This window comes from Crinia signifera, chromosome 3 (assembly GCF_055691185.1).
Source record: "Crinia signifera chromosome 3, ASM5569118v1, whole genome shotgun sequence".
In the NCBI taxonomy this organism is placed as follows: domain Eukaryota; kingdom Metazoa; phylum Chordata; class Amphibia; order Anura; family Myobatrachidae; genus Crinia; species Crinia signifera.
This window is the reverse complement of record NC_139219.1, coordinates 28,322,634-28,383,747: the sequence shown is the minus strand read 5'-3', so window position 1 is coordinate 28,383,747 and position 61,114 is coordinate 28,322,634. Positions and strand designations below refer to the sequence as shown.

At 47.3% G+C, this 61,114-nt stretch overlaps 1 protein-coding gene and 1 pseudogene across 1 annotated transcript; one reads left to right on the top strand and one right to left on the bottom strand.

Annotated features, from left to right (window-relative positions):
* Positions 1–4,458: 4,458 nt before the first annotated feature.
* PARP1 (poly(ADP-ribose) polymerase 1) lies at positions 4,459–58,396 on the bottom strand. Its single transcript, XM_083175534.1, is given in 24 exon segments — positions 4,459–5,046; positions 13,321–13,435; positions 13,670–13,731; positions 13,870–13,997; positions 15,636–15,788; positions 16,311–16,409; positions 16,500–16,628; positions 16,715–16,837; positions 16,987–17,070; positions 18,060–18,188; positions 20,048–20,243; positions 20,610–20,742; positions 22,063–22,131; positions 23,239–23,469; positions 23,644–23,784; positions 24,529–24,667; positions 24,877–25,053; positions 25,268–25,384; positions 35,624–35,720; positions 44,607–44,821; positions 45,222–45,337; positions 47,570–47,732; positions 57,947–57,994; positions 57,996–58,396. Coding segments are annotated over 24 exon segments (3,021 nt in total). The 5' UTR covers positions 58,068–58,396; the 3' UTR covers positions 4,459–4,961.
* Positions 41,819–42,733, top strand: LOC146062401 (adenosine receptor A1 pseudogene; annotated as a pseudogene).
* Positions 58,397–61,114: the final 2,718 nt, after the last annotated feature.

Sequence of the window (61,114 nt, the reverse complement as noted above, 5' to 3'; positions counted from 1 at the left end):
CAAGCAGATCTATGTAGTGTGCATCTGCAGGGGATTGGATGTGTGGCTGCACACTACATATATCTGCTGGTTGGCTACATAGACAATCAATAGGTCGACATGCAAATGGTCACCATTAACAAAAGGCATACTTTTGACAATGGTGACCTTTTGTATGTTGACCAAGCCTCAGCCCAGACACTGCTAATCCGATGGAGGTAATCTCAACAGGGGTGCAGTAAGCATACTTAAGGTGCCCATACACGGTCCGATGCGGCGGGTCCGTTTTGTACTTTGAGATGCACGCTCCCGCGGCATCTCATCGTACAGTACAAAAAGTATGAGCTGCACATACATTTTGTACTTGCTTTTCATCGCATCACATGCACAACGCATGCGATGCGTGCTATTTAAGCACAAAACGGACGCCAGCATTGGAGCGTGTATGGGCACCTTTACCTTGCCCTTCTACACTCCACCCCCCCTACAGCCCAACCCATGTATTCTGCTGCCTTATAGTGTGTACACACATGGCGATATGACTTCCGATGTTGCCGATATTGTGAACATCGGAAGCCATATCGCATGCTTCTTTTAGGGCTTGCGAGCCTGATGCGCGCTCCCGTGTGAACGCAAATCGGCAGTGAAATAGAGAGGGCAGCCAAGACTATATAGTGCAGATCTGCACTCTATAGTCTAAATTGTCTCTCTGCATGCATGCCGTGCGAAGCGAGTCCCGATACGATCTGACTCGCATCTAATGGCATATCCTGCCATAACTATATAAACCCTCCCTACAGCATAACCCCTGTATCCTGCTGCCTACTCTAATGGTGTGTACACATGTGAGATTCCCTTGCTATTTCACTTAAGATTCAAGTGCTATGCAATCTTTGCTATCTCTGTACTTTTAACAAACAATTCATACAATCAGCATTAGATTTGCGCTATATAGTCATTGCTGCCCTGTCTATATGGGTTTCGATTTGTGCTGTCATAGGAGCGCGCATCGGGATCGAAAGGTAAAAAACCTGTGCGATCTGCATGCTATTTTGACTATATAGTCAAAATCTAATGTCAAATCTCATCGTGTGTACATAGCATAATCCTCCCTCCAGTCTCACCCCTGTATCCCACTGCCTAATACGGCCTACACACATGCCGATATTAAGGCATTTTCTAAGCGATTCTGCTTAGTTTGGCAAAGTCGCTTAGAAAATGCCCTCACATCGGTGTGTGTGTGGGGACTATATCGGCAGCCGTGCGCGTCTTTATCGCTGGCCGAGATTGATGGACAGTGTCCATCAATCTCGGCATCGGCAGTGTTCTCCCACCGGAGAACACTGGCGCTGTTTGCTCGCTTAGCACACAGAGCTGACAGCTCGCTCTGTGTGTGGGCTGTCAACTCTGTGTGCTATGCGATAGCGGCGCAGCACAGCCCGACGCCCTACACACATCGCTATGTGTGTAGGGCCCATTACTCTAGGCAACTATATTGCTGAGAGATATTGCCAGTACACCGAGCAATATATTGCTGAGCGATTTTAAAGCTGTGTACACACAGGAAAAAAATAAAAATAAATAAAAATCGCTGGCAATATGGTCACTGAGCGACCATATTGCCAGTGATAAGTGTACCGTGTGTACACAGCTTAACCCTCCCACCCTACAGCCTCACCCCTGTATCTTGCTGCCTAACTATAACCCTCCCACCCTACAGCCTCACCCCCGTATCCCGCTGCCTAACTCTAACCCTCCCTCCCTACAGCCTCACCCTTGTATTCCGCTGCCTAAAGGTGTGTACACACGGGCATTTATCGCTGAGCGACCATATTGCCAGAGGTTGGCGTGTGCACCGGTGACCGGGTGCGCGCTCCCGTTTTAGCCCCCTTAGGATTGCTGGTCGCAGGAGCTTGCTCCTGCGACCAGCTGATTCCCTCTGCGGCTCTCCCCGCAGAGGTTCCCTTTCATCAGCGACCATCTCTGGTCGCTGATGAAAAGGAGACACTGAGCAATATATTGCTGAGCAATATATTCCCCCCCCCCCCCCCGTGTGTACACAGCTTACCTCTAACCCTCCCACCCTACCCTATATCCCGCTGTCTAATTCTAACCATCCCCCCTACAGCTTCACCCCTGTATCCCGCTGCCCAACTCAAACCCTCCCACCCTGCAGCCTCTAAGTCAATTACTAATGGTCGACAGTGACTAGGTCGACACTTAAAAGGTTGACACAAGCTTAAGGTCGACATAGGCAAGGTCAACATACATTTTTTTTTTAAAAAGGTGGTTTTGCCTACTTTACTATCTAAGTAGGCATGGAGTAGGGATTTAATAGTGTGCCCGAAGCATGGCGAGTGCAGCGAAACGGGGTCCATGTCTACATACGATCACAGACACCAAAATATCATGAAAAACTCATGTTTACCTTGCCTATATCGACCATAATCTAATGTTGACCTTTTGGTAGTGTCGATTTAAGGTATGTCAACCCTTTTTTCAGTGTCGACCTAGATATTGTCCTCTATCTACTATACCAGGCCTGTCCAAACTGTGGCCCTTCAGCTGTTGTGAAACTACACATCCCAGCATGCCCTGCCATAGTTTTAGCATTCCCTAATAGCAAAGCTGTGGTAAGGCATAATGGGACTTGTAGTTTCACAACAGCTGGAGAGCCAACGTTTGTACATGCCTGGTCTATACCATAACCATTTTGTGCTTGCCATTAGTTACCACTTGTGGCCATATTCAAAGCTGCACGGATCCCTCTGGTCTGTGCCGCTGTATTTTTTTATAGATCAAAAAAAAAAAGGCCGCCACACTTCTAAAAGTAGAACCCATGGCACACAATGGCCGCCACTAATCCCGCATGCAACTGCGACCGCCATTGACCATTCAAGTCCATGTGTGCGCAGAACGGGTTTTCTGGGCGGGTTTGTGCATGACTCCAAGTTCCCCCCTGAGCAGTGTGTGAGTGATGCAGGGCAAAGCTGGTCTAATTCTACAGAGTGGGGTATTGCCACAATAGGGATCGGCGCCATGTGGGGGGTATAATACTGCATCGGCTGCTATGCACATACACACAAGGTGAAGCTAGTGCCCGATTCAGATCTGCTCGCAGCCTAGCAAGCAGGTTAACGCCCCCCGCCACACAAATCCCTGTGGTTACTTACCATCAAATGATTTATTTTCCTCTGCCCAGAACTCACAGCCGGCACACGACCCTGGAGTCACTCAGCAGCTGCACAGATCGACGCAAACTTGGGCCGGGCTCTGACATCATCCACCCGCCCCAAGCAGGCGGGTGAACACCTGTGGCCCACCAACATTTCCGTTTTTGTGGGCATGCCCATGAAATGCTGGGGGTCCACCCAAGAACACCCCCTGCCATTGAAGGCGCTCACGGCCGGGGCCTGCATGTGCGCATTGGTGACAATGCACACGCACAGAGCCAAACCATCTGCGGATTCGGAAGGATCAGAAGCTTCTTTAGCAGGTGTGTAATGACGGTAACCCAAACCTTTGATACATTAACCCCCATGGTTAAAGGGATGCAGTCAATTTTCCGACAGTCAAAACCCAGACAACCATTGGACGATTGGCAAAATACAGACAAGGCCACAATGCTGACATGAAATATCGTCAGGTCAAAAATTCGTCATTACTTTTTTTCTATGTAACAGACTCATTCCTATTCCTACTCCACGATCCATGTGGGCACACAATTAGGATTATAACAGGGTCCCGAGTACAGTGAGGTACCGTGGCCGAAGCATGTCTGCATTTTGACCGTGTCGGCAACCCTAGTTAAAAACCATTACTGGCCATCCCTAAAATTTAATGAGCTCATTTAGAGTTCCAGCAGAGACTGGATAGAAATACAGCTTACAAACTACATAATAAACAAGAGGATGCAAGTAGCAAATGACTGTCTTCAGTTGGTAATCGACCATCGATGGTTACAAACCTCCATGCCAAAACTAGATATTCTGCCATTGATAGTGGAGAACTAATGGGTCTGCATCATCGATCACAGAACTCCGATGCCGGCCCAGATGGTCCCAGGACATGGCCCTGCCCATGAAGTCCCATGGGTCAGAGAGTGAAAGAGGATAACCATCGCTTGGTCTTCCATTACATAGTTAAGAGTCATCGATAGTCAGCTGCAGTTTTAGCATTGATGGCGAGGTCCCACTTGGCCATCTCTACTGTCACTATAGCGAAATGATTTTATAAAAGCCCTGCCCTCTTCACCTTGTTTCATTGGGAACATTACGGAGGTGGTTGTGCAACGGTTTACCGGGACAACAAAGGAGGAGTCATTTTGAGAAATAAGGGTGTGGCTTTATTTTGTGCCGTGTAGAAGGTATCAAATCCAGATGAGGGACCCAAACAGCCAAAAGCATTCTGGGAAATGTGCCGCAATTCACAAACCGGCAAAAAAAATTAAAAAAAATAATTCACCCATCTGTACAAAACTAACCGGTAAGAAATTGGTTTTATTCAAACTCTTTTTTTGTGTTTTTTTTTTTACCTTAAAATAAAGAAAAACTTTGAACAATTCTGAACGAAATGGAAGAACGGTTTCAACACAAAGGAAATACAGCTCCATATGCTCAAATCTTTGCCGCGTCTTATTGTTCCATCCATTGTATTTCTCTCTAGCACGATGCACCACTTTGAATATCAGCAAATATACATGAATAGTAAGCAGCGTGTCTGCATCTGGGGCTGGCGGCGGCCTACTGTACCTGCTAGTTATAGGAAGCTTTGCTACATCGGATGCATACAAGGATATTTGTGGGGTTAGTAATGTATTCTAGTGCATATCACTACTGCCCCCTTCTGGTCAGTAGAAAGCCAAGTTCTTGTGTGTTCGCCGCGGAAGTTCTTGGAAAGTAGTTAGGTAGCCGAAAGTGGACATTAGGTCAGTTTGAAAGGTTTATATATCTACAAAGTTGCTGTATGCAGGGCGGGGATGATCACCACAGAAGTCCTCCTTTGTAATTGAATTTCAGCTTCAGGAGATATTTCAGATTGACCTGGGCAATGTCATACACAATATATCTGGAAAAAGAGGCGTTAAGGTGAAAAAACAACAATTTGAACAGCAATTAGAACCCGGATCAGCCTGTGCTATAACCAGTGAATGCGTCCTTTACACACAGTGGTGGCTGCTATTCTGTGGGCTGGGCCACAATCACATACATGACTGTGGGTTATTAATCCACTAGGAAATAAGTCCATAGACCAGCCATACTCTAATGAACGGAGCCAACTAGAACAAGCCGCTACAAGACCATAATGCAGGAAGGGTGGGTGCCGTGGGTGACAGCTCAGGGGCCTCCTGTTGCTGATCACTGGTGTACTTATAGGAATCTCCCAAGAATCTGTGTTCTAGACCATCTACTTCAGGGGTGTCAAACTCAAATTCATCGGGGGCCGCATCAGCAGTTTGGTCACCCTCAAAGGGCCGCTGTATAATAATAATGCAATGACACCACAGGCTGCTCCCGCTGTATAATAATAATGCAATGACACCACAGGCTGCTCCCGCTGTATAATAATAATGCAATGACAGCACAGGCTGCTCCCGCTGTATAATATAACAATAGTAATGCCATGACACAAATTATTATACAGGTGGAGCAGCCTGTGGTGTCATTGCATTATTATTATTATAATACATAGTTACATAGTAGGTAAGGCTGAAAAAAGACTTGCGTCCATCTAGTTCAACCTGGTATAGATATCCATTGCTGATTTGGTAGGTTCTGGTATTTTACAGACAAATTATATTTCTTATTTGTTCCCATGGATGTTTTTCTCCAGTAAATGTTTGTCCAACTTTGCCTTGAACGCATTTAATGAGCCAGCCGTTACCACCTCTCTGGGAAGAGAGTTCCAGAGTTTGACTGTTCTGACCGTAAAGAAATTCTTTCTACTAGCTGAATGAAATCTTTTTTCTTCTAATCTATACTCATGCCCTCGCGTCCTAGATTCCTTTCTAGTAGAAAATAGGGTGTGTGACAGTTCCTTATATTGGCCCTTGATATACTTGTACATGTTGAGCATGTCCCCCCTTAAACGTCTCTTTTCTAATGTAAATAGTCCCAAATTGCTTAATCTTTCCCCGTAGCTTAAATTCTCCATTCCCCTAATAAGCTTTGTTGCTCGCCTTTGGACTTTTTCTAATTCTATGATGTCCTTTTTTTCTCTTTCAATGGTCCTGGTGACACAGCTCAACACTGGGATGTAGGAGGGTCCGAAGGAGCCAGGCACCTATCCTAAAGCTTTAGAGGGTAGGCTCCTCCCCTACTGCATCCCTGGACTCTTCAGTTCGTGTTAGGTGCCCACTGGAGTGGGTGCTATTCTAAAGGGCTGCAGGAGCAGCCGAAGAATTAGAGTAGTTAGGGGATTTTTATTGTTTTATTAACTTTCACCCTAGCTAGGTAGGCACAGTGTGAGGATTCTCATAGTGAATCCTCACACTGCTTGCGCAGCAGGAGCTGACAGAAGCGCGTCCTGTCAGCTCACTGTGCACAAGGGAGACACTGTCTGGTCCCCCTGTGCAGCGCTTATAGCCTTTTCTAAAAGGCTGCCTGGGCTCCGGAGTACCCTGAAACCGGCTCCACGTTTAGGTGGGGATCATGGGGGACAGGCGCTCCGTGATGGCGGCGGCCATTTTATGCGGAGCTTACACGCTGAGCTCCTAGATGAGAGGACAGCAGCGTTGTGACAGGCATGTTCCAAGTGATCCCCATTTGAGGGGGAGACACTGGAACTAGGAAATCCTACCTAAGGAGCGGCTTGCTGGGGGTGGTTGGCGCCAAAAGGTCACGGACCCCGCAGCAGCAGGGACCTGTGGTCTCTTCCTTCACTCTGACTTTGGCGCCTTTCAGAACGCTTGCAGCGGAGCTGAGCTGGCTTACTGATCCTGGCAGAGTGACTTGGATTTCCTGGGCATCGCTTCCCCGCAGTTGAAACCAACAGACAGATAAGTGATTGGGTGCATTGCCTCTGTATAAACGCTTGTACATTGTTTGCACTGTGTATACTGATAGATATACATTTATCACTTGCATCATGTCTGAGCATCAGGCTGTGGTTTTGGGGGAGGGAGCCCTTAATGCACTGAGCGCGTGCAATGTTTGCACACAAAAGTTTGTCCCTGAGCAGATGGCCAAGGGGGGCTTATGTATTACTTGCGCTGATGTGAGACCCATGGGCAGTGATCCCCATAGGGCAGAGCATATGGAACCTGCGTGGGCCAGGGCCCTAGGCAGGTCAGTAAACGCTTTGGTGCAGCTTTTGGACAGGCAGAGTGATGGGCTGGTAGAATCACAGAGACCTATGCCATCATCTCAGCAGTCGTCTGGCTCCTTGCCTCTTACCCAGGCAGATCCTGCACTTATCCAGGTGATGCAGGATACTGCAAAAGGGATTAACAGGTTCAGTGAAATGCTGGACAAAATGGATGAAAATGTGGCAGGGACCCCTAGAAGGTCTTATGCTTTAACTACTGTGGTAGATGAAGAGGAAGGAGAGTATACTGACATCCCCTGGGATCAGGGTGATGATTTGGAAGAGAACTCTGCTGCTGGTATAGAGGATCTCATTGTAGCTGTGAAGCAGGCTTTAAAGCTGACTGTGGAGGATAAGACTCCTGTTAAAGGTGTTTTTAAGCGACAGCGGAAGGAGGCTGTTACTTTTCCTTCAGATGAGGGGTTACAGGAATTGATAGAAGGGGCTTGGAAAACTCCTGATAAGAGGCTTCAGATGCCAAAACGATTACCCTATTTGGACGATCTCCTGTTCAAAGCAGAGTCAGCAGCCATGCTGCAGAGTCACTTGGCAGAGGCCATCAGTTTTTTGCAGGCTCACGGCTGGATTTTAAATTTGCAAAAATCTCATTTGGTACCGTCACAAAGGCTCCAATTCTTGGGAGTCATACTGGACACCCATCTTCATCGGGTATTCCTCCCGGAGGTAAAGGCCAGGGATCTGGTCACCCTAGTCCAGGAGATTCTCAGGGCTCAGAGCATTTCAGTATGGAGGTGCCTCAAGCTCCTGGGGAAGATGGTGGCGTCATTCGAGACGCTTCAATTTGCCAGGTTCCACTCTCGGAGGTTCCAATGGAACATTTTGTCAGCTTGGTCAGGAGACACTTTGACCATGAAATCCGAGATGATAGTGCTGTCTTCGGACACCCGAGAATCCTTGAAATGGTGGACAGAAGTAGATTCCCTTCAGTGGGGTCGGTCATTACAGACCTGGGACTGTAGGCAATAGGCAATAGTCCTGGATCTCAGGCTTCAGGGCCTGTGGACGGCAGAGGAATCAGCGTTACCAATCAACATCTTGGAGCTGAGAGCTGTCTGGAAAGTCATTTCCTTGGCGGTAGACAGGTTACAGAACCTCCCTTTGAGGATTCAGACCGACAATGCCACAGCTGTGGCGTATCTGAATCACCAGGGAGGTACACGCAGCAAATTGGCCATGTGGGAGGTGTCCAGAATCTTCCTATGGGCGGAACAGAATGTTCCAGCTGTATCGGCTATATTCATCCCAGGAATAGAGAATATAGAAGCCGACTTCCTGAGCAGGGAGGAGCTCAAGGAAGGGGAATGGAGCTTACACCCTCAGGTGTTTCACCAAATCACTTCGATGTGGGGAACTCCGGATGTGGACCTGATGGCATCCAGGATCAACCGTCAAGTGCCCAGGTTCTATGCCAGAACAAGGGATCCACTAGCGGAGGCAGTGGATGCCATGACTATTCACTGGCAGGGAGATCTTCTTTATGCATTCCCACCAGTACCAATGTTACCGAGACTTCTGAAGAAAATACAGGGGCAGAAGGTTCCAGTGATCTTAGTGGCCCCGGATTGGCCAAGGAGATCCTGGTACTCGAGGCTTCAGAGGTTGTCTGTGGACTCATGGCGTCTACCTCTGAGACCAGACCTTCTAAGACAAGGCCCATTCAATCACCTGGATTCAGATCGATTGATTTTGACGGCCTGGCTATTGAAACCACCATTTTGAAAAGAAAAGGGTTTTCTGAGGCAGTAGTACAGACGAAGGTGGTATCTACCTTCCATTTAAATCAGGAGATAGTTCTACCTGTGTTTCAACCCCCAGAGGGTTCTAAGAAAAGGGACAAGTTGAGAACTTTGGATGTTGTGCGTGCCTTACGCATATATGTGGACAGAGTGAAGAGTGTCAGGAAGACTGACACATTGTTGGTATTGTATGACGTACACAAGATTGGTTGGCCTGCATCTAAGCAGACTATTGCTAGGTGGTTGCGGTCTGTGATAGCCTTTGCATACACCAAAGTGGGTAGACCAGTACCGGCCAAAATAAATGCGCATACCACCAGGTCAGTTGCCACCTCTTGGGCGGTTCGACATGGGGCCACAGCTGAGCAGGTTTGCAGAGCTGCTACTTGGTCATCTGTTCACACATTTGCCAAATTCTATAGATTCCATGAGTTCGCGTCGGAGGACGCATCATTCGGGCGAGCAGTGCTGAGAGCTGCAGACCTGAGCGTACCCTCCCAAAGGACCGGCTCTGGAACGTCCCAGTGTTGAGCTGTGTCACCAGGACCATTGAAAGAGAAAAAGGGATTTTTGTAAGAACTTACCGTTCGAATCCCTTTCTCTGATATGGTCCTGGTGACACAGCGATCCCTCCCTTACGCTCAGTAAGTATGCCAGAAGTTTCATGATGTTCATGTTAAAATGGTTAAAAGTTAACAGTTTTCTGTTATAAAATGTGCATATAATATGTGCAGGCGTTTGTACTGAGTTAATGTATTCCAGTGGCTTTGAAAGATGAACTGAAGAGTCCAGGGATGCAGTAGGGGAGGAGCCTACCCTCTAAAGCTTTAGGATAGGTGCCTGGCTCCTTCGGACCCTCCTACATCCCAGTGTTGAGCTGTGTCACCAGGACCATATCAGAGAAAGGGATTCGAACGGTAAGTTCTTACAAAAATCCCTTTATAGTGTGGGGCCCAGAACTGTACTCCGTACTCTAGGTGAGGTCTCACCATGGACCTGAGCATACATTGAAATCATCCATTTTGGGTAATTTCTTTTAGGGGTATTCTATTTCACCCTGGGTAATCCTACGCAGAGCGCCTAAAACGGCTGCCGCACTTGGTACCTTGTCAGGGTGGAGTACACAACCCATGGAAGTTATTATCCAAAATGCTGCACCACTCCTGCATTATTGCTTACTGTGTGCTCAGGAGTTTCTTTTGTCTGTGACATGTCTGTTACTGTACCACCAACATCCTCTGTATTATGTGCATTGTTTTTTAATGTCTGTAAGCGCCTTGAGTCCTGCTGGAGAAAGTGCGCTATATAAATTATACTTACTTATATAGTGGCATAATTACCCTCGAGTCCCTAGTTTCCATTCCCCTCTTAATACAGGCCAGAATTTTGTTGGCCTTTTTTGTAGCTACATTACAATGGGCACTACATCCTAGTTTGCTGTCTATTTGGACTCCTAGATCCTTTTCAAGTATGGAATTACCCAGTTCCTCTCCGCTAAGGTTGTAACTTGCACACTGGTTGTGTCTCCCAAGGTGCATAACCTTACATTTATCTACATTGAACCTCATCTTCCATTTTTTTGCCCCCTCATCTAGAATTGCAAGATCATTTTGAAGCATGGTGACATCTTCTGATGATTTGATGACTTTGCTAAGTTTTGTATCGTCCGCAAAGATGGATACATTGCTGAGTAACCCTATCCCAATATCGTTAATAAAAATGTTAAACAAAATGGGCCCCAAAACCGAACCCTGGGGCACTCCACTTAGTACCGGTATCATATCTGATACAGCACCATTCACAACCACTCTTTGTTCTCTTACATAGCCAATTCCCTACCCATCTGCAGATATTTTCACCCAATCCTAGGTTCTCCATTTTATTAATCAATCTCTTGTGTGGGACAGTGTCAAATGCTTTAGCGAAATCTAGGAAAATCACATCTACAGCATTTCCATTATCAAGGTTTTTGCTAACCTCTTCATAGAACCCTAGTAGATTAGTTTGGCATGAACGATTTTTCACGAACCCATGTTGGTTAGTACTGAGTAGACGGTGATGATCTAAATATTTCTGGATACCATCCCTTAAAAATCCTTCAAATAGTTTACCCACAATTGATGTTAAACTAACGGGTCTGTAATTAGCGGGATCTTCCTTTTTTGAATATTGGCACTACCTCTGCTATTCTCCAATCTTTTGGTACTATACCTGACGATAGTGACTTGCTAAAGATATAATGTAGGGGGGTAGCTAGTTCATCCCTTTATTCCATTAATACCCTCGGATGAATCCCATCTGGCCCTGGTGATTTATTTGTTTTGAGTTTGCTTAGCCTCAGTATTATTTCCTTCGGCGTGAAATCCACAATGAGATCTGGCTTATTTGTCCCGTTTGTGGTAAATGTTCGTTCCACAGTCTGCTCTCCCTTAGTAAATACTGATGAGAAGAACTCATTTAACAGTTTTGCTTTTCCCTTGTCCTCAGTAACACTTTTTCCACTAGTATCAGATAGTGGGCCTATGTTTTCCTTAATTAAACGTTTACTATTTATGTATTTAAAAAACTTCTTTGGGTTGGTTTTGCTTTCAGTGGCTATGCACTCTTCATATGGATATACAGAGGGAGCAGCCTGGGGTGTCATGGCATTACTTTTATATTATACAGGGGGAGCAGCCTGTGGTGTCATGGCATTATTATTATACAGGGGGAGCAGCCTGTGGTGTCATGGCATAATGCCATGACACCACAGGCTGCTCCCCTGTACAATAATAATGACACCACAGGCTGCTCCCCCTGTATAATATAAAAGTAATGCCATGACACCACCACCAGATATATTGTTTTTTTATGTAACTTACTGTATTTTATCCCTCAGGCTCCTTTACTGCTGCTGCGGCTCCAGTAATTTCAATTCCACTCTCTGCGCCGTGGCCTGTCCTGCTGCGCCCCCCCCCCCCCCCCCCCCCGACTCGACCTGCCTTCCTTCCTCTCTGCAGACGCGTGGGTGGGAGGCGTCATCGTCATGACGTCCCCACCCAGCGTCTGCCACTGCCTCAATAAGAGGGAACAGGCTGCCGGGCCCTCCTCCACGTAGCCGTGGAGGCCGGCGGCCATGTTCCTGTGGCCGCAGACATCTTAAAAGACCACAGGAACATGGCCGCCGGCAGTGCAAAAAAAACCTCTCAAAAAAGAGAAAAAGGTGGCTGCGCGGGCCACATGACGAGGTCTGTCGGGCCTTGTGTTTGACACCCGTGATCTACTTGATGATCCCATCAGATGCACCCATTACACCCAAACATTCCTCTCCTCCCCTGATCGGTCCTTGTCCCTGTGGTATTTTATGTGATCTCATCTTGGATGTTCCAGCTCATTGTGAGACTCCGTAGGTAAAGGTGCCCATACACAGTACAATTATTGTATACAATATCGCATCTCATCGCACAGGTTTTGCAATGCAATTAGATGAGATCTAGTACAAAAAGTATGCGCAGCACATACTTTTTGTACTAGATCTCATCTCATCGCAAAACCCGTGCGATGCAATGAGATGAGATGCGATATTGTATAAAATAATTGTACCATGTATGGGCACCTTAAGACTGCAGTCATTGTTTCCTCTGCTCACTCATTGAAGGGAATACTCTCCTCTGAAGTCCGCTGCCTGGGAATCATCTATGACTCTTCCCTATCCTTCATTCCAAGGGGGGAATGGACTATGATGGGAGTTCTTGTTTCACGTGGGATGTTGCTAGGGGCAACCAATCAAAATCTACTTTTATGTATTTAGCAGAGTGCAGTGAGGCGCCGCGCCCGAAGCATGGCGAGCCGTGCGATGGGTTGAGGTACACTTAGACTGTGTCCATGTTGACTAGGTCGACATTTGTGACAAAAAAACAAACAAGCTCATGTTGACCTTTTGACTGTCGACCTAATGCTTTTGTTGACCTTCGACCCTGTCGACCTTCAGTGCTCAACCCAATGCATGGCAACCTAAGATGGGTCAACCCAATGACCCATACCCCGGTGCAACAAACTCCCGGCTTCCGGTCAGGCAAATCACTAGCCACCAGTCAGGCAGACCAATTGTGGCTACTTACAGATAAAGACCAGCAATAATTCTAATGACACTCGTAGCAACATGGAAGGCGTTGCTACTGGAAACTGGCGAAAGCAACCAAAAGCTGGAGACACCCATAATGATCAATTCACAGAGCACGAGGACATGAACCCAGCACTGGTGTCCGTCCGGCGATGGGGGCATACAAAAAAAGGATACTCGTTATACAATAGGCTGGTGTCATTAATGTTGGTGGAAGTGCCTTTTCCCATGGGAACGTCCACTCCGTCCAGCTGTACGGTGGCAGAAGGATCAGGCGCTGTTCTGCCCAAACCTGGAATATGAAATCAGCATGTTAGCAGAAGCCAGACCCTGCCAATGTGAATGGTGTGTTTGTGCAGTAGCAGAAACGCAGAGAGCGTCACAATGCAAGTAATGTAATGTAGAATCTACTCTGGGGCATTTCTGTGCCTAGAAACAGTGGCGGCATGTAGGAAGAGGTGTAGACGCACGCTGGTAAGCATGTAACAGGACTACTAGACAGGTGACCAGACACGGCTGCACTTACCTTTCACACTGTGTTTACCCTTTGGTAATTTTGTTATGTGCGCAGCAGCCTTTAGTTCATGCCTGAAAGAGAAGGACACGCATTAAGCTCAGTACTTGAAACGACTACGTACAGATCTCACATCTTCGTAATCATAATGTAGAACATAATGAGAGAGTTTGTGTTCGCACAGCCACTGACATTTCTCCCCATTTACTCACATGTTTCCTAGAGCAACTTCTCCCAGCAGGAGCAGACCCATGGGGTTACCCGGCATTGGATGACAGTAGTTTGCACTTTTAGAGACCATGTCGGCAAAATAGATACCCTTACCGAACATGTAACCAGTCTGTGGAAGAAGGGCATAGACGTGTTAAACGCAAGCAGTCCTGAGGGTGGCAGATGAAGGGGTCACGGTTTGCTTTATTTTAATGTGAATCTTTTTCATCATTATTTTGTGGGCTAGATTAGTGCATCGGTGATGTTGCTTCTGTCTAATAATACCCACCACGGCCCTAACTGTGTGGTGTTTAAATAGTCTCCCTAAGCTTAGGTGGGTTTCCTCAGGGCATTCCGGTTTCTTCCCACACTCTAAAAGGTATACTGTTAGGTTTATTGGCTCCCAACAAAATAAACCCTAGCTTAAATGCCTATACATGTGGTAGGGAATATAGATTGTAATGGTGCATACACTCTGGGCAATGTTTGCCCTGAAAGACATTGGTGACCAATTTCCCTTGAACTTCCCCAGTGTCCTGGATGAAAGGTATAGAGCGTACACACTGAATGATCTAGCTATAGTCTATAGCATGGATGGCCAAACCGGTTCATGTATATCAGGCCACCTGTGGATCTAGAATAGGAATGAATGCAGCAGGTTTGACAATGTGACAGTTAGTAATGACTACACCTGTGCACCGGCTGGGTGATGTGGAAAACGTGGACCATTGGTAGATCTCGAGGATCAGTTTGGCCATCCCTGGTCTATAGGCTTTTTTTTGTTTTTAAAGATGTCCAATTTGAGCTGCCTGCACAGTCGCCGGACAACATTGATGAACGCCCGGCGGGTATGCGCATCATCATTCGTCTTTCGTAGCACACACTGAATGGTATTTTTAACCCATATCCTCCAGAAGGGCCAAAATAAATGATATAGGTCAAAAAAAAAAATCTTAGAATATGTATGCACTTTAAGATCCACTGGGACAGGGACTGATATGAATGTTCAAATATTGTCTGCGCTGCTGAATATGTGTGCGCTATATAAACATTTGGTAATAAAGAATAAAACTAGGCACAATGGGGGTAAGGTTACTAAAGCTTCTAAAAATTAAAAAAGCATGTTGTCTTTAGCAACTATTCAGATATGATCCTTCATTTCTCTATTGCACCCTAGAAAATTACTGTGGGCAACATAACCTAATTTTAATTTAGAAGCTTTAATAAATGTATTCCCAACTGCCATCAGTCTTAAGGTGCGTACACAAGTGTCGATTATCAGCTCAAAAATCCCTCAGTGTGTATGGGGACAGTGAAAGCTTCCACATGATTGCCAACTGACGCTGCCCCCCTGTCTGTTTTACAGGCCAAGTGAACCACTTTCCATAGTCTCATACTATGGAAAGTGGTTCACTTCCCCTCCCCCTAGGTCAAAAATCACCAGGCTGGGTGAAAATCGCTTGGTGTGTATACACTGAGCAATTTATCCGCCAGTGATCATCACATGATCAGTCGGCATACACACTGGGCAAAGAACGCCCAGCGTGTATGCACCTTTAGACTAAGGAGAGCACCAATGTCGGACTGGTAGCTACAGGACACAAACAAACACCACATTTAAACCCAGCAGATGTTATATGGTCTCTTGCAAGTAGATAAAAACTTTTTGTGATTTAGGAAAAGAGCCATTTAAAATGGCCGCGTCAGATAACTGCCTCGTACTCCCACCTCCTGCAGTTCATTCCCCCATATAAGAGCATGTACTTACAACAGGGGCCTCAGGCGGGGCAATTCGGAGACCCTGAGACAAGATGCCAGCAAAGTTGGTGGTGCGGGACCCGTGCCAGAGGAGCTGGCGGTTGTTCAGCTGTTTGAATGGCTTATACCGCTGACGTTCTCCGTCTCGCTGGATCTTGAAGATCTTTTTGTACAAAAGGAAAAAAAAATACAAAAATGAGAATTCCCTCATGCGCTTTCTAACTTCAATATATTGAACCTATTAAAAGGGGCTTTTGATAAAAGCACCAATCACACTCATTGTGGGGGGGTCTTCTCTATTTTTGGAGCGGTTCAAAAAGTGAACGCAAACGGACTACGTACGAAGGATACATATACGGACTACTGGCGGTCAGAATACTGAAACCAGAATCCGGTAGGAGAGAATTCCAACAGGGTTCAGTTAAGTATACACATTCTCACTGATCAGGATGCCGGATGTCAGTATTCAGGTGCCATATCCTGACACCAGATGTTATTCTCACCCAACTATCTTTGAAGGCTACACTAATATAGTCGCGGTATCAGGTTAACCTCTGCACGGCCTCATTTCCATGTTACATAGCGGTCGCCCTATTCACTACCATTACTTGAATGTCGGTTATGACAGAACAGAATCATCAGTAAAGCGGTGAACAGCCTTCCAGCAACGAACGGCGGCACTCACATCAATGACCTCCAGGTCATAAGCGTTATGTGTCTCGGCATGCGTGTTCTTGACGTACTGACGGATTATGTTAGCTTCCTCCGAATCCTGGTCAACCACCTGAATGGACGGAACAAACACAATCATAAATGACCATCACGTGCACAGTTCTTGCGTCGATAGCCATAGTTCTAATACCATATGAATTACCTTAATATCGGTCTTGATCTTTTCGTACTTCACATCGATGGGGTCCTTTTCTGTGTCGTCCGTGCCGCCCCTCAGTAGGCTGTAAGCGACTTCAATGTCCAGAAGATTGTCCAGCATCTGCACCTTAGCCTACAAGACGTAAGCGTTCCGCATTACAGGAGGACCGCTGCTTCACACCCCCACCACAGAAGAGGCCACCTGATTCCCACACACACCTGGATATACTCCTCTTTATCCAGGAGAGGAGGCTTCTTCATTCCAAAGTCATGAGGTATCAATGTGTAGAAGCGATTGGACAGATCCAGCAGTCGCGCCTCACCAGCACTTTCTGATACAGCCTTAAACAGAACAGCACCCTCTAGTGTTAGAATCCTGAGCGGGCCCATTTGCAGCAAGTACAGTAATCCGCAGTGGCCGACTCCTTTTACCCGGCCACCTGATAAATGCAATGTTACATAATGACAAGGGGAGAGAGAAGTATACTCACTTGCTGCACTTCGTTTAGAATGGAGTAGGCGCTCTGAATCTGTCGCTTGCTCAGCTTCCCCAATGGCATCTTTTGGAGATCAATCTGAAATCAGGGACTACAATCAGTAAGAGTAACAAGTAAGGAATCATATGCAGTGCAAATAAGACTTATTTCTAAAGTCCGAAGAGAGATTCCCTGATCCAACAACTGATTAACAAGCGGAAACAAAGAGATTTTCTGGAATCTTATTGTTACTCCCAAGGACTGAATTACTGCTGGTGATTGCTATGAGGATATAATATCGGCAACCAGGTGCGTCCAATGGTCCAGGTGCGACGCAACTGTTACGGAGGACAATACATCCACGCACAGGATCAGAAGTGTTCCGTCTCGGTTGGAGTAGTGTGAAGATGACCTTTCAGGATTAGCCATCTCAGCACAATTTTTAGACTACAGGTCATCAAACCACCGCACTGTCGGTATGAGAAGCAGATTCTCTCATCCGTCATCTTTAATGCCTCGTGAAGATGTTCTTCATGCAGAGTGGTAGAACACTGCACTAGACGCTAATCAGAACTCATAGGAGCCTCTTCTAGGAAGGGTACCCAAATGCTGCATTAATAAACAAACCTTTTGCTACAGCTTCCTCGGGTTCCATTCCCACCATGGCGCTAACTGTGCGGAGTTTGTTTATTCTCCCCGTGCACTCCGGTTTCCTCTCACAATCCAAAAATATACTGGTAGGCCAATTGGCGTCCATCAAAAGTACCCCTAGAATGTCTGTGTGTGTACATGTGGTAGGGAATATAGATTGTAAGCGCCGCTGGGGCAGGGACTGATGTGAATGTTTAACTATTCTCTGTACAGCGCTGCGGAATATGTGTGCGCTATATAAGAAACTGTTAATAAATAAATACATTTTCAAACTGGAAATATTTTCAGATGAATGCGTGACCCTGGCGGGAGAAATGATCCCTGAGTCCTGCAGGCTTGCGGTAACTAGGCCTAGGAGGAGACGAGCAGCCGGCAATTTGTTACATTGGATAAACATTAAAACAATTTTGGCTTTATTTGAACTCTATGTCCAGTACCTCAAACTCCACCATGGCTTTCTTCATGCTTTCCACATCAAAGATCAGCTTGATGAGCTCCTGCACCGGCTTTGGAAGTTTGGATTTGGTTCCTGCGCCCACAGACAGCTTTTTCACCACATCCTCCTCCTGCAAACACAACCGGCGATAAATATTAATAGTTCGTGATCAACAACTGCATGCCATAAGCCTCTCGCTAAGCGTACCGTAACTAACCATAGCCCGGGAGAAATTAACAGCGGCTGAGAACACATTCCAAGGAGATACGGCTACTGATACCACGATTACATTTATGAACTAAAGTCACGGGAGGGGGGTTTGGGCGATATACACAGGAGTGCAAAATACGCAGTCATATGGATCTTCCATTTACCACAGATGGAATTCGCTCAGCACAGAGCTGCACAGTGATGTGTGCTGAGTGACCTGTCGAGAACACTGGCCCTGACTGATGAGGTCACTAGATTTATCCAGCATGCTGGATATTAATCGCCGGGCGGTCGCGACGCGCGGTGACACGCATCACTATGGCCCCTACACTTAGAGCGAGGTAGGGGCATTTTCTAAGCGATCTAGTGAGATAATTTAGAAAATGCCCTGAAATCACCACGTGTGCAGGCAACATTGGTTGCATCAGATGCTTAAGTAGTTACCATATATATCTCTATTCCCTGCATGTACTGTCCCTGTATAATCTGCATACGTAGTTCCTGCTACAAAGCAGACTGACTCATTTACTGGGACCTCATTTAGGAGTTAGGAGACCTTCTTAAAAGTTAGCAGCGCCATTTTGGTGGACTTTCTGGGACACCATTTCCCTTTAGGAGGGATCTTTCAAAAAGAGGTGTTCTTTTCAATAATCCAGTACAGGGATTAAGCGATGAAAGCCTGGAAGAATAGTCTTTGTATTTATGAGATTTATATTTGTGTACTGTGATTGTTTTATGCATATTAAAAGTATCTATTTATTTATTTTATTAAACTATGTATCATTACCTAGCTAGTTTTGTTCCAGTTTGCATCATAGATTATAGATTCATGTAACTTTATACTGTGTTATAAAGTGTATCAGCGATACCCTCCTATGATGTAACCCTGCCTGTGGCCTGTAGGTGTCACTGTGCAGGATGAACAATCACTGAAGGTAATCACTAGGAACTAGCGATATTACTGAGGCATAAATGGGACATGGTCCACTGGGAGGGAAACCATACTCCTAATATAACCCCCATTTACTAATACACCAGTGCAGCGGTATTGGTGGTCTGAGTCTCCCCACCGCCTCACAAGGAGGCATTTACCCCACCAAATCTGGAAAAGGTAATCTCTGGGTTACGACGCTGCCCTCTAAATTGTGGATAAGCAGCATGTTCCATCTGACAGCGAGAGCAGACAGAATGTAAACTTTGGGGACAGTCCCTGGTAGCTAGTACAGCGGTACCCTGGGAAGGGTGTACAGTCTCAGGATCCTATAGTTACAACATCATGCTGACTGCACAGGTGGCCTAGCTGTCTCTTGCCTGAAGACTATAGGATAGGAAAGTGCAGCAGCGTTAAACCGCCCTCCTCCCTAAGCTGCTGTTTTGACATTTGGCTCCAGGCAAGACGCAGAGTTAGCGTCTAGTGACCCCTGGTGGAGAAGGGGAGGTTGTGCCTTTGTTATGCAAAATAAAAAAAATGGTAACGGTACTATAACTAGGCGGCACTGGTCTATAAGTAGGATCCATAATCTGCCCATGAAATATGACAGTCAGCAACCACCAGATCCCTATCTCTATGTAGGTTTCCCAAATAGCTGCGGAGACCACTGGAAATCTGGCTAAAGAAACCTTCCCGCATATTGGGGTCCTGCAGCACTATTATTCACTTGTGTATATACAGTACTTCACGTCACATTCACACCGGCACTTGCAGTATCTCCAGCGGGTAGAACTTATTCCACTCCTCTAACCATCCCTAAATGTCACTGGCCTACACCAATCACATACCTGTCCATAGTCTATCTCCAGCGGGTAGAACTTATTTGGGTACTTGGTGAAGTTGGTGGAGTGCCAGACGTTGCCAGTCTTCTCCTGGTACAGGCTCAGGAAATGGTCAATTGCTTCTTCTTTGGATGACATTTCCTTCAGTTTGTTACTTCCTATAACCGTTCCCACGCGACCCCAGGACCGGAACACCCAGTACCTGCGCAGGGTTACAGAAGCGTTCAGGAGAGGAGACTACAAGTGCGCTATGAATAGAAGAGTATTTTATGGACACACTTTGAGCCACCCCCTAACCTGGGCGGGGAAGAAGCTGCACCCATATTCCTGAAGCCGTTTCCTTTTCCCATTATTCATCCCTATACTTTTCTCAATCAGTACCGTTTTCTCTTTAGCTCTACACAGACAACCCTTCCTTTCCTCTTTTCCACAAATCCTTTTTCCACCCACTCCCTACTCGCACCCTATACGTCTCCAGCACTGCTATTACCCCCCCCGCCATCAGCGCTTGCTCTCTACTCCTCATCCCACCTCTTCTCATCCCAACCCTGCGTAGAAGAGCACACACCTCGCTTCTCGGTCATGTTCTATGAGCTGCAGTTTGTAGTAGGAATTGGTTCCCCTCTTTATATCCACCAGGCCCAGGGTAGCGCTGAAGATCTTGCCGCTCTTCTCCAGCACGTGACATGAATTTTCCAGTCCTGAAACAATCCGATACATTGACAATATTACTACAAAATAACCAGTTCAGCTGCCAGAAAGCCCTGTATATACATAACTATAGATGAAGACGGCCGCACACATTTTACGCTAAACTTTAAAGTTTTCATTACGGCAACATTTCCATAAACTCTGCTCCCTACCTCCCTCCCTCCACGGCCATGGTTCAATAAAATAATAATACTCGCACCAAAATCGCAGGGGTGCATCTTGCATTATACTGAGGAGCAGGATATGGTGGTTCCAAATCTATATCCGTTATCCGGATTAGTGCCTCATTCAGACTTGTTTGCTAAGCTGCATATATTTGATGCTTAGCGAGCAGAACAGCAACCACAATATGCGGTACTCGGTGTAAAGGCCCAAAGCCTTCTATTATGAATCTCTTAGGGCCGCTGGTTTTCCCCAAACAAACAATTAAGCTGAACTGTCACAAGGATCTGTCCCAGGAAAGCTAACACTTTCTTTTAATGACTAATCACCGACTTAATGACCTTACACAATTGACAGCGTACACCTCCTGTGGCCGCAGTGTTTTCTCACCACTTCCTATTAAGAGGAATCTCGCGAGAATTCCCCTGTACTTGACTCCCGGAAAAGCTGTGGGGTGGGTGGGCGGGCCATTCAGACCGGTTACAGGGGCCTGAGGTTCCCCACCCCTGCTCTAAACCTATGGGTAAAAAATCTTAACAGAATTCAGATGGGTGGAAGGGTGTAGACTGCAAACGCTTTTGCTGCGCCTTCTCCTGCAGCAAACTACACCGCAAAAACAGCCGTGCAAACGCTGCCGCAAGGACAGCCGCGCAAACTAAACCGCAAGGACAGCCGCGCAAACTAAACCGCAAGGACAGCCACGCAAACTAAACCGCAAGGACAGCCACGCAAACTAAACCGCAAGGACAGCCACGCAAACTAAACCGCAAGGACAGCCACGCAAACTAAACCGCAAGGACAGCTACGCAAACTACACCGCAAAAACAGCCGTGCAAACGCTGCCGCAAGGACAGACGCGCAAACTAAACCACAAGGACAGCCACGCAAACTAAACCACAAGGACAGCCATGCAAACTAAACCACAAGGACAGCCATGCAAACTAAACCACAAGGACAGCCACGCAAACTAAACCACAAGGACAGCCACGCAAACTAAACCACAAGGACAACCGAGCAAACTAAACCACAAGGACAACCGTGCAGATGGACAAGAAATAATTCCTCCTATGTATTTTTCTTCTGTATCTAGCTGCAGAGACCGTGGATATGTCCGAGAAGCCTTTCCTGCATTTCTTCATGTAACTTACCGGAATCCGGGTCTATGGCTGCTCCCCCTTTAACGGTCAACTTCATTTTCTTCTCAAATTTGGTCCCCCCTAAAAATAATAAAGAATGGCTGTAATATGTTACACAGAAAGGCTAAACCTGCACGGCAATCAAGTCTGTTCTAGATTACCCACCGCCTCTAGGGAGGATAAAACCATGCATATACTGTGTTACAAAGCACAGACACGTGTCAATCCAGTGTCCGACAAGGGTTTTAAAATACTGCAGCAGGAGAGGACTCTCTACGTGACACGTATGTACTGCCGTGTGGGGGGGATCTGCTAAAACATCTCAATCAATCATGAAAAGAAACAGGGGTTAGAGGTGATGTTACTGCCAATGGGTTTGGGTCATTGGGTTGACCAAAAGTCGACTTGCATTGGGTTGACCACTAAAGGGTGACACAGTTTAAGTCGACACCTGAAATAGGTAGACATGCTTAAGGTCGACAGTCTTTGACTGTCGACCTTCAAACCACGTCGACCTATTTCAGATGTCAACCTAAGTTACGTCGACCATTAGTGGTCAACAATGCATGTAGACCTTTAGCGGGCTGACCCAACGACTGTATACCAGTGCCAACTGTATTTTTATATTTAAAAAGGTTGTCCACTATTGAAGTTCTTCCTGTAAATGTTCCATCTTTCAATTCTTAACAAGGCAAGGTGTTGGTGGGGGCTAGCAGGTAGGGATTAGGCAAGGCAAGGTGTTGGTGGGGGCTAGCAGGTAGAGATTAGGCAGTGCACAATGTTGGTTAAGTACTGAACAATGGGGTGTGACTCACTCCCCTCCTGAAAGCCTCATTGGCCCAGCATGCAAGGATTTATTTTTATTACAGATTAAAAACAACGAATGGCTGCCGTTTGATTTTCACACTTTCACAAAGTTTTGTCCAACGCTGCTCAATGCTGGTAGAATCTTGTGCTGGAATTGACATGATGTGTCAGTGTCTGCTGTATGTATATCTCAATAAAGCTACAAGTTTCAAAACCAATATAATGGTATGGCTCACAGGCACACAAAAGTAGCTAGAGGTGCGAATTGGTGCACAACATCCAATTAAGTTCTGAAGTTTGAAAACCCCCCACTTTTTTTTTTTTTTTTAAACTCCTCTCCACCAATCATGCAAATCATTTCTCTAGATAAAGAAGACTCACCTTGCTCTTCCTTCACTTTCCCCGCGCTCTTCCCAGCATTGGGCTTCTGCTTTGGAGGGGGCTCCTGCACCTCCTGCTTGATCTCCGCGCCCCACGTCGATATCCGGTGCAGGGTCAGCAGGTCCTGAGTGCTCTTCCCTGACTGGATCTCCTTCAGGAAGTCCTCACTCACCACCTGTACATTGGCCGCTTTCACATCCTCCATCTTTTTGCTCATCTTATCCACTTCCTCTGTTATGAGCAAAACAGGCGCTATGAACCATGTTATCTGTTGTAAGGTCACAAAACCTCTGTATGCAGTGTTATAAATAATCATAAATGATTGGCAATGTAATGTCTATGAGACTGTAATGTAGAATCTATGACCAATTGGCTCACAGGCCTCCAGCTGGGTTCTGGACTTACTCTGGGTGCTGACGCAGACTGTGGCTTTATTTGCTGATCCCGTTGTCTTTCCGCCCAGGTCTTCAATCAAAGCCTTTGTTTCATCTTTGTTTTTAGACAGTTTGCCAACAACGAGAACTATCATGTTTGTCAACGGCTTGCCTAGGAGGATGATAAAAAGTTTAGATTGTTATTTTAAATGAGGTCACAACACTCAGCGGCGGTAATGCACCAGAGGTCCCAGCAGCCAGGCTGAAGGAGAGCAAACACCGTGAACGAGGATACACTTCGTACAAATATCAGTAGCTTCACAAAGCTTGTTCCGATAGCACCGATATATCTGCTTAGATATAGTTCTAGAACAATAGTAACTAGCTGACGTGCACGGTTTCAACTGGCAAAGGTTTGCTGGACGGAACATTTTACCCCTTTTCACCCACTTAAGAGTCGTATTTAGTGGGTGGCTGCAAATAACAGTAACAGTGTCCAGACCAACCAGCAGGTCACAGGATCCTGATCACCCAGCAGGTCCACAGGGGGACAAACTGTCACATTTTCCAGAGCACAATGGTGTTGCATGGCAAGCATCCAATTACAACACCAATATTTTGCTGAAAATCTACAGACCAAGACCTTAACTTTGGTAGATGACGTATGCTGCTCGGACGATGGCACCATAGAAATAGGTCACTCATAAAAGTCATCCTCCTACTATTAATTATAGATCTCAAGACATGAAACGCAGTTTGATTTAGACGGACTACTCACAGGTGCAATCCCAGCACAGTCCAGCCCAAACCTGGTGCTCCTTTGTCCTATGTCAGATTATGCACCTGGCACTTCCATTTAATAGGACCAGTTCCAATATGGTCAGTCATTATAAGCCATAAAAAAAATTCCATTTACCTTCTGGAATAGGCTCCTCCTTAACTGCAGGTTTAGCTGGCACAGGAGCGCTGACGGGAGCGGGTTCTGCCGATGGAGGGAAGGCTCGGTCCCGTTTTTTAAACTTGAACTTTTTCAGGTATGGCACTTCGTAAAACTCCTGGAAAAAAAGTAATGAGAAGATTGGATCTCTACAGCACGGTCTAGGTTTGAGATTGCCTGCAATATTGATTACATGTGTGTATCATATGCGCAAACCAAAAGTGACACCGGCAATTCCTGGGATCACAGAGCTGCTGTCTGGGTGAACACGGAAGAGCAGAATTATTATTCCGAGCAGAAATAATACTAGAAATCGTATGTACGCACCTTCGGTACAACCCAGTCCTTTCTACTGGGGGTCTGTGTTTTAGCAACACATTTGGTCCACGCGCTGATGTCTCCTGTGCAATAATAGGCATCAGTCTTGAACACAAACTGTCCCTTGCATTCCTCACAAGGGAGTAAAGCTCCGAACGCCATCCCTTCCGCCACCCGGTCCTGGATCTGAAGCATCCGGGAAGCAAAAGACATTTCAGTTTTAAAGAAAACATTATAAAAATGAAATACCATAATAATTCATTTTGTATGTACAAACAAATGGCAGAAGTGAGGCACAGGACACAGCTGCCTCAATCCCAACAATCGTGCTCTTCTCCAGATGTTCTGCAAAGAGCCAGTGGAGTTCCCTTATATATGGCGGCTACATCACTTGACTTACGTTGGTCTCGCCAGATGGGACCTGCTGTTTGTTGGCGATAAGCAGCTCCTTCAGGTCATTGGTGCTACAGACCTTCTTCAGCTCATCCTTTATATTCCAGATGAGTTCTGTCTGCTCCTGTGGACATAATGAGGGGGAATTCAGCAACACACACTCAATCACAAATACTTATGCAACACATATTAGTAAGCGCTGTCTAGTGAAAACAGATGAAATAGTGGGCCTAATTCAGGTTGTGCACTGCCGAGATGGCGCAGCAACTAGTCGACTACTGAAGAAGTGGTCGGACTTGGAGGTGGGGCCCGGGGCATCATGCAGGGAAGCGGGTTATACACAAGGACCTGACGCCCTGCACTGCGTCAGGTCCTTGTACACTACAGTACTGTAATACACACACACACACATACACAGCCTGCACTGAATCATGTCCTTGTACACTACAGTACTGTAATACACACAGCCGGCCATGTATATAAAATCTATATATAGATTATATATACAATGAAATTAAATTCCTGGGGGTAATGTACGGTGGCACTACCAAGACAAAGCCGGGCATGCTTATAGATACATATGCATGCCCGGCTGTGTCTCTGCAGCGCCACCGTCCATTACCCCCAGGAATTACATTTTTACCCCATTTGGGGTAATTTAACCCTGTTCTAAACTGACTTTTATTTCCTCCGCAGATAGCTGGTAATGGGGCGGGTGCTGAAGTCATGCGATGCCTGCGTTCCCTGAGAACACCTGGGACACCCATAAAATGCTGAGCATTCAACTGCTCCGGCCCGGTGTCCGCCCCCCCGCCACAGAGACGATATGTAACTCGCCTAAGCCGCTCCCTGTCGGGGTTTGCACATGCGCAGAAATGCGCAAACCCCAACCATAGGGACTGGGGCCGAATTCGGATTTGTGATACTGAATCAGCCCCAGAGTTGACTATAGTTCTATAGAGAAGATCACTGGAGTAACCTGTGTGTCTCGTGCCCTGCTCTACATTAGGCATCCACCACATGAGGTCACCTGGTCACGATTGGTGGGTTCATATGTTTGGCCAAAAATGATGCCATGCAGTATATATTATAACTAGGTGATTCATCGCGCCCTACGGGCGCTCTTCACACCGTCGTAAGGGGCTGCGCCCCCTTAATTTGTGAACATTTGTATATGAGAAAGATGGTTAGAATTAGAGATGAGCGGGTCCGGATCCCCGAGATCCGAATATCGGGGATCCGGGCCAGATCCGAGCCGGCTCGGGTGTTCCCGCCTGAATTCCGGACCAATAACGAGGCCGAACGTCATCATCGCGCTGTCGGATTCTCGCGGGAGCGGGATCTTATAAAAAGACGCACGCGCGCCCGCCATCTTCACTCCAATCTTGGAGAGGGAAGAGGGTGGTTGGGAAGCTCCGTGTGCTCCGTGCTGTGCTCTGTGCCATGTGCTCCGTGACCTGACCTGTGCCCTCACTGCCCTGTGCTGTGCTCCGTGCCATGTGCTCCGTGACCTGCCCTCACTGCCCTGTGCTGTGCTCCGTGCCATGTGCTCCGTGCTGTGCCCTGTGTTGTAGACTTGTGGCCTGAGCCCTGTAGTGTGATTTAACTAACTAGGTGCTGCAGTGCTCACACGCAGGGGCTGCAGTGTCCACTGTCCAGGGGCTGTCCTGTGGCCCGTGCCCTGATGTGATTTATTTAGCCCTAAATCCTGTGTTGTGATTTATTTTATTTAGCCCTGAACCCTGTGTTTTTTTTTGTGATTTAACTAACTCAGTGCTGCAGTGCTCACACACAGGGGCTGCAGTGCTGCTGAGTAGTACACTGTGTACAGGGGCAGCATTAATACAAGGGGCTGTGTCCAGTGTGACGGCCTATATCTTATCCATTGTCCAGTGTCACAAGTCACTCACGACATATATCCTGTGTCCTGTCCTGTGTGACGACTGACGACATATCCTGTGTCCAGTGTGACGACATATATCCTGTGTCGTGCTGCAGTGCTCACACGCAGGGGCTGCAGTGCTGCTGAGTAGTACACTGTGTACAGGGGCAGCATTAATACAAGGGGCTGTGTCCAGTGTGACGGCCTATATCTTATCCAGTGTCACAAGTCACTCACGACATATATCCTGTGTCCTGTCCTGTGTGACGACTGACGACATATCCTGTGTCCAGTGTGACGACATATATCCTGTGTCCAGTGTGAAGACATATATCCTGTGTCGTGCTGCAGTGCTCACACACAGGGGCTGCAGTGTCCACTGTCCAGGGGCTGTCCTGTGGCCCGTGCCCTGATGTGATTTATTTAGCCCTAAGCCCTGTGTTGTGATTTATTTTATTTAGCCCTGAACCCTGTGTTTTTTTTTTGTGATTTAACTAACTCAGTGCTGCAGTGCTCACACACAGGGGCTGCAGTGCTGCTGAGTAGTACACTGTGTACAGGGGCAGCATTAATACAAGGGGCTGTGTCCAGTGTGACGGCCTATATCTTATCCATTGTCCAGTGTCACAAGTCACTCACGACATATATCCTGTGTGACGAATGACGACATATCCTGTGTCCAGTGTGACGACATATATCCTGTGTCCAGTGTGACGACATATATCCTGTGTCGTGCTGCAGTGCTCACACGCAGGGGCTGCAGTGTCCACTGTCCAGGGGCTGTCCTTTGGCCCGTGCCCTGATGTGATTTATTTAGCCCTAAGCCCTGTGTTGTGATTTATTTTATTTAGCCCTGAACCCTGTGGGTTTTTTTTGTGATTTAACTAACTCAGTGCTGCAGTGCTCACACACAGGGGCTGCAGTGCTGCTGAGTAGTACACTGTGTACAGGGGCAGCATTAATACAAGGGGCTGTGTCCAGTGTGACGGCCTATATCCTATCCATTGTCCAGTGTCACAAGTCACTCACAACATATATCCTGTGTGACGAATGACGACATATCCTGTGTCCAGTGTGACGACATATATCCTGTGTCCAGTGTGACGACATATATCCTGTGTCGTGCTGCAGTGCTCACACGCAGGGGCTGCAGTGTCCACTGTCCAGGGGCTGTCCTTTGGCCCGTGCCCTGATGTGATTTATTTAGCCCTAAGCCCTGTGTTGTGATTTATTTTATTTAGCCCTGAACCCTGTGGTTTTTTTTTGTGATTTAACTAACTCAGTGCTGCAGTGCTCACACACAGGGGCTGCAGTGCTGCTGAGTAGTACACTGTGTACAGGGGCAGCATTAATACAAGGGGCTGTGTCCAGTGTGACGGCCTATATCTTATCCATTGTCCAGTGTCACAAGTCACTCACAACATATATCCTGTGTCCTGTCCTGTGTGACGACTGACGACATATCCTGTGTCCAGTGTGACGACATATATCCTGTGTCCAGTGTGACGACATATATCCTGTGTCCAGTGTGACGACATATATCCTGTGTCCAGCGTGACATATATCCTGTGTCCAGTGTGACGACATATATCCAGTGTCCAGTGTGACGACATATATCCAGTGTCCAGTGTGACGACATATATCCAGTGTCCAGTGTGACGACATATATCCAGTGTCCAGTGTGACGACATATATCCAGTGTGACGACATATATCCAGTGTGACGACATATATCGAGTGTGACGACATATATCCAGTGTCCAGTGTGACGACATATATCCAGTGTCCAGTGTGACGACATATATCCAGTGTCCAGTGTGACGACATATATCCAGTGTCCAGTGTGACGACATATATCCTGTGTCCAGTGTGACGACATATATCCTGTGTCCAGTGTGACGACATATATCCTGTGTCCAGTGTGACGGCCTATATCTTATCCATTGTCCAGTGTTTCAAGTCACTCACGACATATATCCTGTGTCCTGTCCTGTGTGACGACTGACGACATATCCTGTGTCCAGTGTGACGACATATATCCTGTGTACAGTGTGACGACATTTATCCTGTGTCCAGCGTGACATATATCCTGTGTCCAGTGTGACGACATATATCCTGTGTCCAGTGTGACGACATATATCCAGTGTCCAGTGTGACAACATATATCCTGTGTCCAGTGTGACGACATATATCCATTGTCCAGTGTGACGACATATATCCAGTGTCCAGTGTGACATATATACATTGTCCAGTGTGACGACATATATCCAGTGTCCAGTGTGACGACATATATCCAGTGTCCAGTGTGACGACATATATCCAGTGTCCAGTGTGACGACATATATCCTGTGTCCAGTGTGACGACATATATCCTGTGTCCAGTGTGACGACATATATCCTGTGTCCAGTGTGACGGCCTATATCTTATCCATTGTCCAGTGTTTCAAGTCACTCACGACATATATCCTGTGTCCTGTCCTGTGTGACGACTGACGACATATCCTGTGTCCAGTGTGACGACATATATCCTGTGTACAGTGTGACGACATTTATCCTGTGTCCAGCGTGACATATATCCTGTGTCCAGTGTGACGACATATATCCTGTGTCCAGTGTGACGACATATATCCAGTGTCCAGTGTGACAACATATATCCTGTGTCCAGTGTGACGACATATATCCATTGTCCAGTGTGACGACATATATCCAGTGTCCAGTGTGACATATATACATTGTCCAGTGTGACTACATATATCCAGTGTCCAGTGTGACAGGGGCTGTGTCCAGTGTACAGGGGCTGTGTACAGGGGTTGTGTCCAGTGTACAGGGGTTGTGTCCAGTGTACAGGAGCTGTGTACAGGAGCTGTGTCCAGTGTCCAGGGGCTGTGTCCAGGGGCAGTGTCCAGTGTGACGGCTGTGTCCAGTGTACAGGAGCTGTGTCCCGGGCGGTGTCCAGAGGCTGTGTCCATTGTCCAGGGGCCGTGTCCAGGGGCTGTGTCCAGGGTAACGGGCTGTGTCCATTGTCCAGGGGCTGTGTCCAGGGTGACGGGCTGTGTCCAGTGTCCAGGGGCAGTGTCCAGTGTGAAGGCTATGTCCAGTGTACAGGAGCTGTGTCCTGAGGCTGTGTCCAGTGTGACGGCTGTGTCCATTGTCCAGGGGCTATGTCCAGTGTGACGGCTGTGTCCAGTGTACAAGAGCTGTGTCCAGAGGCTGTGTCCATTGTCCAGGGGCTGTGTCCAGGGTGACAGGCTGTGTCCAGTGTACAAGAGCTGTATCCAGAGGCTGTGTCCATTGTCCAGGGGCTGTGTCCAGGGTGACGGGCTGTGTCCAGTGTCCAGGGGCAGTGTCCAGGGGCAGTGTCCAGTGTCCAAGGGGCTGTGTCCAGTGTGACAGGCTGTGTCCAGTGTAAATTAAGAAAAACAAATAAAAAGTAATAAATAAAATAAAAACACATTTTTGGAGGATGATGGTGGAGGAAATAGTGGGAGATCAGCAACCTGATAGAAGTGCTGAAGCTTCTACCACCAGTCATGACAAGGCCGATACCTCTTTGTATTTGCTCTTTGGAGCATTTCTCTTTTTTTGGGATATTAAACTGCCACCCTGTCTGCCCCTGCAGTGCCGCTCTGCCAGGTTGGAAGTGTAAGGTCCACATGTATGTGATGCCGACTGCTGTCGCTTAGCTTAGTCATCCAGCTACCTCGGTATACCCTTTTGGCCCAACTACAGTAAATGAAAACTATTTTGTAAGCTGTGAAGTGATCAAAATTTACTAGAAATGAGTGGAAACTAATGTTATTGAGGTTAATAATACTTTAGGGGCAAAAACAGGCCCAAATTCTGTTATTTTAGCCATTTTTAGCATTTTTTCATAAAAATCCAGATCCAAAACCAAAACCCACAAGGGTGGTTTTGCCAAAACCAATCCAGATCCAAAACACGAAGGGAGATCCAGATCCAAAACCAAAACACGAAAAAGTGGCCGCCGCACATCTCTAGTTAGAATTGTATGAAAGATGGCCTGTATTGCAACTTGAGTTATAGGTGAAATGTGTTAAATAGAGAGCATATGATATGGAAGGGGGTGTGTATTGTTTTGTTTCATTAAAAAGCGGTTACAGAGTAAGATGTACATCAGTGTTTTTCAACCACTGTGCCGTGGCACACTAGTGTGCCATGAGTTGTTCTCAAGTGTGCCCCCAGATCTAGAAATTCCCAAATTAGTTTACAGCAACCACCAGTTCGTGTTATTTACTGGTCTCTTCTTTTAATTTAAAGGGCCAATGTATTTTATTTGTGTTACCTGTGGGGACCAGTGTGATTGTTTTTTATATGGGGGGCAATAGGTTTGTTTTTTACCTGTGGGGGGCAATGTGTTTTTCCCTGTGGGGATATCATGGTGTGCCTTGGCAATTTTAAAATCTTATTTAGTGTGCTGCAAGGTAAGAAGGTTGAAAATCACTGATGTACATTGATAGTGTGGATGGTACAGTGACATTTGTGGGTGTGGGGGGGGCTGTGTGTGCATGTTGTTTAGGTGTGTGTGTGCACAATAGTATAGCAAGGTGTTTTGGAGTCAGCGGCTCCCCACTGGCGGAGGTCACGACACAGGAAAACAGGAGGCTGGGTAGTGATAGGGGTGTGTGGGAATAAGGGGGACTAAAGTGGAGGGTGGGAGATACTGTGCTACTTCTGCCAGTGGGTGAGGGTCCAGTGTGGCAGCACAGGAGTACAGGATGGTGGCCCTGAGTCAGTGTCTCCTCCTACTGGGTGGGAGTTAGGGTGCATGAGAGCAGGAGGCTGGGCTATGAGGCATGATAGGGGCATGTGGGCAAAACAGCGTCAGCGACTTACCAGTGGTGGAAGTTACGGTTCAGGAGAGCAGGAAGCTGGGTAGTGATAGGGGTGTGTGAGTATACGGGGGACTAAAGAGGGGCTTAGGGGTGCCGTGAATTGCGGGAGGGGTGCCGTGAATCAAGGGAGGGAGGGGGCGCAGGTGTCCACGAATCGTGGGAGTCCGCAAAGCGTGGGAGGGGGCGTGAATCGCGTAAGGGGGGGTGTTTTGCGATTTGCGGGGGGGGGGGGGGGGGGGGGTGCGCGGGGGATGACGTGAATCGTGGGGCGTGAATCGCCGGAGGGGCGGTGCGCGGGGGTCTGCGAATTGCAGGGGGGGGGGGGGGGGGGGGGGGGGGGGGCACGGGGCGCAATGAATCACCTAGTTCAGGGGTTCCCAATCTTTTTCGAATCACGGCACCCTAGAGTATCATAATTTTTCCACGGCACCCCTAGGCCCAGAAAAATATATTTTAAATTAAGTAGATTGTGTTTATATGTGCTTCTTAGGTTCAGTTATGTGTTAAAGGGCAGGATTTGCTTCTGATTGTACACATATTTTATGATTGGCAGCCAACAGCACTGGTTTTGTCCATAAAGAATTGATCACAAATAATTTTTATTGGTCCTGGACCACCAACCCGTGGCACCCCTGCAAGTGTCCCGAGGCACCCCAGGGAGCCACGGCACACAGTTTGGGAACCACTGACCTAGTTGGTTATATATTCTTGTAGAAGGATAGTAGGATGTTGCGGTCATTCAGAATGCATTTACATAAACAGTAATAGTAGCAGTAAAAGGTCTGACTTAAAACACCTACAGTAAAACAGAACAGGTGTTATATATTATACAAAGAATTGGTTGATGATGTCTAGGTTGACGTGCACATAGTTGTCACTGGAAAAAAATTGCCACAAGAAAAAACACAGAAAGGTCAACACATGTACATGTTGAAATAAGTGTGACACGCCATTGGTGTCCATGTCGACACATGAGAATGAATACGAAAACATTCAAAAAAAAGAAAAATAAATCTTCAAAAACTCATGTCAACCTTTTTCATTGTCGACCATAGCCGTGTCAGTGTTTTGCATGTGCCATTTAATCCTGGGGTTGCCGTGAATCGCACGCGGGGTGAGGGGGGGGGGGGGGGGGGGGGTCCGCGAATCACGGGAGGAGGGGTTGTGGGTGGATGCCGTAAATTGCGAGGGGGGGGGTTGTGGGTGCCGCGAATCGTGGGAGGGGGGCGCGGTTGGTTGCCGCAATGACAGGAGGGGGGAGAAATCGCGGTAGGGGGGTCGCGGGGGGTGGGGCCGCGAATCGTGGAAGTCGTGGGGGGTGCCGCGAATTGGGGGGGGGGGGGGTGTCCGCGAATCACGGGAGGAGGGGTCGTGGGTGGATGCCGTGAATTGCCGGAGGGGGGGTCACGGGGTGGGTGGGGCGCGAATCGTGAGAGGGGGCGCGGGGGGTTGCAGTGAATCGTGGGAGGGTGGGTCGCGGGGGCGGTTGGTTGCCGCAATGACAGGAGGGGGGGAGAAATCGCGGTAGGGGGGTCGCGGGGGGTGGGGCCGCGAATCGTGGAAGTCGTGGGGGGTGCCGCGAATTGCGGGGTGTGTGCTGCGAATCGCGGGAGGGTGCCGCGAATCGCCACAAGAAAAAATCAACACAGAAAGGTCAACACATGTAAATGTTGACATAAGTGTGGCACTTCATTGGTGTCCATGTCGATGAATATGAAAACATTCAAAAAGTGAAAAATAAATCTTCAAAAACTCATGTCAACCTTTTTCATTGTCGACCATAGCCATGTCAGTGTTTTGCATGTGCCATTTAATCGTTGGGTTGCCGTGAATCGCGGCAGCGGGTGTCCGCGGGAGGGGGGGGGGGTGGTCGCGGGAGGGGGGGGGGGGTGTGCCATGAATTGCGGGAGAGGGGGGTCACGGGGGTGGGTGCTGCGAATTGCGGGAGGGGGGGGCGCAGCGAATCGCGGGAGGGGGGGGGGGGGGTCGCGTGGCCGGCCGCGAATCACGGGAGGGGGGGCTGGGTGCGGTGGGTTGCAGCGAATCGCGAAAGGAGGGGGGTCGTGGGGGTTTGCCGCAAATCGTGGGGGGTGCTCACCTGGTGTGTCTGGTGAGTAGCTGTGTCTTTGCTGGGTAACATGGGGAGGCAGAGGGGGCTCACTGGGCTGGTTCTCTGTCATGTGAGTCAGTCATGTGAGTCAGAGGCTCCACCCAGCGTTAGTCAGACACACTTTGAGTGACAGATGTAGCCAAATATATAAAAGAGATGAATCTGATTATCAACGCTTGATACCATAGAGAGCGCATCTACATTTTCTCTTTTGGGCGTAATCAGAGAACACCGGAGCATCGATAAACGTGTCCCACCACTAATGTGTCTGCCTGACATCCACAAGCCTTGCACACAATGTAGTAATGATGAAGAAATAATAATAATAATAAAAAAAAAAAAAAGGTCCTAATGTTAACAGGTAAGTTGCAAACACGGTTTATTTGGTGGTTCATGATGACCAAACCCATCGGCCAATTGTCCGTTTCCCTTGTCACATAAAATTCTAATTGAAATGCTGGAAAAGAGGGCAAAATAACAACCCCTATTTCTGGGAGCATGGTTATCTGTCGGGCGGTAAGTGCAGGGGCTGATCCGACCTCACTCAACACAGTGGGGTAAATATACTAAGAGGGGAGTTCTAATGCCCATAGCAACCAATCATATTATACCATCTAGAAGAGAATAGATAGAATCCGTTCCCATCTTCAACAGAACACCCATCTTAGTATTTAAACCAGAGAATCCGCCTGTTTGCACACTTCCGATTGGCGCATGTACAGATGTGTCCTCATACAGCTGGCCCCAATATGCCATGCACCACGAGATACCTGGCGCGAGTGAGACGGCAGTTCCCGGGCAACTCTGCTGACGTCAGACTTTATTTTTGCCGAAAATGCGTCTTCTATGCGTATAACATGAATGCATACGTATCTGCATATAAAATGCTAGGTTAGTGGTTTCCTGGAAAACACTGTAACAGCATTTCATATGCAGGCATAACCCACACAGAATATGGGCAAGCCACATATCATTTTAATCAGCTGAGTCTGCTAGTGCGTCTTATTTGCATAGTGAAAGCAGGGGGGAAAATACGCACAAAAAGATGCCCGGTATTAGTCAATGCACTTACAACTAGGCACGAGGGCTGTTTAACGTGACTGAAGTAAGGACATCTGTATGTGCTCAAGGTGGACAGGAGGAGACCATGTACGGGAAACCTTTACCCTAGTGTTCACTTGACGCTGTCTGATTATTAAAGGGCAAACCGTGCCCTACCTGTTTAGCAGCACCCTACTAATACAGCCAGACCAGTCTGTCCCGGGAACGCCCCCAACAGAGAGTTCAGCTGGCAGGCCCGCCCAATTTATGACGTCGGCAGGCAGGCCCGCCAATATGTGTGACATAACGTGAAGGGATCCCTATTTAGCCGACTGCCATAACTAGTACTGGTCACTCAACACTGCCATAACGGTACTGAAGACCCCAAAACACTTGACATTTACCCAGGAATGATACAATAACTATATCAGTGTCTTGAGCCTACATAACCTACAGTGTTAGCTTTCCTTTCACTCACCTTCAGCAACTTTTCAAGCTTTGATTCTTTTTCCTTCTCTTTCTTTAACTTTTTTTTAGATACGGCAGATCCGTCCATCTCATCCCCCTTTCGCTTCCTAGGTGGAACGCAGAATGGAACATTTTAAAGGGACGCAGAGTATAAAGACATTGATGCACTTTGGGCCAGGCTGTAAAAGCCAGCCAGACACTAGTTTGGTAGTATTGGTGGGAATGGATACAAATGGCAAATTGTGTAATCACACGGTTTACCTCTAAGCATGTCGTGATTCCATAGTGTTTTTATATTGGGAAGAGTCTACATTTGCCTCTTTAAAAAACAAAACCACACTCCTTACATTGGGGTAGATACATAAAGCAGTGATAAGGGAAGAGAAGTGTTAAAATGCCTGGTACTTTATCACCGGCCAATCAGCTTCTAACTGTCCTTTTTAAACCCAGACTGCAACTTAACAGTCAGGAGCTGATTAGCCAGTGATAAAGTACCAGGCACTTTATCACTTCTCCTCCCTTATCATTGCTTTATGTATCTACCCATTGTGGTCGTTCTGTGATTGGGAAATTGGAAATTCCTAAAAGACCATCAACTAACGTGACTCATCGTATCCTATAGATACGGATTCACTGTCCCTGATAGAGGGCACCGACACTGTCCCTTCCAAAGGGTATCGATTCACCCCAGGGAATCAGCCCCTATCACTTTCCATTGATGGTAAAACTCTTGTTCGACATAAGGAAAACCTTCTTTGTTATATACCTTTTTATTGCATTGCCCCTGATGAAGTCGTGTTGACGAAACGCGTTGGGCTTCTTAAATAAAGAATTACGTTTTGAACGAAGTCTACGTTGCATTGTTGAACACCTGAATTCCACTTCGGAAAAATGGATGATTGAAATATCATGTTTATCATACTTATATGCTAGGTGGTACCATTAGAGCGCGCTCCTAACAACCCCCTATTCTATGTTTACTCTGTGTTTCTCACTGACAGGAGAAACGTTTTGGAGTTGCGGCTTGCTGTTATGGAGAGGATTTTAAATGGCAGAAGAGAAAGATCACAACCGAGAAAGACTATGGCATCCTACAGGGATAATGCAAAAAAAAAAAAAAAAAAATAGGATTACCTATCCTATATAATAAAAGGGCTAACGCTGCTCCTCATCTATGGGGGTGAATTCAAGTGTTTTGAGCACCGGCGTCCACTAGATAGCGCCCGATAGAGCAATTTAAGTGTTGCTCCATTCATTCATGCATGCACAGCCGCTGTTATTACCGTTATTGATGTTGTTGCATCATTTTGACGGGCAGGTAACTAGCTGGGGATAAATCAAAATAGTGGAAAAGGCGCCCATACACTACAGCGATTTGGACGGATTTTATCCGGACAGATGGGGCAGAGTAATCATAGTTACATAGTAGTTACGGCTAAATAAAGACTTGCGTCCATCGAGTTCAACCTTGATTAGCGAGTATGATCTATTTGTTTATCCCTTAGTTATACGTAGTGTATTCTGATATGTTAAAACACAGATTAGGATTATTGCATGAACCCCTGGATGCTTTTACCCAACAGATATTTGTCCAACCTTATTTTGAACGTATTTACTGTGCCTGCCGACACCACTTCCCCAGGAAGAGTTCCACAATTTAACCCCTTCCTGACACAGCCAGTTTTTGCGTTCCTGACAGAGCCATTTTTTTTTCAAATCTGACATGTATCACTTAAGTGGGGATAACTTTTTTTTTGCTTTTACTTATCCCAGTGATTTTGAGATTGTTTTCTCGTGACACATTGTACTTCAAATTAGTGGTAAATTTGGGTCGATACAGTCTGTGGTTTTTTGTGAAAAATACCAAAATGTCGTAAAAAAATTGAAAATTTAGCAATTTGCAAAATGTTAAATTTTCTGCTTGTGAGACAAATAATCATACCACTCAAAATAGTTAATAACTAACATAGACCATATGTCTACTTTATGTTTCCATCATTATTTCAACTTCCTTTTAATTTTTTTGGACACTAGGAGGCTTACAATATCAATAGCAAATTTTCAAGAAAATTTCAAACACTGATTTTTTTTAGGGACCAGTTCAGTTCTGATGTGACTTTGAGGGACTTGTATGTGAGACACCCCCATAAATTATGCCATTTCAAAAACTGCACCCCTCACAGTATTCAAAACAGCATTTTGGAAGTTTGTTAACCCTTTAGGTGTTTCACAGGAATTAAAACAAAGTGTAGGTGAAATTTCAAAATTTCATTTTTTTTGCAGATTTTCAATTTTAATACATTTTTCTAAGGAACACAGTAGATTTTACTAGAGAAATGTGACTAAAAATTGATTCCCCCAATTCTTTTGTTTTCAAAAATATCCTATATGTGGCCCTAGTGTGCACGTTGACCAAACCACAGGCTTCATAATAGAAGGAGCACCTACTTGATTTTGGAGCCTCCTTTTTATGAGATTATTTTTTAGGCACCATGTAGGTTTCTAGGCACCATAAGATGCTAAAATTTAGGAACCCCCCCACAAGTGACCCCATTTTGCAAACTACACCCTTCAGGGAATTCATTTAGGGGTATAGTGTACATTTCAAACCCCCAGCGGTTTCACCAATTTTGATACAACTGGGCTGTGAAAATGAAAAAATTTAATTTTTCATTTTCACAGCTCAGTTGTATCAAAATTGGTGAAACCCCTGGGGGTTTGAAATGTACACTATACCCCCTGATGAATTCCCTGAAGGGTGTAGTTTGCAAAATGGGGTCACTTGTGGGGGGTTTCCACTGTATGGGTGCTTCAGGGGTCATTCAACCAGAATCTGTGCTGCAAAATCCAAATATCACTCCTTTCCTTCTGAGTCCTGCCATGCACCCAACTGGTATTTTTTGGTCACATGTGAGGCATTGCCATACTCGGGAGAAATTGGGGCACAGATTTTGGGGTGCTTTGTCTCCTTCATTCCTTGCGAAAATGAAAAATTTTGAGCCAGATCTGCATTTCTGCTGTCAGGGACAGCAGACATCTCCAAACTGTCACCGCGTCTATAGACGCGGTGACAGTTAGAACTCATGACGTACATTTATGCCATGTGTCGGGAAGTACATCCCGACCATGACGTAAATGTACGTCAAATGTCGGGAAGGGGTTAACTGCCCTGACCGTAAAAAAAGGTCTCCTTCTAAGGGAACGAAATCTTCTTTCCTCTAATCTAAACTCATGCCCACGTGTCCTTCCAGAAAAAAAGATGGCGCCTGATAATTCCTGATATATTTGTACATGTTAAGCATGTTCCCCCTTAAATGTCTTTTCTAGCGTAAACAATCCTAAATGGTTCAATCTATCTTTGTAGCTTAAATTCTCCATTCCCTTTATTATCTTTGGACTTTTCCAGTTCTATGATGTCCCTTTTTATAGTGCGAAAAATCAGATGCGCTTGATGTCCCCTCGGGTCCGATGCTTGTGCATCGAACCAGAGTCCGAGGTCGGACCACCTCAGACTCGAACCCCCAGCAGCGAGGAACAGGGGTTGCATGCAATCCATCACATGTGAAAGGACACGTTGCATGCGACCTTCCCGGGCAGCTCACGGGCGATCAGATACATCGCAGTAACGTATGGCCAGCTGAAGTGGTAGAAACACACACACACACACACACACACACACACAAAGCCAGCACTGTGTGACTTATTACACCACTCTCAGCTGTGCAGCATCCCTAATTAGAACACCTAACCAACGAGGTGTGAGGCGAATTACAGGAAGGGTATTGGTTATCCTCCAAGGGGAAATATTAGCAGAGCGAGAGCACCGGTGACTAATTATTAAGGTAATTAATCAAATCTACTGCTGACAACTCTTATGAATGGTGACATGGAGCATCTGGACCGCAATCAGGTGACAAGGGACAAACAGGAATAAATAGGTGGTAGTGACCCGCTCCCAGCGCACAGAGAACATCACCACATGGGGAGACTGCAGCCCCCACCAGAGCCTCATTCAGCCGACACAGGATAACCGGTAAGTCGCACAGTTTTGCTGGGAAGTACCGGTTTCATAGGTAACGGGATTAAATGCACACAGCAGTGGTGTAGCACATGGGGTGCCTTGAGGACCACGTTAACCTAACGGTCCATGTTTTAAGCATACCCATGCTCGGCCACAGGTAACAATTCATACTTCAATCAATTTGATTTAACCCTCTGTGCCGAGCCATGGATATACTTGGACCGTTCGGGTGCCTAGAGGGCTGCTTTTAATCAGATACATTCCGTGATCAGTATCTGTAGTGATTTCCTCTTCTATGTAGGAATTGGTCTGCAAATATAATGGAACATGAATTTTCTACAGTGTGTGTAAGGCGATCCAATCAGATCCATATACTGTATCAGCAAGGTGATAAATACACCATTGATTTAGTTTGTGCCAAGACATATTGGTGCAGGTGCACTAAGCCCAGTGAAGTGATAAAGTCGAAGATGATAACACAGCAGCCAATCACCACCTAACTGACATTTTTCAAACCAGAGTAACCGGGGTAGGAGCCGATTGGCTGGTGCATTGTCACCTTCCACTTTATCACTTCTCATCTGCCCACTTGTGCTGCCTGTGTCCGCGGGAGCCCTCCTACCTCCCCACACAGACTGCACGGCGCAGACAGAGAGCCTTCCATCTCCCTGCCTGCCGCCGGCTCCCTGCGGCGTGCAAATTTATACCAAGTCTTGTGTACTAATTATACCTGGTGTATTTAAGTACTTAGTACTGAGAAAAGATACGTCTTTACGGACACAGTACCTAAACTGCAAAATTCACTTATTGTCCATCGGTTTGTGATTAATCTGGTCAATGCCTCCATTTCAACCCCCCACTATTGTTGATGTTATAAAGTGTGGCGGGCGCAGCGAGCCGAGCCCGAATTGTGGCTCGCTACGCTTCGGGCTCGGTGACTCGCCACACTTTAAAATCAAATCCACACCGACGTGGATAGTGGGCGTATGAAAAGGTTGGGAGGACGGGTAAAGCGTCCGCTTGCCACGCTTCGGCCCAGACATGGGTAATGGGGGTGTTTTAGGAACACATTCACATCTGTCATGTCAGCCAGGTTTAAATGGTCAATGGTGCCCACACAATGTAATAAGCGCCGACTGACTACGCTAACTGCGTAAGCTCCGGCTGGCCGCAAACGGGCGGGAACACAACGCTGATACTAACAGGGACGCCTGACTGACTACGCTATCTACGTAAGCTCCGACTAGATGTGAACGGGCGGAAACACTACTGTAATACAGAAGCCACGTCAGTAAATAGACGAGTGCGTACACCTCATGCACAAGAGCGCAGTGAAACGCATGCTGCATCAGCCTGGTTTTGTTGTACATGTGACTTCTATAATTTTTTACTACACTAAACTTTTCTATACAAGGACACAATGTTTATAGCGCAATGTTTCTGGGACTCTTGGTAGTTAATTCTATTTAAGAAAATAACAAAATAACTGACATAATACCATTAAGTGCTTCTGGAAGGCATTCTCTGGTGAAGATTTATCTCTGTACATAAAACGAAGCTATAAAATTCAGCTCTTCCTCTGTAGATCAAACTTCAAATAGAAATAGGTCACAAGTGAGACGCTAAGGTCAGCTGCACCGGATTTCGCCTTATTATAGGTCAGCGGTTCCCAATCTGTGTGCCTAGGCTCCCTGGGGGGGCGGTGGGTTGGCGGTCCAGGTCAAAATTAAAATTATTTATGGTCAAAGTAATAGGCAAAACCAGTGCTAGCGAAGCACCAGCAGGTAACTGACCACAAGGATGACAGGGAGGCACAATTTACTTTCCATATTAGGTCAGCAAATATTGAAAAGTGATGGAGCCAATTTACCCGACATAAAATGTTCCTGGTTTCATCTTGAATTCCCCTCTATATTTATAGACAGATGAGGTTGTGAACAGATCAACGTTCCCTCATTCCCCATCTCTTCATAATACAGTGACATGGGAGTTAGGAATATCTGTGTACATATAGGTGCTGCAGTAGGAGAGCGTTACATAGCCAGTGTTTTCGGATGCGGACTTGAACACAAGACCACTACCATCGGATGCCAGGGGAATTTCTGTTGCAGTATTAAATGTATAGTATAATCATAACTGTTTTTGACATTCACTTTAGGTACTTTAAACACATCTCACGGCACCATGAACACCAGCGCCTCCTCCGCCATGGACCTCATTTTCAGCCTGGACATCCCTTACACAGTTGCGGAGACAGTGATTGCCGCGGCAGCCGCTTTAGGAAACATACTGGTGTGCGTTGCCGTCGTACAGGACAGGAAGCTCTGGACGGTGACTAACTACTTCCTGGTGTCTCTCTCTGTGGCGGACGTGTGCGTGGGAGCCTTCGCTATACCTTGCGCCATTCTGACCGCTGTAGGCATCCCGCGGTACAACCTGGAGGTGTGCTTGCTGATGCTCTCCAATCTGATCATGCTGACCATGAGCTCCACCTTCAGCCTCCTGGCCATCTCTGTGGACCGCTACATCGCTATCCTAAACCCTCTGCGCTACAAGAGCATAATGACCCCCACAAACTCCCTGATCCTGATCGTCGCGGCCTGGATCGTTGCATTTCTCAGCGGGCTGATGCCACTGATGGGATGGCACAAGCCACCGCCACTGCATGGCTACTGTATCTTTGTGCACGTCATCGATATGACCTACCTGGTGTATTTTTTCTCCTTTGTCTTCTTCTACTTGCCCCTGATCACCATGTTCATCATCTACGCCCAGATTTACTCTGCAGTGAAGAGGCAGCTGCAAGGCATGGTGGGTAAACACGGAGCGGGGATGAAGGAGTTAAAAACGGCCACCTCTCTCTTCACCATTATCTTCTTTTTCATGCTGTGCTGGGCTCCCCTACACGTCATGAACGGAGTAAGTCTGATCTGCCCACAATGCTACATCCCGCCCATTATCCTGCAGATTGGCATCATACTAACCCACGCCAACTCCGCCCTAAACCCCATCATGTACGTGTACAAGCTGAAGTCTTTCCGGAACACCTTCAAGAGAATCTTCCTGTGCAGGGGCGGCGCGGTCACACCGACTGGATGAAACTTCTGTTGCTCACCTGCATTCATTTAAATGCATGGAGCGCGATTCAGATTGTTCCTAGGCTGCACATAGGGTAACCTGTAAACTGCGTATTTTAAATACAAACTGCTAAGGGAAAGTAGTTAGGAAACACAGGCCAAAATCAGTGCAATCTAGGGTACCACTGCACATCATAGGCCTAATTGAATAGCCCCCCATCTGTATCCAAAAATGGATACTTCGGGGTTAACTGAATTACCCAACGAGTCCCCTCGAGAGAACTTGAGGAGGGAAACTCCAGACTTGTGGATTTTTGTTCACAACCGTCCAGTGCGGGGTGATATCGTCCACTGTGGGTTTTTCCATGCCAGACAGCAATTCATCTACCTGCCGCTAATTGAATTGAGCCCAAAAAGTAGTTCACACACTACTAGAATATATAATAAATATTGAGGTGTTAAATAAATAAAAGTTCTAAAAATGAAGAGAGGCGCTCTTTCCCATAGCAACCAATCAGATTCTGTCTGAATATACAGAATCTGATTTATTCCTATGGGCAACATCACCTTTTTAGAACCTTTACTAAATGTACCCCTAAAAAGGTGGTTAAACACTATACAGATGTACATTAATGGTCTCATCATGCATATCGTTCAGTCTGTACCCACTATATTACCACCGATGGACGTTCCCGCAGATCCCTATCGCCTGAACGTGCAGTGAAATCTGACAATATCGTCAGTGACTGCATGTTCAGCGTGGGTCCCGGAGAAATCAATGAAAGAGATAGTTTACGATATCATTTAGTGTTTAACCTGCAAGTCGTTTGTTTTGCTGCACTGTCGATATCGATGTTGCCTGGAAGGCCCGGAGCAATTTACACTAAACTTAGTACATATGACTTACTATCTGGACAAAAATACTGTGGCCCATATTCAATGTGGCCAGCGAGGAGGCTAAATGGCGGGGATCGCAGAAAACAAGTGATCCTCGCTGTTTAACTCCCCGCACCGGCCACTCACTCAACATTCCGGGGCAATCCTCGATGGATTCCCCCAAACAGCGAGGCTCGTGGCTAATGCAGGGAGCCTGCTGCATTTGGCCGTTAGTCTCGCTGTTTTAGCAGCTGCATGCGGCAATTACTCCTCACTCCAATAACGGAGCGAGGGGTATCGGCGTATGCAGGGGGTCAAGTGAATACTGACCCTGTGAGCTGTCACAGTGAGCAGGCAGCCCTGCTTGCTGTCACACCTCGCTCGCAGCATTGAATACTGGCGTATGTGTGTGTGTGTGTGTGTGGACACACTACAAAGAGGGTCAGGAATGCAAGATATGGCAGAGTTGCATACACATAAAGGGGGTAGAGGACATGGGGGTCTAAGAAAAAAAATGTGATCAGATCCAAGAGCCCACCGCAGACAGGTGTATGCTGCTCACTTCATGGGTATGGCGAGCGGTTAAGAAAGAAGGATTAGGCAATGGATAAATCACAGTAGACGCACAGATGCGAGCGCTCTCACTGGGCTTGTTCAGGACCAAACCACTTTTTAAGTTTTGTACAAAGTTTGTGAAAAAAGTAGCGGAACAGCAAATGATAAATGTAATCCCATCCCCTGAAGAAGTCTCTGCATGAAACGCATTGGAATTTACATCACCCAGCACAAGAACAGGGGTCGGAAACTCAAAGCGATGCCTGGGCTCTACTTGCTGGTCTGAGGCGACACATGGCAGAGATATCCCCTGCATGAAGTCTCATTAAGGAACACTTATCTGACCTTAACTAGCTGCAAATCCGATGAATGCATCGTATATCTATATAGGCGTTTAGATGTACCCAAGATGGGCCTGAATGGTGGGGTCCCCAGTCTGCAGGTCATGCAGTTGACATACATACCCCTCATTCTTTACTGCAGGGAGCTTGGCTTTCAGAGACTCTTTGTCTTCTGCACTGAGAATGCTAAAACCCTTCATCTGGCTGGCGTTGTATATCGGGAGGAAGCCAAGTTCTTCCCTGCGCTCCACAAAGCAGTCTGGGTGATACCAGCGGTCAATCATCCCCAGCTGAGGCCGCTCCACATCCAGGCTTTTCTTCGATAATCGGACTTGACCCTGCACATAGAACATACACAGGCCCGTGCTGAATAACATGATATACCTATTCATTAGTTCACATTATGCAAAAGCAGGAGGAAGCCACAGACAGATTTATAAAGTGGGCGGAGCAGGATCCCCAGCAGCACAGAGTATATCAGGAGATGAGTGATGTGTGAGTGCGGACAGGGCTGCATGTGACAGGGGCAGGGACATGATGTGAGGAGGGGAATGGAGGCAGCAGGAATCCACAGGCTGAGAGTTATATAGTGGGAGGAGCAGGGTCCCCAGCAGCACAGAGCACCAATGTGAGGCTTCTGTCACACTGGATCAGGAAGATGGGGGTGTGGCATGCACCTCTATAGGTGATGGAATGTACTCATCCAGCTACTATTATTTAATATGTCCTTTGTCTTACCTTTTCTATTTTCTGATCACAGCCTTTGCACGTGCTTCGGTTGGACTTTGCATATTCCGCTGCAAAATCGTTAAGCGTCATGCTGGCTTTACCTCCTTTAGATTCACCTCCTGCCCCTGAGGGGGAAAAAAATAAATAGCTCACCAGCTGGAATGCAAAGATTTCATATTTCACAGCCCGCATTATTCTGCACAGAGGTGTAAAAAAATACACCTCAACTAAAGTACTAAAAATATGTGCTCTGGGTGGAGCTCACTTACTTAATATCTGAACCTCTTAACGTTACTTCAATAACTCTCCCAAAGTGTCTGTAATCCTATTCTGATCTATAAACTGGCTCTAAAGTGTTAGCCATGCTGTCAGGGTTGCTTCCCGTGATCTATTATTGACCAAGGTCAGGGTCCGTGGACAGGACTAGCGCACAGAGCAGCAGACAGGACTAGTGCACAGAGCAGCACCGGATAGGACAGGACTAGAGCACAGAGCAGCAGCAGCACTGGTCAGGTGGACAGGACTAGCGCACAGAGCAGCAGCATAGGACAGGTGGACAGAACTAGCGCACAGAGCAGCAGCAGCACCAGACAGGACTACTGCACACTGCAGAAGCAGCACCAGACAGGACTACTGCACAAGCAGCACCAGACAGGACTAGCGCACAGAGCAGCAGCAGCACTGGTCAGGTGGACAGGACTAGCGCACAGAGCGGCACCAGCACTGGACAGGACTAGCGCACAGAGCGGCAGCATAGGACAGGTGGACAGAACTAGCGCACAGAGCAGCAGCAGCACCAGACAGGACTACTGCACACTGCAGAAGCAGCACCAGACAGGACTAGCGCACACTGCAGAAGCAGCACCAGACAGGACTAGCGCACAGAGCAGCAGCAGCAGCACCAGACAGGACTAGCGCACAGAGCAGCAGCAGCAGTGGACAGGACTAGCGCACAGAGCAGCAGCAGCAGACAGGACTAGCGCACAGAGCAGCAGCAGCAGTGGACAGGACTAGCGCACAGAGCAGCAGCAGCAGTGGACAGGACTAGCGCACAGAGCAGCAGCAGCAGTGGACAGGACTAGCGCACAGAGCAGCAGCAGCAGTGGACAGGACTAGCGCACAGAGCAGCAGCAGCAGTGGACAGGACTAGCGCACACTGCAGAAGCAGCACCAGACAGGACTAGCGCACAGAGCAGCAGCAGCAGCACCAGACAGGACTAGCGCACAGAGCAGCAGCAGTGGACAGGACTAGCGCACAGAGCAGCAGTGGACAGGACTAGCGCACAGAGCAGCAGCAGCAGTGGACAGGACTAGCGCACAGAGCAGCAGCAGCAGTGGACAGGACTAGCGCACAGAGCAGCAGTAACCAGGACTAGCGCACAGAGCAGCAGTGGACAGGACTAGCGCACAGAGCAGCAGCAGCAGTGGACAGGACTAGCGCACAGAGCAGCAGCAGTGGACAGGACTAGCGCACAGAGCAGCAGCAGCAGTGGACAGGACTAGCGCACAGAGCAGCAGCCGCACCGGACTAGCGCGCAGAGCAGCAGCAGCACCGATCAGAACTAGCACACAGAGCAGCAGCATCGGACAGGTGGAGACTTGTGGGACCCAAGCAGATTGGTTAGATTCCAGTCTGGTAGGGGAAAGGATTGGATACCACAAAAAATCTAGTCTGAACTTTGGATGGACCTTTTCTACACAGATTACTCCAGGCTGGTATAATGTAAAACTAGCCCTGGGCGCTTTACATTTCATGGAAACAAAAGACCAGGCTTCATGTCCATGTATAATGCATGCAGTTTCCAATTATATACAGTATAACCTGTACATGCAGGATTCTCCATGTTCACAAAGATATTATGTAATACACTGGTTTCCAAGAGCGGTCCTCACACTCCAGATTTTAAGGATATCCCTGTCTCTGCACAGATGGCATAATCAAACTGACTGAGGTACTAATTAAGTCACCTGTGCCTAAACATTGATAACCTTAATTCCAGGATTGTTGGGGTGCATTAAGGACCACATTTATGAACCACTTCCCCCAAGGACAAATATTATTCCCCCTTTAAATCAGAACCATAAACAAGATAACTGAATATAACAGCAATATTCCCTCCTTATTCCGACATTTGCTGCTATAAGAACAATGCTCCTACATTTTGACTGTCTGTAAATACCCTGTTTTGTTGTATCACTGTCTGCTATTGTAAAGCGCAACGGAATATGCTGCGCTATATAAGAAACTGTTAATAAATAAATAAATAAATGCACAGGACACACCTATGTAATTTGGGGAAACTTTTGGGCTTTCCCCCGTTTTACTATCCCAGAATCAGATGGCACTCTCCACCTACCGGCTGTGGCTCCCCCTGTCTCAATCGCCTTCTTAATCTTTTCCTGGTCATCCCACCGCAGCTCCGTGAAGCCATCGATCTCACCGTTGGATAAGACGCGCGTACGCTTCCAGAAGCAGGAATAGTGGTGCCAGTGCGGAACTTTCCCATCAAACATGGGCGACTAGGAGAGAACAACAGGAGAACATCAGTTTCCCATTCAAACAAAGAAAACAGCCAATAGGGCATCAGCATTTTCTATAGCACATACAGTAGGACGCGAATAGGTTTGTGAACTCCCACATTCTCAGTGATGTCATTGCTTTAGCATTCCTAATTATAGATGGGTTAAGGTTTGGGGAGGGGCTAAGAAATAAGATTACCAACAAAATATGCTGATCACGTTATTACTAACTTTAATGTACAAATAATTCCAGCATCACAAAATGTGTTACACACTATGACATATATGTATAAAACAGTATTCAGTCGGCATACGGTCATTCGGTTGACCCTATTTAGGTCAATGTGCATTGGGTCGACCACGGAAGGTCGATTCCTGAATTAGGTCAACAGGGTTGGAAGGTTGACATAAGCATTACGTCGACAGCCAAAAGGGAGACATGAGTTTTTCATGTTTTTTTTTTTGAGCCAACATGTGCCGACAGGTGGTATTTCATGCCCTTCCATCCACTACGGCATGGTGGGAGAATGGAATAGTTTGCAGAGCGCAGCGAGGCACCATGCCCAAAGCATGGCGAGCACAGCTGTGTCGACATTTGGTACAAAAATGTGAAAAAACTCATGTCGATCTTTTGACTGTCGACCTTGCCATTGGCCTAACCTTCCAACCCGGTCGACCTATTTCATGTGTCAAGGCCTGTACTAGTCTGACCATCTAGAAGGGACAGTCTGTGGTCCTGGACCATCTCCTGTTAGCACTGCTGCATCCTGCGGCACGTCAGACAGATCCGTGCCCAAGAGCTTACCAGAGACTCCCCACACAGCGCTATGATATTTGACTCGCCTACCGTGACATGTAATCCGTAAACATTTCTATATTAGCCATCTGGATTTAACCTTTAATTATAACACTTTCCCATTTAGTAAATAGGTTAATTACAATAGTTTGGGCACATTCCGGTAATGAGCTCAGTCTTGATGGCAGTACAGCTATTCATGATTTTATCAGTTTAGCATCTTCTGTTGCAGTAATGATGGTAGCGTCCTGCCAATATGCATGGTTTCCCGCATGTCTGTGCCGCAAATGACACAGTGCGCGCAGCCCGCAATGCACAGCGTCTGGATTGCAGCACCTGCAGCCTTATTGTCCAGTCATAAAAGGTGAATTACTACATTTAAAAAATTCCTGACTCATAGATCCAGATCATTTGATGTCAGAATTAGTGACCTGTTGGATTTTACAGATTTCCCCGACACATTGTTTAATGCGATGCAATCTCTGATATATTTTACAGTGTAGTCGTGTATTTTTCCACAGTAACCAAGCTGGATTTACAGCATGGTCACAAACCAACCCCCGCACATATCTACATAGGTGCTACATTCTGATCAGTACTTCAGAGATACAGAGCAAACTGAGCTGGAAGCGCCACAGTAAAGTGACGCCCAAGGCAGGAAAGCAGAACTGCACAGGTTTTGAAAGCTGCAGGGTGCTAGACCGAACGGGTACGTGTCTTTAGGTCGACATGCACTGGGTTGACCGCTGAAGGTCAGCAGGCTTATCATCTCCAACCATCAGATACGGCATACAGTAAACCTCAGTGGAAGATAGGTACATGACCACCTGAAAAGAAAATATATGAGGTATTCCCAAATGAAAAGGAGACTTTTGCTGTAGCTGCGTTATTGCTAATCGCAGTGGGTTAATGCGTTTGCTGATAAATTTCACTGAACGTGATCATCGCTAAGCCACAATCAAATCCTCTTTCTTCCATCTGAGGAACATAGCCAGAATCAAACACTCAATCCCCTCTGAAGATCTGCCAAAAGTCATATATGCATTTGTATCATCTCGTTTGGATTACTGCAATGCCCTCTACCTTGGTCTCCCAGCAAAGAAACTTCACATATTACAGCTGGTACAAAACACAGCAGCCAGGCTGTTACCCCACCAGCACCGTTCTAGCCACATAACTCCCATTCTCCACTCCCTTCACTGGCTGCCCATAAAATGATCAATTTACTGAGTTTCAAAGCTCTACATGACCAAGGACCCTGAAGCAGCTTCTGATTCCATACTGTCCCACCCGATTACTGTGATCTGTAGATGAAGGACTATTAGTAGTACCTAGAAAGTCCCATAATTCATCTGGGGGGGGGTCGAGGTTTTAGCCATGCAACTCCGACTCTATGGAACTCCCTTCCCTGCACAGTTCGAGAGACCCCTACTCTAGAATCCTTAAAAAAAAAAACAGAGTCAAGACTTTCCTGTTTACTCAAGCATTTCCGTAATCCCCTTAAGTATCGTTTATGAAAAGCTTTTCTGTGCTTGTCCCTGTACTGTATTACATTTATTCTGTTAAGTACTTTAAGTCATATTGGAGAAAGAACGCTATATTAATAAAAGTATTATATAACATGCACATATTCTGCAGTCACTTGCACTGAACAAAAATCTAGGAAGAAAAAAAGAAAAAATTGCCACTTGCATTGAACATGCAGACATTATTTCCACTGTGGTCAATGGCTACATTTGCCCAACTTGTCCTTAAAACGGATTCGGTATGAAATCCCGACAGGGCCAAAATCCCGACATATAGAATGTACAGGTGAAACAGTCAACATGACTTTCCGTCGACAGGTCGACATGGCTTTTTAAACTGTTTTTTACCCGAATGTCGTCACAGTCGACATGGACACAGTTGGAAGTGAACCGCAGCCCCTCGCAATGCTTCGGGCACGGTGCCTCGCTGCGCTCTGCACACTATTTTATTCTCCCACCACGCCCTAGTGGATGGTAGAGCATGAAATACCGCCTGTCGGCACATGACGGGTACAAAAACAGTGAAAAAACCCATGTCGACGGAAAGTCATGTTGACTGTTTCACCTGTACATTCTATGGCAGGTATTCAATGCCGGTGCGAGCGGCCGGCGAGGGGGTTAAACTACGAGGATCACAGAAAACCAGTGATCCTCGCAGTTTAACCCCCGCGCCGGCCGCTCGCACTATGCAACGTTCCGGGGGAATCCTCGCAGTCACAGAACGGCGAGGATTCCTCTAAACTGTGAGAGCCGAGGCTAGTGCAGCAAACTCGCTGTAATTAGCCTCGATTCTCGCAGTTTTTGGAGGCACATTCGCAAATTCCCCCTCGCTCAAAAAACGTAGCGAGGGGGAATTTGCGTATGAGGGGGGTCAGTTGAATACTGACAGGGTGAGCGGTGACTGCGAGCAAAAAGTCCTGCTCGCAGTCACCGCTCGCCCACGGCATTGAATATATGCCATTATGTCGGTATTTTGACCCTGTCAGGATTTTAAATGTCGGGATTTTGTCCTTGTCGGTATTATGACCCATTCGGGATTTTGACCGCATCCCGTTAAAACCCACAAGTTACTCTGCTTTCAAACACCAGTGGGTAAATAGAAGATAGCTTGCGACCTGCAAGCACCGCCAAGAACCTGGAGAGTCTGTACAATGTTCTAGAGCAGTGATTTCCAACCTTTTGGCACACTAAATACGGTACTTATATGTCTGTTGGGCGCCCACTATATTTAGTACGCTCATACCCCCACTATTTATGTCGGCATGGAGTTGATGTTATATTGTGTGGCGAGCCCCACGAGAGGACACGGAAAACTAAGCAAATAGCTTAGTGGGTGGCCAACTAACATATAAGTACCCTAAATACGATTTTAAAATTGCCAAGGCACACCATGTGATCCTCACAGGGCAAAACACATTGGGCGGTATTCAATGAGGCTGATTCGCCAGGTTTTTAAGGCGATTTTGTGCTGTTAGGCGAATTTTTGACTAAAACGGTGAATCACCCTATTCAATGACCAGATGGCGAATACATTTCAAGGTTTTTTTCGCCATGATTCACCGAGTAGCAATCGCTATGTTTTTATAGTGAAGTGAAATGTGAACTTTTAAAATAAAGTGGTTTTTTTTTACATTTGGTGTCAAAAAAATCAGGAATTTTATTCTGAGGAGGGGCATGCTATTTTTATTCATGTGCTGTAAGCACATGAATATATATTTAATTTGAAAAAAAAATATATATATATATATATATATATATTTTTTTTTTTTTAACACAGACCAGCCAGCAGGGGGCCGGAGCCGAGCCGCTCATTAGATATTCATATATTCACTTCACCCGATCATTACATATTCATGACCGGGTGTAGTGAATATACGTGGTCCCCTGCTGGCACCCCCGGGGGGCAGCCTGTGCTGCCTGGCACCCGGGGAGCCCACCTCCCCCCCACAAACGTTCTGGGGCAGGCAGGGAGACTTTCATCTCCCTGCCTGCCACCGTCCTCAGGCTCCCTGCGGCGTTCGCCGCAGGAGCTCAAATTCGCCGGTCAGGGGCAGCGAGCCCCTGACTCATTGAATACCTAAACAGGATTCGCTGCACATCGCCGGTATTCACATTGAATACCGCCCATTGGCCCCCATATAAAAAAATTAAAAATAATCACACTGTCCCCACAGGTAACAAAAATAAAATACATTAGCCCTTTACATGAAAAGAAGAGACCAGAAAATAACACTTGAACTGGTGGTGGCTGTAAACTGGTTTGGGCATCTCTAGATCTGGGGCCCCACTTGAGAACAACTCAAGGCACACTCGTGTACCACAGCACAGTAACTGAAAAACCCTTTAAAATGGGAAAACTTCTAAATGGTTACTCCTTCAATCATCGTGCATGAGCTCTATCTTGTGGTTTTTAACATGTGCCTGTGAGAAAGCAGGAAGTTACCTTGCTCATAACAAACACGTGTTAAAGACTTCTTATACACATCCAACTGTGCTTGCGTCTATACAATGAGCTGAAGGTAACGTTTGCAATTACATTGAGGCGCGTCAGAAGCTTTGAAATAGGATGCACACAAAAGTAACCCCAAAACCACAACGTACTGCAGTACAATAAGGTAATGTAAGCGCGCCCACATATGACATACAGATTATTTTTTATACGTGCTGGGCTTGCGTGAAATACACATCTTCAGCACAGAATGTGAACTACCATTTATCTATATAGCACCAGCACATACCATTGTGCTTTCCATTACTGCAGAAGAATTTAAAACAACAACAAAGGAACAACAGAGGCCCATGCACTGATAATGCACCACAGGGGGGGTTCTTCTTTACTGAAACTATTTGACTGGTAATTGAAGGAATGCAGATTCCCCAGCAGCTTGCTAATCTAGATCTTTGTGCAGGACAAGATAAGATGGACAGAGGAAGATCTCCAATTACAGTACCTGGCAATCACTGTGAAGCTCCCAACCCTGTTCTTTGCAATATTTCCTAACCACTGTAATGGGGCCTACACACAGACTTTGCTGAGCGATGCTGGATTGCTCAGCACACAGCGATGTGTCAGCTATGCGTACTGAGTGGTAGGTCAGGGCCAGTGTTCTCTGCGCTGCAGAGGCATTTTCTAAGCAATCTAGTCAAATTGCTTAGAAAATGCTGTGTGTAGGCCCCATTGCACTCTGTAACACAGCGGTTCCATACAAAGAGCAGACATTAGCTGTAAACTCATCAAGTTTCATATCAATAGTTTGTGTGTATGATGTGTTGCCAGATGTATCCACCACTCGGACCAAAGCGCCATTTATAAGGCCTGCATACACTCTGCAACTTCTCAGAGGGGAGAAGTTGCATGAGATCCCCCTTAAGCTGCCTGGACGGCAGGATCACATACGATATGCGTTTCTTTTGCTTACAATATATCGTATGCGATCCCATTCCCCACTACCAGAAGGCTGTCAGAGACGGAGGCTGGACATGCAGCAGATCGCTCCATTTCTGCAACAAGTAAAAAGAAAAACCTGCTCTCTAAGAGGTAAATTGGTACTAGCTCATCTTTGCGGCCACCACTACGCAAGTTATGTTAGCCGCTTTCAGAATAGCATCATCGTCCCCTCGCGGGCTCGCTTCACGCTCGGTGGCTCGCTTCACGCTCGGTGGCTCGCTCCGCTTGCCACAACTTTATTAAAGGTAATACATGGCGGCGTGGACCCTGGGTTGTGGTGCGCAAAGATTCCTATGTAAGTTCTGTAGCATAAGCGGTGGCCGCAAAGATGAGGAAGTACCGGTAAATTTACTAAAGCTTCTAAAAGGGAAAAGTGGTGATGTTGCTCATAGGAACCAATCATATTCTGTATCATTCATTTATTGCATCCGAGAAAATGATAAACAGAATCTGACAGGTTGCTATGGGCAACATCACTGTTTTTAATAAAAAAAAAAAAGGGGGGGGGGGGTTATGCTATAACAAGAACTGTCCTTTTAAATTTCAGGCTCTTGCAAATCTAACGGAAACATCACTGACTCTCCCAACTGTCCCTCCTCCACCCTCGGATGTGACAACGGTGTCAAAATAGCGCGACTGTCCCACTGTAATCGGGACATTTGGGAGATATGGATTTAGATGACAGTTTCAATATAACTGTACAGCAAAGGAAACAGCAAAAGCCAGATCTGAAGCAGCGTTTCTGGTACTTGAGGATATAATTACATAACAGTGCGGAGGGAGTGATGTGGCTGAGAGTGCATCCTCATTCCTAGCATGACATGGCCAGACAGAAAGCCACTGATCAGCGACTATAAATGCAGTGTCACATACAGTTAAAACCAAAACACCAGGAGTTATCTTATCTCCGGGTACTGTACATACAGAGGAAGTATTTCATGTATGCTGGATACAGTAACTTGTGTGCACTGATCAAATGGCAAATTCTAAAGGTGCGTACCCACGGTAAGATATAGTGCAAAATCTAGCACACTATCTAGCTAGTTTGAATTGCATGCTAGATAGTGCACTATATCTTACCGTGTGTACGCACTATCCGACGTACGATGCGCGCTCCCGCCGGTCATCTGGCAGGGAGCTGCTCGGGTGAGCATGCAACTCAATCTGGCTAGAAAGCATAAGATAGTATAGTGTAGTACAGCTGTGATGTCATATCTTATATGATATCTTATGCACATTGGGCGAGATGTACTAAAGGGAAAAATAATGTAGGATTGCCATCATCTGTGGTGACACCTTTCTGATCAATTACCTAGCTCCCCAACAGGTGATGGCAATCCTACATTACCAGGGAAGACCAGGTACAGAGCATTTGCTCCCTCATGGAGAGGGTCAGGTAGGCTAGGATATATATAAGAACTAGGTGATTCATCGCGCCCTACGGGCACTCTTCACACCGTCGTAAGGGGCTGCGCCCCCTTAATTTGTGAACATTTGCATATGAGAAAGATGGTTATATTGCAACTTGAGTTATAGGTGAAATGTGTTAAATAGAGAGCATATGATGTGGAAGGGGGTGTGTATTGTTTTGTTTAATTAAAAAGCGGTTACAGAGTAAGATGTACATTGATAGTGTGGATGGTACAGTGACATTTGTGGGTGTGGGGGGGGGGGCTGTGTGTGCATGTTGTTTAGGTGTTTGTGTGTGCAATAGGTATAGTAGGGTGTTTTTGAGTCAGCGGCTCCCCACTGGCGGAGGTCACGACACAGGAAAACAGGAGGCTGGGTAGTGATAGGGGTGTGTGGGCATAAGGGGGAATAAAGAGGAGGGTGGGAGATACTGTGCAGCTTCTGCCAGTGGGTGAGGGTCCAGCGTGGCAGTACAGGAGTACAGGATGGTGGCCCTGAGTCAGTGTCTCCTCCTACTGGGTGGGAGTTAGGGTGCATGAGAGCAGGAGGCTGGGCTATGAGGCATGTTAGGGGCATGTGGGCAAAACAGCGTCAGCGACTCCCCAGTGGTGGAAGTTACGGTTCAGGAGAGCAGGCAGCTGGGTAGTGATAGGGGTGTGTGAGTATACGGGGTACTAAAGAGGGGCTTAGGGGTGCCGTGAATTGTGGGAGGGGTGCAGGGGTGCTGTGAATCAAAGGAGGGGGGGCGCAGGTGTCGGCGAATCGCGGGAGAGGGCGGGGGTCTGCAAAGCGTGGGAGGGGGCGTGAATTGTGCGAGGGGGGGGTTGCGAATCGCGGGAGGGGGTGCGCGGGGGGTCCGTGAATTGCGGGAGGGGGGGCACGGGGCGCGATGAATCACCTAGTTGGTTATATATTCTTGTAGAAGGATGGTAGGATGTTGCTGTCATTCAGAATGCATTTACATAAACAGTAATAGTAGCAGTAAAAGGTCTGACTTAAAACACCTACAGTAAAACAGAACAGGTGTTATATATTATACAAAGAATTGGTTGATGATGTGTAGGTTGACGTGCACATAGTTCATAGTTGTCAATGGAAAAAATTGCTCCAAGAAAAAATCAACACAGAAAGTTCAACACACGTAAATGTTGACATAAGTGTGGCACTTCATCGGTGTCCATGTCGACACATGAGAATGAATATGAAAACATTCCAAAAAAGAAAAATAAATCTTCAAAAACTCATGTCAACCTTTTTCATTGTCGACCATAGCCATGCCAGTGTTTTGCATGTGCCATTTAATCCTGGGGTTGCCGTGAATCACGCGCGGGGGGGGGGGGGGAGGAGGTGAGGGGTGTCCGCGAATCACGGGAGGAGGGGTCGTGGGTGGATGCCGTGAATTGCGGGAGGGGGGGTCGCGGGGGGGGGGTGTGTGGGTGCCGCGAATTGTGGGAGGGGGGGCGCGGGGGTTGCAGTGAATCGCGGGAGGGTGGGTCGTGGGGGCGGGGGGTTGCCGCAATGACAGGAGGGGGGGTCAGGGGTGGGGAATCGTGGTAGGGGGGGTCGTGGGGGGCACCGTGAACCGCGGGAGGGGGGCCCGGGGGTTGGCGCGAATCGTGGGAGGGGGGTCGCGGGGTGCCGCGAATCGCAGGAGGGGGGGGTGTCACGGGGTGGGGCCGCGAATTGCGGGGGGTGTGCTGCAAATCGCGGGAGGGGGGGTCGCGGGGGTGTCGCGAATCGCCACAAGAAAAAATCAACACAGAAAGTTCAACACATGTAAATGTTGACATAAGTGTGGCACTTCATAGGTGTCCATGTCGACACATGAGAATGAATATGAAAACATTCAAAAAAATAAAAATAAATCTTCAAAAACTCATGTCAACCTTTTTCATTGTCGACCATAGCCGTGCCAGTGTTTTGCTTGTGTCATTTAATCCTGGGGTTGCTGTGAATCGCGCGCGGGGGTGGGGGGGGGGGGGGGGGGGGGAGGAGGTGAGGGGTGTCCGCGAATCACGGGAGGAGGGGTCGTGGGTGGATGCCGTGAATTGCGGGAGGGGGGGTCGCGGGGGGTGTGGGTGCCGCGAATTGTGGGAGGGGGGGGCACGGGGGTTGCAGTGAATCGCGGGAGGGTGGGTCGCGGGGGCGGGGGGTTGCCGCAATGACAGGAGTGGGGGTCAGGGGTGGGGAATCGCGATAGGGGGGGGGGGCCCGGGGGGTTGGCGCGAATCGTGGGAGGGGGGTCGCGGGGTGCCGCGAATCGCAGGAGGGGGGGGTGTCACGGGGTGGGGCCGCGAATAGCAGGAGTCACCGGGGGTGCCACGAATTGCGGGGGGTGTGCTGCAAATCGCGGGAGGGGGGTCGCGGGGGGGTGCCGTGAATCGCCACAAGAAAAAATCAACACAGAAAGGTCAACACATGTAAATGTTGACATAAGTGTGGCACTTCATTGGTGTCCATGTCGACACATGAGAATGAATATGAAAACATTGAAAAAGTGAAAAATAAATCTTGTCAACCTTTTTCATTGTCGACCATAGCCATGTCAGTGTTTTGCATGTGCCATTTAATCGTGGGGATGCCGTGAATGGGGGGGGGGGGGGGGAGGTGCATACCTCCCAACATGACCCTCTCCAAGAGGGACACATTGCTCTGTTTCTGGACTTTCTTCTTAATTATGGATTACCATCACCTGTGCTTAAACACCTTTCTTATCAATTACCCTGTTTAAAACAGGTGATGACAATCATAAATTAAGATGGAAGTCCACAACCCAGCGTTACAGCTCCAGACACACTTTGAGTGACAGATGTAGCCAAATATATAAGAGATGGGGTAAAACTAAAACCAAACCACATGGGGGGTTGTAAACAGGTTCCCCTGTAGCACATCAGGCCTGTCGGGGCGATATATACTGTAAACAACCTGTGTAGTCTTGGAGATATAAAGTAGCAGCCCACCAGCTGCTCGCTGGTTTACAGGCTTATAGTGACATGTTACATGTATGCAGAGCATGTGAGGAGTCGGCACATACCTGCACCATGATGGCGAGCCGCAGGGACTCCTTGGCGATACTGTCCCCCGCACTTCTTGCAGGAGGCGCGGCCGCTCTTGGCGTACTCGGCCCGGTAGGGCTTGTCGGAGGCATCGGCCATGGCTGGGTGCGGGTGGAGCGGGGCGCAGTAGATGGACACACCGGGAACAACGTGCAGCAGACACGGAGCCGCCGCTACACAACAGACCAGGCCAGAGCTGCTGCTCGCCGAGCCCCCGCCGCGCTGTTCACACGCACAGGCCGATCGGCAGTGGATTGCTTCGGCCTGGAAGGAGGCGGGGGCTGGTTCGGGGGAGCTGTAACGGGCTAGTCAGGGCCTGGGGCGGCTTAGCGGCTGACGGGACCGACTGGGGTGACCTGGTCGGTAGCTCCGGGTACCCCTGACGAACCCCTCTGCGGGAAAAGCTCCGGCGCTCGTCGGTCAGTTCCTGACGGGGGCTTATTCCCTGGCGTGACGTCACCAGGCCCGATCTCCCGCCAAAATTCAGAGCTGGAGAGGCTCCTCGTGCCAGGGGGACTCGGATGAGGGTGGGCATTGCGCCATTGTGGTCCCCAAAAGGGCTCAGCTGGCATACGCCTCTCTGTGAGCGTACATGCGCCTCAGAGCGTGGCGAAAATCTGTGCCCGCTAAATGGGTGTACCTGGACGGAAGAAAGTTGTCTCATGGGCATAGGGTCCATACTTACCTTACCTCCCGGATCAGCCGGGATGCTCCAAAATGTCAGGTGGTGCTCCAGGCTGCCTGGAAGGTCATCCAAGAACCCGGAGCTGCGCCGAGCTCACAACGGTGCCGCCCACTTCCGTAGTAAAGTGTGGTGCATGATAGACAGATGATATGTCACATGATCTGACGGTTTGGACCTATCTATCGGGCACAAACGGGTTAGCCTGTGGATTGTCTCAACGAGCATGCTGTGCGCCCAGCAGGGCGATCCTGGCAATGGCCAGATGCAGAGGAATGCGGCTGTGAATGCATATCGTTCAGTGTGTACGGCTGATATATCGCCGTATTGCTCCTTGCATTGGCTGGGTACACACATTGTCTATTGCAGGGGTTCTCAAACTATTTTGCTCTATGACCCTATCAGAGAAAAATTATTGCAGGACCCCAGCATGTTTCTGAAGAATGGCGGCCCCTTGTGTGGTCATCATGCCGCACATACAAAGTAGCATTAAATTCAATCACTTAATTTCATTTCCAGGACGGGCTCCATTGCCTGCCCTGCATGTGTTTGGCATGTATTCATGTGAATGTTAAAACTTATACCTGCTGTGAAGGCTTTGCTGGGAGATATTGGGTGGCGGGGGGAGGCAGAGGATGGCAGGAGAGGCAGTGGAAGCCTTTTTCATCTTAAGTTTCCTACAGCTCAGAATCTCCAGGACACTGGTGCGCCCTTGCTTCCACCCATGTGCCCTCTCTGGATAACTGCATATAGGAGATGGCACTAGGAGTGTGGCCTGCTCGTGGCAATGGTGGCAGCAGCCACTTGTCTTTGCAGAACACATAAGGGATTCTGCAGCCTATTTAGGGGAGGCTTCCCTAGACGGTTCTGAATTGGCAGCAAAAATGTCTGATTCTTCCATTACGGCAAGACACACCCTTGGCTTACATCATGGCAGGAGGAGGCTGAAATTAAGAAAGCAGTCGAAGCCCTTCCTGATTTAGGGGACTCTCTTTTTGGTCCGGAGCTTGATAAGCTCATTGCCCAGGCAACGTCTTTTCCGGTCATTTCGTGGCTCCTCTAAGTTTAGGGGAACGTCCAGAGGATCTTTCGCCTCATCCAGAGGTAGGGGTAGACGAGCAGCCACGGCCTCAATATCTTCCACAGCTGCAGGACGCCGCACAGAGGTCAAAACATCAGATAAACCCGTGGCATGACGGGTTCCCATCCTACCTGGGGGATTCCAGAGTAGATGCTCGACTTTTGGATTTCAAAACAGTGGTTCAAAACTTGCAGGGACACGTGGATTTGGAATATTGTCACTGTGGGTTACAGTTTGGAATTTGTGTTACCACCGCCAACCCGGTTTTTCACAACGGCTCTACTTGCAGACCCGGGTGAACAACTCACCTTCCTTGCAGAAATAGAATAATTGCTGCAGGCAGGGGTTATCATTCAAGTTCCAGAGGGTCTTCGGGGAACAGGCTTTTATTCAAGTCTTTTTGTTGCCCCGGAGTCGGACGGCTCAGTAAGACCCATTTTGAACTTGAAAAACCTGAACGATTTCATCGTTTACAGAAAATTCAAGATGGAATCCCTGCAATCAGTGATTGCAAGTCTAGAACCAGCGGAATTCCTTATATCACTGGATATAAAAGACGTTTGCTTGCATATTCCCATCTGTGAACAACATCAAAGATTTCTTAGATTTGCAGTAAGAAACAGACACTTCCAGTTTCGAGCCCTCCCCTTTGGTCTCTTCTGCTCCCAGGATATTTACAAAAGTAATGGCTTACATGATGGCAACATTAAGAATACAGGGATTACAACAACAGGCGCAGCAAGTTTGCCAATTCCTAATTCAACATGGATGGATCTTGAACTTCAGGAAATCCCAACTGTCAGAGTGTGTACACACGGTTCGATGTTCTGTGCGATCCGATGTACGATTCGATGTTTTGTCCGACTTTTACTTTTCCCTTTTTTTTTTTTTCTCTACTCCTTAAGATATGCCTTAAGATATGCTTAAGATTTTGACTTTTTACCATACAATTTGCTATGCGATTTCCTATTTGATTTACTATGCGATTTCCTATGTGCCTTAAGATTTTGACTAAGCGATTTTGACTTACCAACAGGATGAATGACAGGGCCCTGGAAATCGTATAGCACATCGCATCTTAAGCATATCGCAAGGCACATACGATGCATGCGATATGCTTGCGATTTGTGCTAGATAGAGTGGGCAGCACACTCTATCTCCCCTCCGATCTCTCCTTAAACGGGGAGCGCGCATTGGGCTAGGAAGCCCTTACAATGCATACAATCAGTATGCGATATGTATACGATATGGCTTCCGATGTTGACGATATCGTCAACATCGGAAGCCATATCGAACCGTGTGTACACACAATTACCCTCTCAAGGCTTTTCTTTCTCGGGTTAATCCTGGATACAGTTCAACAAAAAGTTTTTCTGCCCATAG